The sequence below is a fragment of the Metopolophium dirhodum genome, chromosome 5, assembly GCF_019925205.1.
Source record: "Metopolophium dirhodum isolate CAU chromosome 5, ASM1992520v1, whole genome shotgun sequence".
Lineage (NCBI taxonomy): Eukaryota > Metazoa > Arthropoda > Insecta > Hemiptera > Aphididae > Metopolophium > Metopolophium dirhodum.
Window position 1 is genome coordinate 23305066 of NC_083564.1, and position 62824 is coordinate 23367889.

Sequence of the window (62824 nt, forward strand, 5' to 3'; positions counted from 1 at the left end):
TGGGTGGTGGGTCAATTTTATATTACTTATGGGTTATTTTAGGTTCACCACTGAATAACACTATGTACACGGAAATATCGTATGTACGACACGACGACGTCAATACGACAATATTAAATATTAGTAATATGATATTTATTTATATTTAATATTATATAGTATAGTATAGTATAGGTGATCTCGACGATGCGCAATCGGATTGATCCCTGCTACGCACGCCACGCGAGTTGGACAATATATATACACCTATCCTCCTTTGCATGTCCTATGTAGGTACAGTGGGTATCCCAATGTCGGGAAAATTGTGCAATAATTCGACAAACGGTTGCCGCCGCACTATATATCATGCCCGTGCGCGTATACCATATACCGGTGATGGGGTGCGGAGGTCGCGTGCTTTTAGGTTGGTAATGCGTGCGAGAGCACAATAAAAAACACGAATCCAGCGACTGCCGTCGGTCGGGGTGTAGGTGTAGCGCGGCGTTTTATATCGAACGGCGTCGCCGCCAGCCGCGGCGGTCTGTGCAAAATCAATACGCGCCGCCGCCGCCGCCGTCACTGCAGCCGCGCGCGAGGGGTGTGCAGATTAGATCCGGTGCGGCGGCGGCGGCGGCGGCGGCGGCGGCAGCGGAACCCCAGGCCGGGGGAACGAACGAAAACTTACCCTACTCTCTTTATTAGCACAAATCTGGCAACGTCGGAGTGCGAATTTTCTGACGTATATATCGTATATAATATATTATAATTTCACACCCCCCCGCCTGCATGGACTATATGTACAATATATATATACGCGGCTATGAATTTATGCGATGGCTATAAGTCACAACTCGTAATAAATAAACGGCGAGTTTCCAAACTCGATTAATTTGTGAAAAAGTTGAAATTTAATTTTTCCGCCATCAATTAAAAAATATTAAAACTGTGAGTACCTACCTATAAACACCTGCAACCTTCGTTTCGAACAAAATAAAATGTTTAAAAAATTGTAATTCGTATTATTGTGTAATATTATGTAATAATATTATTTATTCATTTCTATTTTCTGTGAGTTTTCTCGGTGCTGAGTCGAAAACTTATCGATGTTTCCAGTAATAGGTTAGGTTAAAAAGTTAGGTAAAAATGTTTAAACACCATTCATCAATACATATTAATTATTATGGCGGGCGGTACCGTGGCGGTCATCATACCAGTCCTACAATCCTCTATGTTTTTAATATAACAAGGTATATTAAAGATATTGCGAATTGCCAAAAACACACCCTCGAGAAACTTGATTTTATAATAATGCAATATTTCTTAATGTCAGAACAATATTTTCAATCAACGACTAGGGTAAATCATCAATACCTATTATTTTAATCTCTGTAGCATGAATTATTATAATATAATAATATCAGCATAACGTCTCTGAAAAATTGAAATTTTATTGAGAGTTAAACCCACAAAGTTTAAACTTTAAATATCGTGTCAATAATAAAATATAATTAGTATCCGCATAATTCAACAATACGCGTCTATAATAATGTTGTATATTAGAATGTACATAAGGTAATAATTATCGTTTATACTTTATATGTGCCTATTTTATTAAATTTACGGAATAAAAACATTTATGTTTTCGTGACATTTGTACTTAAATAGTTATTATTAGCACTTAACATCAAATATCGATATTTTGAGTTAAATTGTAACAAATACAGTATAATATCAGTAGGAGACACAACACTTAAAAAAATTATATTGCATTATATTACGAATGCCACCTGATGATTCTTCATTGTATCAACTATCAAAGTATATAATATGTCCTACACAGAATAGTCGTAAACAGTAGGTAGGCACTCATAATATATATATATATATATATATATATATATATATATATATAGATTGATGATTGTCGTAATAATATTGTCGTGACCATTTTAAAAAATCGCATTCGAGTGGGCATACGACCTTATTAAATATAATAAATTAACATCGTAGTCTTGTTTCCCATGTCCCATTATCTTCATGGATCATTTTACTTACGATGCAATCTCAAGTTTGTAATTCAATATTATACTATAGATACGTAATATTTTAGTAATATAAAATTTGTATATAAGCGTGACGAATTTGAGACAATCGAAGATAAAAATAGAAAGAAAACATTTTATACAGGAAACCCTGCAGGTATATATTAAATACCAAATTTCTACCCTCAATATTAGAATATAAAATATGATATGTATATTCATTTTACCCATGTATAATGTGTATTGTATAGTCGTTTTATTGGCTATTGCAGTACTCATAATTTTCTGTTAATCGGATAAACTATTATAATAAATAGTGATTAGTTATTTTGCCTTAAATATAATTTTTTTGTTTTCGCTTGGTTTTAGTTAAATATAACTTTTAAGTTGTTATATTTAAAATTTTACATTTTCAATGTAAACTAATTTAAATTTTGTTTATTGCGTTTTTAAAAATTCTACATATTGTCATTTAGTGCAAGTACTTGGAACTTAATTAAAAACAAATACGCTTATTGAAATGCTAATAATAGATGGACAAAAAGTGTTAGCCAAATAACTAAACTATAGGTTACAAGTTTTCACGGTCAAGTGTAAACCTGAAGTACATTTATTTTTCACTCAGTCACAGTTTTTGAATAACAATGAAAATAATTTAAAATAATATATTGTGTTTATAACAAATAAAGTTTGGAGCGTAAGCAATGTCTTAACCTACTTTAGAGATGAATTATAAGAGTAGTTATATAAATTAGAACTAGGTATTATATGTCATTATATTATAACTCATAATATAACTAAAGGTCGAAACAATAATATTCTATTAAAATATCAGTTACCTATATGTATGTTTCCGGTGATCGAGCACTAATTTAAATCGGTTTTTAACTCGTGATGCTCGTTATCAATGAATTATGACGTAAGTATTGACTAATAAATATACCTAGTAGCAAATTTAGGAACAACGTACCTGAGAAATTGTACTAAATTCAAAAATTGTAAATGATAGAAATGTATGTAAAAACGGACAAAACACAATTCAATAAATAATACATTTATGTAATCTGCAGTTTGCTAATAGGTACACTATACAGATTTGTAATTTTCCCAAAATATTAATTTTTTGAACACTCTAATATACGAGTACCTGACACCCGAGTGCCATTTGTGTTTGATTCCCAAACTGTAATCGAGGCTAAATAAAAAATATTTTCTATATCCCAGAAAGTATTATCATTGCGTAATAATAATGTTATTTAAAAGCACACGCCACGCATATAATTTTACAATCAATGTATCTCCGTCGTTCGGTTTAGAATCAGCTACAACGCGACAGTAGGTGTACCTGCATCATTCTGCGATTCCGAATTCATACGTCATATGAATGAAAAAATAATTTATAAATTCATATCGGAAATACCTTTATTGTATACCGGCAGACTACAACGAAAATGTATAATATGATATCATAATATAATATATTTCTGCGACAGTTGTTTGCTCAACACGCACGTAGATATGATTTTTTAATACACTCGGAAATGGAAATAAAAACTATAGATATTTTATAACCAGGTAGTCTAACCTTTTGAAGCAATAAACTTCGATAATTTTTTTGCGATAAACATGCACAATCGAATATATATACGACGTTGATACTAAAAACTGAACGCACGTCTCTCAATTTAATATAAGTAATAAACCGAATAAATTTTTGGTAGATATGATAATTTTGATTTTACGGGTAAAATAAACATAATATTTAATATCATTAATCATAACATTTTAGCGACGTATGTAATTTTGATTTTCAGCCATCAAGTTTAATCTATATACATATTGTAATATATAAAATATAAATATAGAATGGTTATAAGTTTTGGTTAATAGATTCGTTTCAAAAGTGTATTAGGTCGTGCTACAACTTTACCAATGGGCAATGCGTCCTACACAACCATATGTAGCACAAACTGAACATTTAATATTCTCTTATTAAAAAATTATTTATTCACCTCTAAAGTGTTTTCTTCTACAACATTTCTGCGCTATAGCAAACTAGCGTCTACTTTTAGACTTTAGTGGAAACTATTGATTTCCTTAACATACTATAGGTATAAAGGTCAAATAGGACATACGAGCGGTAATTCACAGCTGCGTCTCGATTCACCTAACATCCATTTGTATTTTGTGTACAATAATATAGGTAATGTATGATACTGTCTGTTTTACATTCAGAACCATATTGTAAGTAGATACAATTGGATTTCGTCCAGGGTCACTGTATAGAAATATAAAAATACTTTTGCAGAATCAATATTCCGTTTAGTCAAAAAAGATAAAATTGAAATGAAAACGAATAAAAACAATAAATAAACAATATTATTTAATATTTTATGAGAAAATATAATAATAACGGGTAATCTCATTTTGTTCGTAGGTGACATGGTTCAACGAGCTTTATTAAAATAATATATTCACTTAAATGTCACCACTGCAGCATCATTCGTCGCCTATTAACAGTAACGTGTTTCCGAGCCAAAATGGCAATTGTTTTCCAACATTCCAAAATTAGATACACAGCAGATGATTTAAAAACGTGCAGTTTATAATACAATCAATATTTAGATGTTTTAGTCGCATCAAATACAAATTAACCTAATTTTGAACAAAATCATCAATAATAAATAAATTAAAACATTAACGCAATTGAATTTATGATATTTGTACCAACTTTTGAGTTGAATTACTTTATAGACACTATTTTGAGTTCATTTCTTATTGATTTTAATATTTTTCTATAGCAATGCAATCATATATTTGATAATATTTATAGAATTATAATGCCTACTTATAATATTATATTGTAAATAGGTACCTAGTACCTACACAAAAATCTAAAAAAAATGTACAAGCTAAATCTACAAGCTTTAATTTACTATATCAAACAGAATAAACTATAAAACTATAATATTAGGTGTAAGTATGAAACAACATGGTACTTTTTATAAAAAAAATCGCTTTCGTGTTTTTAGGTTGTAAAATACATTCAATTCTAATATAATTTAAAACTAACTACGTTTTTTTCTTGTTAATGTTTTCTGCGCTTAATTTCTCCAGAGAATTTGTATTGTCCAATGTTTCGTACGTGCTCGAAACCATTAGGAAATGACGTATTAAAATATTGTTTATATTCTATACTAATAATATATGTAATTTTATATAAATAATATATAAACTCGCGACTAGATCTTTGAACGATATTAATGTAAGCAATGATGTTCTTTAATATTTCTTATAATATTTTCGTAAAAAGTATATTATAGAACCACTTTCGTTAAGTTGTACCTAACTTATAAGTTTGTTCAAAAATACATATAGATAGTCGATTATAAATTATTATCAACAAGTTAATCAAATAGTTTATTGTCAATAATTATATATCACTAATAACAACTAAATATCTTACGAGTGATATGGCAATAAAACAACTAAACATAATATCTGATATTTTCTGGTATTGTTTGATCAAATACCCATAAGTACTTAGTCAAACTTAAATATTTAAAAAAAAAAATCCTTACTGATGGATTGTAGTTAACCTAGAGTAAGTTGATATGTCGTAATCACTAGCAATCAATTTGGTTTTTTGAACTAAACAAATAAAATTGGCATATTATTTTGAACTAAGTATGCAGGGCAGCTGTAGCTTGTGGTAGTATTTAAAATTGTATTTCCATCAAATGACAATTTATTTCTACGTTCGAAATATAACAATATACTGTGGTGTACACGTATACGGTAATAAGTATAATATCATTATGATCGATAAATTATGAGAGAATACACTTATTTTGTATTTGTGTCGATAAATTAATTTTTATGTGAACTTGCTAGGTATATAGTATATTGAAGTATATATTTATGAAGTTATAAATTTAATAAATATTAAATAGTATTATTAATTGACATATTATAAACAGTATACTGCACGTGTACATGTTATTATGTACATTGTACATTTGTACATAATACAGTATAGAACCATATAGCCATATAGGTACCTATTTATATGGAGCTTAAGTTGTTTGTTATAATTTGTTTGAATAGATATTGTTATAATAGTATTAACTTAATTTAATAAAATGCTTACTAAAACATTAACACTATAACACGTATTGCGATAATTTACAAGCGTTTATTGACGTGTAACAAGAGGCAAAATACACCGAGTGTTGGTTCAATAGAATTTAGTATGTATATATTATATAGTCTATATACCTACGTCACGGTATCACATATTTCACAGGGTTAACTGTCACTATACTTGAGGGTAAATATAATCTTGCGTGGGAATCGTAAGATCGTTAGAACGAAACATAACAAACGCTAACGCATCAAGGCTACCGCGTCTCGGTAATAAATCAATACGTTTTGTATAAACACGACCGCGGTAAGTAGAAAAGCCAAAAGGTATCAACATTTTGTGTCGCGTAGGTACAGTACCTAGGTATTTATTATTAATTTATTACGTTGATTATAAAACAAATTTAATATAATATAATTGTTATATTATGCAACTTTTGAGTTAGATGCGTTTATCTACTTCAAGGACCGGTCAGTGTCTCTTCTGCTATATTTTTTGATATACACAATTATGGAAGATTATCACCGTATTAGAGAGCCACAACTACCTATAGTAGTAAAATCTTTAGTAGTTTTTAGTTTACATTGACTAAATATTTAACAGTGTTGTATTCTTAAAAATATGGAATGGAAAGCTTATATATATATATAGAACTATATAATATAATGATTATTTCAACAATTTAATGAACTCTAATAAATATTCAAAAAATGTGCTAGTTTAAAAATTAGATGGATAAGAAGAGTTTATTAACGGTAGGTTCGTTGTACTTGGCTGTGTATAAACTACAAGAACTAAGGCTTAAGAAGTTAGGAGATATATATCTTCTACATTGGTATAATAGTTCCTATATGGCTATATATTCGGCTATACGTTTTTTATAATTAAAAAGTACAGAACGCGTGTAAATTATGCAGTGGTGGTACTGGTCAAACGGGTAGTCGGTAGGTAGGGAGAATAGATCCCTCATAGCCTTTGTTCAATATTTATAATAACTTCAACACAGGTTTAAAATGAAATAAATAAATAAATAAATTATATTTTTAGCGACCAAATATTGTACGTTAAAAATCACCCCCCCCCCCCCCCCCCCACACACACACACACACACACACACACGGCAAAAATCATTTGACCGTCACTGACAAAATATATGATTAAAAAATTTCACTGTATACATAATATTATTTAAGTAGAACTGAATTTTCGGTTTGTATATAATGTATAATATACAAATTTTGAAAATGAAAAACATTTGATAAGCTGTAAAGAGAACTTGAAAAAATAACTTTAAAATTAACGACTAATATATAACTTCCTACGCGAGTCATACCAAGCTATATATATACACAAGTGAGTGTACCTCATAGTATTTCAAAAAACAACGAAATATTGATTTTATTAATCTTAAGTCTTAACACTGTGCAGCTAGTTAAATATAGTTAATTTATATAGAAGGTAGATAATATAGTTTAATCATTAATTGATTCACACATTTAAGAATTTTCATATGTTGGTAAATATTATATAGTTTTAAAATACATTTTACTGATTTTAATAATAATCATTTATAACTACATAAAAATGCATCAGATTATTCAGACTCTGTATAGTGACAATAATTGACTACTCTACAGTCGTTTTATATTTACTTTAAAATGCTTAATGCGCGTTAATCTAACGAGTAAGAAAATTAGACGAAAATATGTTAACAGAATTTAGAGAACGTATAATGACTCATGAGCTATTTGCAATTTGCTATCAGTATAATATGATTTTGTTAGACATTTCAGTGTCATATCGTTTTCAACTATACTTTTTTTGTAATGCTAATATTTCTAATCGAACTAAATTTTCTTAACGAATTTCCGCTGGTGACAACCTATATAACAGTTCCTATACTCACACAACAAAAGATTATTACCTACCTATATAGGCTGTAAGTAAGATAATGTTGTTTTTCCTCAAAAAGTGTATTCCATGCAAATCAGTATATAATATTATTATGTGTTAAAAAACAGACTGCTTATCTACTGTTGTTTTTTTTGTAACATTAAAGAAATATTTTAACATCCATAATTTTTTTTCAATTAATTCTGTTAAAAAATGCGTTCATATGTAAAAAGGAAAAATGTGAAAAAAATCATGTTTAAACACTTTGATGAAAATCATTTGAATATACAATACTACAATATATTATTACTATGGATAATTAATATGCATAAAACAATATACTAAATACAGCGATGTAAACGGGTAGGTATATAATATACTATAATGACTAATGAATAGTATTATAATATTATAAATTACTATTGATCAACGGTCAAAAGAGTGTTTCGATTTAAGTATTGCAGAATTTCAAAATCATCCCATAATATGCGCCATAATATCTTACTGCCTACCGCATGGTATAATGTATCAAATATACATATATTTTAATATCGGTAGACATTAGCCATTAGGTGAAACGTGATATAATATGTAAAAATCGAATATTCAACAACGACGTACAAGTGCACGCGTAAAAAATACCATCGGACGACGAGCACCGTCGGCGGAATTCGAAACGCAATAAAATTACACGACTCAACAGGAAAACACGAGGGGCTTTGGCATTATATTATAGGCGTAGGTACTTGGTGGACACAAAATTATTATTGTTACATTTATATGTATATATATATATATTCGTAATAACTGTTGCGCGTTTTCGGACACGACAAAATACAATATAATAATTAATAGCCGTGCGGATTAGTGCTGCGCACAATTTATACGCGTAATATAATATTGGGCACCTGTACCTTGGTAGGTTAGTACAGGTATTCAAGTATACCTAGGTATGTTAAATGTTGAAAAAAAAATGTACCGAGCCGATCTGTACGCGTATTATTATAACATGCAATATAATTATATAAATATTATGACGTTATTGTGAAGGTACTCACAGAAATACTCGAGTACAAGTGTACTCGTAATACTACTTCGTGGTAGGTACTTACGTTGACGTTGAGAACGGATGGGATTTTCTTATTGTTGTTCATAATAATAATTATTATTATTATTTAATCGTCCGGTCAATGTCAACGCCCGCGTGTGCGGTGTATATCCGCGCGCGAGTGTATACAATATAATAATAATATGATTATTATTATTACTATTATATTATTGTCGTGCGCACGTTAGAGAGCGACGGTGAAAAATATTAAGAAGACGGACGGCCCGAGATGGAAAAAGAGGCGAAACGGAACGAAAAACCGAACGATTTGCGTTTTCGACGGAAATCGATCAATTATATTATGTATTATATTGTTATGTCGTCGTTTGTCTTTTCGTCGGTCCGCTATAAGATTATCGAAAAAAACTGTCGGCGCTGCTAAAATAATAATGGTGATAATATTTTAATGATATAATATTATTATGTGGTGGATGGCGACGATCGTTCAACGCACCCGCGGCATGCGCATTAATTGGTCGTGTTTGGTCGGTCCGGCGGCGGCGGCGGCGGCGGCGGCGCAAATCTCGGGAGTCCGGCGGGCGATTCGTGTAAACTTTTGTGACGATAAAAAATGAAAACGCGTACACAGACGAATATAATATATTCCTCTCCTCGATTATATATTCGTACGCGCGGATATAACCGTGTCCGTGTGTGCGTGAACGCGCGCGCGCGACGCTGGTGCACGCAGGCCCGTAAAAATAGACCGATAAATATAAACTTTACGCCTTAGGTATTCGGGGACCACGTCGGTGAGGAAGACTACGACGTGTCCGGCCGCCGCCGAGACGAACACAATATTATAATATATTATATTATGCCCGCAGACGTCAATGCAGAATACGTGCGCGCGTATTAAATGGGTATAGGTCCAAGCAGTGCCGGAGAAGGAGGGCACGTTCCTCCCCCGATATCTTTTTAAAACATTTTTTTTGGCTTTTTCATAATATAATATAATATTATTACGTTTGATAAAAATTAAAAGTTCGTAATATGGTCTTGTATTCTTGCTTTATTTTCTGGCTACAGCATTGGGCCGTATACCTATAGTATACTATAGTCTACCAGTGGCGATAATTATACATAAACATTTTGTACGGGAGGGGGATGAAAAAAAAATTTAAACCTAGGTGCCTGCACATTAAAATAATAAATAACAAAATATAGGTAGTATAACATTTTATTTAAAAACCACAAACATGCAACTAATCCAATGGCGTAATTTGTGGTGATTATGCATACCTAAAATTTATCAAGATTCAAGATTATATTTTGGCCTGATTGTAATTTATTTTGCGCTAAGAAAAAATAATCTTTTTAGATTCTGAGCGAAGCGATGAATGTATTGATTTTACAATGATGTGTTTTTTTTTTTTTTTTTTGTGTCTGTCATCACCTTTTAGGACAGTAAAAGTGCTTGGATTTTCTTCAACAGTAACTTTTCTGATAGGAAAGTGAATCTAGTTGGTACTTTGGGGGGTCAAAAGTAAAAATTTCCCAGTAGTTTTCGAAAGCGACGTGAAAAACAAAAGAAAAATTAAGGAAAAACGGGAATTTTTACGCAAAATCTGTTTTCGAGAAAATCGATTTTGGTTTTTGGTGTAACTCTAAAACAAATGACCGTAGGGACATGAAATGTTGACTGAATGTTTATATTAGCATTTTCTATACACCATAAAATTTTGAAAATATTTTGACTCTTTTTGAGCTGTATACGGACATTGTCAGTTTTCAATTTTTTTTAGTTTTTTTTCTATAAATATCAATAAAATTTTATTTGTTGTGTAAAAAAGCGTGAAAATTTAATGCAAGGCTCGTGATATAATGTTTCAATTGCACTTAAAAAATATTAAATATACATAGGCATAATTTTTTTTTATAAGCATTTAAAGTTTAAATTTTGACAACATTTATCAAATTTATAATTTATTAATTATTTTGTAGTTAAAAATGTATAAAATGTTTAACTTTTATGGCTAAGGATTGAAAACTTAAAACAAGGCTCCACGTAAATAGGTTATATATAAATTACTTTCTTCACAATAATATCATCGAATATACTTGGTAATATCATAGGCTGACTGACCGTTTTCGCTCAGAATCGTTTTTCTTATACAATGATATTATATCATTGAATTCAAATTTAACACCATCCATTACAGTGACCCACTTGTAACCTACTGTACAGCAGAGCGACATCCACTTATCCACCTTTTTTTAATTGGTCTTCCGTATCGGAAACTATGGCTTAATTTAAATTATTTAAATGAAATATAAAAATGTTTGGTTAGTACACGAAGAGTGTTTGAAGAAATGTTATTGTTTATTTTATTAACAATTATAAACATATATTAGCTAGGTATTAAAAATTAAAAAATTATTTAAATAACTTTAGTCCTGGTTTTTAATTTTTAAATATGGTCGCGACCAGTCTAAACTTAACGCCTTATGTACCTATTCGGGCCTTATAGGTACCTGACCACATCGGAGAGGAAGACGTGTCCGCGGCCTCCACCACTTCCGAGACGAACACAATAAGTTATAATATTTTACACGTACTTGCTGCTAAGACGCTGCAGATGTGCGTGTTATAATATTATAATTTATAATATAGGTACCTATAGGACAAAATGTAAATTTATTGTTCTTTTCGAAACATCTATTATCTACACGCGAGCGGACTGACGTACTGAACAACGTAACAAACGGAACTCGGATTAACCGTGTGCTACAAAATACAATTATTTTTTTTTTTAATAACTACAATACACGACTACCAATTATAGCTACAATCACTGCAACGATTATGTTATATCTATCGCCTTTGCTGTATAGTATATTGCTGTTTTATTGCGCAATCGACTGCAGACGATTCAACTATTTTCCACAGGGCATAAAATGTAAGTTACGGATAAATTAATTTCGATTTTTCTTTACGCGGTTGAGAGCTCTGCAGCAAAAACGAATTGTTATAGTCAGCTGTATACTAATACTCGGAAAGTCGGAAAGACAATATTTTCCGACATATCTAAAGTTAATTTATCATAAACTTGAAACTTGATTTGTGTGTCATATGGATAAAAAAAATCCCACCGGCCACCGGTGAATTAAAATGTACAAAATTAATATTGTGTACGATTAATAAAAACGTGTTAGAAATAGGCCATTCGGCCATTAAGAGTTCATCATAGCATTTTATTTAAAACACGATAGTAATAAAATGTAATTGGAAAACAAATCGTTTTAGTGCAGCAATTTGCAGTTCAAGAATATAATATAGTCTCACGACCGGCTGTCGCCTGACACATTCAAAAGCTTGGACCTCGACTTATAATTTGTTTTTATCATTAAGTAGGTACGTTTGTATTTCTCTCGGTCGTGCACCGTTTGGTGATTACATAATAATATGGTCCGTGTTCCGGTGTTCGTCGTCGTCCATCTATGCCGCTGCCACATCGATCTCCTCGCATAAATATAAATTAATTTGCGTTTGTATGCGTTCGTACACGTGCGTCGTCGTCGTGTATACGGTGCATCTCTCGTCGTCTGCGCCGTCACTGGTTCGTTATTATTATATTTTTTACCGTAGAAAAAACATATTCTTTCCGACCCTCACCGCATTGTCTATACTTTTATTGTTCAGTTTGCATTGTCGCCACCTGCAACGATTCTTTTTTTTTTCGTCTTCTGGCGTGTATTTTGTTTGACGTGTCGTCATCGCAACCGAACCATTTGTTCACCCACCTCCCCCCCTCAAATATTGGTCGACATTCATACACTCCAATTTGTATTTGCGTCCATATGTTTGGAAAAACTTAGTTAAATTATAGACGGATAAAAAAATTAATGACATTTTCGAGACCTTTATATTTTATATCACTGTAGTATGAAAAGATTAAATAAAATATATAATATATATTAGGTTGGGTAATATATACATAGATATATAAGCCACAAGGCACTTGTATAACATTTATAGACATTTATTCGACTTTTTTTTATTAAAAGTCAATACTTTTCCTAATACTAACATTATGATTTTCTATAATATTATTATAAAAACTAAATCCTCCCCCCTTGGTACCGCTTATGGTGCCCATGCATTTCCTCCCCCCAAGAATTTACCACAGATTACGCCTATGGTTGACAGCATTGTTTTAGGGTTGGTTCGATGACCTTGCAGGTTTTATGTTGCGGTCTATTAATTTTGTGACAGTTTGTATACAGGAAATTTTATAGGAAATTTTAAATACTGTTGTATATACTGTACTGTACAATGGTTTACCGTTATATATATTATATTTCGTTAAAAACGTCTGCGATATAAAATAGGGCCTTGATGTAGGTATTTGAGGCCAATCAAGTGCACTTGCATCTAAGGTACCTAATAGCTAAGAACTGCAGTACATTGAACTGTCTCGTCACTATCTATACACTGACTTATTATAGGGTAGGGGGTATATGGAGCTTTTAGCCACATCAATATGAAAATTAGCCCCCCCTACTAATTAGCTTTTTAATTTTAGTAAAATTCTAATATTCATTAAAATGTTTTACCATTGTAATTTGTAGGTATGTGAATAGAATATTATTGAGGAGGAGTGGAGAGATATAAATGGTTTTTTATCTTCGTAACAACGTTAACTATTGTGAATATAATAAAAGTATTTTTACTTAATTATAATAAAATTATTACTATCATAAAACTATAAAATTATTAAAAGATCATTTCAGATGTAAACAAAAAATCGATTTTTGGGCTAAATTAGTGTCTAAGGATTGTTCTGGACTAAAGCCCATATTTGGACCCCTTATACATTAGTAGAAAGTTAATAATCAAATTCTAAGTCCTAAATACAACAATCAGCAATCAATATTCATCGTCAAGACTATAAAAGTATATAATTTAATGCAAATTGATTTTTTTTTTTAAACAACCTGTTGATAAACAAATAAAGAAAAACTATTTCTTGCCCAAATCTATTAGCGAAGTTTATAATAGAAATTAAAGAAAATATCCGAGAGAAAAATGTATTTCTTAAAATTGAAATGTCAAAAAGTTAATTAACATATTTTTTTACCAATTACATATTTGACATTTACACCTATTAAAAATAATATATTCTAATTTAAATTGTTGAACAGTAAATTAAGGTTTAACCTATGATGGTACTCGTATCTAATTATATTACCAATGTTTATACATGTAACACAAAATTAAAAATATTTTATGAATAAGATTTTTTTTAATTTTTATCGTACCTCTTATTTTAATTTAACGGATCTATATGTGGCCAAATTGCTATTATAAATCATAGTTACACACCATATTATACGATTAAAATCTAAAATCTAATAATAAAAATAAACAACAATTTTTTTATTTAAGTGTTTAATGTTATATAAGTTATTAATTAATAAATTTATTAAAATAAATATATACCTACGTCCTACATACACCGTTTAATATAAATTATATAATATTACTGGATAAGATAAGTAATTGAATTCTAAGTACACAGTATATTACATATCTAAATTACTATACGTATTAAATAAATAATAATTCCATGTTATAAAGTACCTAATAAAATAATGTATTCCATATATATACAAGTTGACATTTCTACATTTATATACAAAAATAAGAGTACAGCAGTTGATGAAATTATATAACATATATAAATACATTATTATAACAATCAATAAAAAAATATAAAAGCTTATACAACCTACATAAAACATGTGTACGTATGTTTGTATGTATACATTATGCATTCAATTTGAACTGAGGCAGCCATGATGTATAAAACAATATAATATATTATATATATATATATATGTATACATTCTGCTGGCGCAGTGGTCTTATAGCGGATCATTGAATTCTAAATTGCTTTTTAAGACTAAAGCGTCTTACTAGGATTTATCTTTAAATCTAGAAAGGGGAAGGGGATATAAACAGCGATTTTAAACTCCTACAAAATGTAATTTTCACACTCTGTATAACTATCGTTTACGCACGATTTTTGCAGCAGCCAGCAATAAACAGACCTGAGACGTCGTGACGTGAAGAAACGATTGGTACAAACAGAATAATTTGAAAAATTCAGAAAATCGTATGTAGAGCTGACGTTTTTACGCTATACCTCTACCTAGTTTGATTGATACCTAAGTCCCGCAATCTTTGTTCACAGACGATTGGCATTTTGACACTGGAACGGGCTTTTCCCATAGGAGATGCCGCAATGGAAATGAACCCACTCTTTTGTATTATATAATATAGCTCTGCAGTCGTATTGACGTTTTTTAATCTTTCGGAAAACCAAACGTATAATAATAGCGCAGTCGAAGCCCGTCTTGTATAAGTATAGGTCACGTAGCATATAATAATATACTAGAATATGGCAATGGCATTTATATAAATATATACATCTCAATATCTCATACACTACAACAATATATTGCAAGAAGGGTGGATTCCCGAATACCATGTATTATAATATATTATATAATATATATTTATTTATACATATTATTATATTCATATAATATTATGCTTTATGCATGTATTCTATAATAGCAGATGGATGACAGATGATTAGAATTATATCCATACAGAAATGATTTAGATGTTTTAATAATATTATATTTATTAATTATTTCGACTATAACACTCTTTATAAACCTACCTATAGTATTTTAATAGAATCGCTTGAATTTTAATCGCTCAAATAATATTGTATACAAAAAAACAAGGGTGGGCATTAACGAGTTAAAAAGTTAATTTTATTTTAATTTAACTAGTTACTTTTGGGTTTTCATTAACTTAACTGTTCACTTACTAAATTTCTTTCTTAATTAACGTGAAATTAACGAGTTAATTTTTAATTTTAAGAAGTAAGTTAAGTTAATTTATTTTGTTTTTAATTTTATAATATTTCACTATTTCAGTCTATTTTGTTTTCATGTCAAAAAATATGTATCGTAAATTGTTTAAAGTTAAAAATGTATATCATTCGAATCTATAATCTTATATGGAAGTACTGTATGAAGTATTAACACTATATCCTAAAATTTAGTTTTGGGTTGGAAAAAAATTAAGTACGCTAGCGTTGTATAAAAAATGAACTTTTTTTAACTTAATAAAAAGTTAACCTATAGTTAAATTAACTTTTAACTTTCAACTTTTTGTTATTGGTGCATATTAAATTAACATAACTGAATTTAAAAAAATCATTACTTGCCCAGCCTTGCAAAAGCTACCCATAAGTAAAAATAAAATATTGTTCCAATCGGACACGATGATTTATTCTATATATAATAAGCTCCAGGGTTAAACTATAATATATAAGTATATTATATGCATTCAAATTATTTTGATGAAGTATTTGCAAAGGCACCTATATGTATGGTTTATAGTATGACCGCGTATCTAGGCGCACAATTTTATAGGTACCTACTCGCGTAATTATGCAGTAGGTAGGTACATTTGTATATTATTAATTAATAGATATATAATTATTACATTTTAACGAATGATAATTGAATAAAAGTATGTTCGTATACAGAACTGAAAAAGTATGAAATATTTTAATTCAATTACTCCACATATACACATAGGTAAACAGTACCTAAGTCGCTTATTACATAATATATATTATACACCTATTATAATATACAGGTATGTACCTATATATACGGCCATTGTCGCGAATACGCCCTATAAAAACGCGCCCGCGCCGACGCCGCCTGTCGTATATAAATAATAAATATACATTATACTGTTCATCATTTATTATAATTTATTACACGATGCCAAATACACAACATCATATTATTATCTAGTGTGTAGATCTTCATCGCTATGCGAATATTATAATACTTATATTGTAATATCAAAATAAATAATAATAGGTATATACCTACACACTAGAGCTGATACATAACCGTGCAAGCACTAAATCTTTACACATATACATTATACCTAATATAGTATTGTGTATATGGTATATACCCACCAATAGTGCCGACTCGAAGGATGTATATATTTTGAATCACGCGTTATTTACAAAAGTATTAATGGGCGAGTCGGAAAAGGTAGTTTGAACAATACATTTTCAAAGGTTATTTAACCACTATATAGGTACCAACCGCAATAAATTCACTATTTGGAGAGCGGTGAAAAAATGTTTATAGGGTAGGTAATAGGTATGGCATAAAAAATATCAAATGGGAGTCGAGGAAAAAAAGTTCAAACCGCTACTACACATAAGTTATATGTATAACATTTAACACACACACACACACACACGATTATAGTATATATTATGTTGTCAAATAGTTCACTCACTTTTTTCGGCTTTTCCGGTTCTTCTTGTTCCATAGTGGAACGGAATTCCGAGCGGCCGCTTGCCTAATCTATAACAATATTACAATACAATATTATTATACGCTCAGGGCATGATGACTGCGCCGCCGGGGTCGATCCGACCGATGTCGCTACAGATTCCCGAGTGGCGTGCGACCAGTGTATTAAATTATTATACGATTCAATATCACGCGTACCTACGACGACTGCGACGGCGGCGACGACGACGACGATAGTAATAATATGATATGTATGTGTAATAATCGTACTAGCAAAAAACAAACTCGCACGGCGGGCGTGCGGTCTATAGGTGCCGAGCGATATAAAGATACGCGACGAGCGAATTAAACACGCACCACCACCGGGGCGGTGTATCCGGCGAAGAAGCGCCACCGCCGCCGCCGGTGATCGATCCCGAGAATCGGTGTAAATATTGTGTGTGTAATACAGGGTGTCTCGAGGGGTTTCGTTCTCACTACCTCACTACCTCTCTCTCTCTCTCTCTCTCTCTCTCTCTCTCTCTCTCTCTCTCTCACTCCCCCCCGTACAAACCCGTTGGCCGCCATATACCGTGATAATAGGTAACCTCTCTAGGTATATACCTAATATTATATTACACGATAAATACCCTAGAAATTCTCTCGGTCAAACGGACGCAGTGAACAAAATGCACGGTGTGGTTATATTGGTCATCATTGACCATCGTTTATCCCGGTGCGGGATCATACGCGATGATTTCACACCGGTCTGGACCGACTACGGATTTTTAGACCAATACTCGTCGCAATTATTTAACAACCGCTCATTTTGCCTGTAGACTTAGTCAAGACGCTTCGGCTGCTGGTGCCTATTACAATATACAACCGTTTGGATATTATTTACGAAAATCGGCGATTTATCTCTTGAAATATTTACACGAATTTGTTTTCTAGAAACTGCAGATCCCGAGAACTCGAAAACGAGTATAACTTTTTAAATCTCGAAAAAGCCCAAAAACTTCTAAATCGTATATTATAGTCGTATGACCTACCCTTATATAACATTGTTGCTCTACGTATTTATAGTTTACACACATACAGGATTCCGACAAGGTATTTCAAAAATGTTAATTCGAAAAATACGGATCCGAACGCGACGACCCTCGAGACACCCGGTATATATATATTATATAGGTGTACACCTCCGCTGTAGACGGCATGCGGGCTTAGGGGTGGAGCATGTGTACGTGCGGTGTGATACGCGATCTCTGCGGTTGTCGTATCCAATTTTGTTTTCATTTTTCGCTCTCATTTTCTCTCATCCACCTCTTCTCTCTCTCTCTCTCTCTCTCTCTCTCTCTCTCTCTCGACCGGTACTTGAGCGCCAATGCGTCTGACCGATGGCGACGATGGCGTGTAATAATAGTAATAATAACGATTTCGTCTCGGGGGCGCAATCGTTATTATACTTCGACGCGTGTGTAGGCGAGGATGAGCGTCAACTCACATTATATTTATGTGCAGTTGTCAGTTAGAGATGAGTTCAAGTCAAGTGTTATTATTGACTGTAACTCGACATATATGTTATTAAATATTAATAATTCGGTGTAGGACGACCGCGACGGCGTATTATACTGTAATAACATTATTGTTAACATTTCTATACAGATTTCTATGAACTGTATGTATATATTATATAGTTAGAATTAGAGAATAGATTTTTAGGTTGTCAGATAATATTTATATTTTGGTCATTGGTTTTGTTGCAGCTCAATAACAGTGGTAAAAAAATGTGGATGCTTTCTTGATTAAATAGAATTCGTGGAAAAAATATATTCTGTATAATATATATGTGCATATTTTCGGGGTTTAGATATTATATTTAGATTATTTTTCATATTTTTCATATTTGAGATATTCTCCAAAAAAAAATTATGAAGGTTCATTTCCCGAAGGGGTTTTATTTTATAATAAAACAAAACATGTAGGTATTATAAAAAAATGATTGAAATCATTCAATAACTTGTTTAAGACATCGGTATGTATTGTACATCTATCTCTGTGAATTGAACTTGGTAATTAAATTGGTTATCTTAGTCACTCTGGTCCTATCGGACTGTGGTCCGTGATATTATATTATTATTCACCAAATTGCTTATCAATGACGAATCACGAATGAAGTATAATGTTTAAACCAGTATCAACCCAAATCATACCAGTGTCAGCTCCAAGAGGCGCACCCCCCCCCCCCCCCCAGCTGTATTTCTAAACAATTTTATACTGTTAAAACAAAATTACAAAAAAAAAATCATCGAAACTGTCCGGAAATTATAACTAGCCCCCCCCACCCCTAACCATGTCCCTGGAGCCGCCTCCGAATCAAACACAGAGTACAGCACCTAAGTATTATCTAACAATAGAATTAATATACTTAAAAGTTAAGTTAAATAGGTATACCTAATGTCCTAAATTATTAAATATTATAGTAACTCAGTTCAAAAAAAAAATGATAAGCACGATATGAATGCATATTTCATCAGTTTTTAATGGTATATACTATATACCATCATAATATATATTATGAAAATATTCTGAAGTTTTTTTAAAGCAACGCGTACTCGTCACTATATACCTACTTAAAACCTACCATTATATTTTATATTTTAAACTTTAAATATTAACTTTAATAATCCGTTCTTCATAAACTTAAAATATATTATTATTATCTAGTGGATTTTATATTTCAAACCAGTTTACATATTGTTATAACTATACAAATATATTATACAAGTTGGGTTTTGAAAAAAAAAAATGAAGACCTCACTTAACCTAAAATAGTTGCAGAACCTGTGGTGTATAATATAATACGAAACAAATCACTCACTGCGGTGGATACGTGTAGGTATACATATAATATATCAACTCCGGTTTGCGGTATAAACTATTTTTGAAACGGTGGTACAGACATGTAAAAAATAATTTAATAATAGGAGTAGTTACCTAACTGTGTCGACGGATTTCGGCCCGACATTCGATACGATCATCGTAAGAACAATAATAATATGCTTTGTGAATTGTGATAAACGTTGACATATATTTCATTGTATATATACCGTGATACGAAGACGACAAGACACAAAACTATTTTTTTAAGAAAAAAAAGATGTCGGCCTATTTTGATTTAGTGTGGCGCGTATATCCATAATATGTACAGACGTATAGGGTAACAGGGCCAGGGAATGAACACTTCGCAGTTTTCTTTAAATAATAAGGCATACATGGAAGTACAGTGATGTATTTAACTAACACAATGTTGAACTTATATTAAAGTAACACTGTAAATTACATTATCACTGGAGCATTATGCAATTGTTCAATAACAAGTTTTTCGCTCCATTAATTATCACCAATATTATCAAATTATTTAGTTTGTTACTTTCTTTTTATTTTGTTATTAACATTACTAACGTTTTGAATTTGATCGATAAATATATATCGATCAGACAAGGTAATTTTCGATGGAGTTAATCTTTTAATAAATATATTAAATTGATTTTAAGCATTTTCCTTATTTTTATAATTATTTAAATGCTGTTTTCAATATCTACACAATATTTATTATTTAATTATTTATAAATTGACGTTAGGTAGGATCTTGGATTTGACTTAAAGTAACTCGTTACCTACCTATATATCTATTAAGTTTTTATCAATAAAAATCAGTTAAGTCAATGCGAATTCAATTTAAAAAAGTTAAAATTTACTTACTTAACCAGAAACTTTAACTTTTCAACTCGTTTCTACCCAGGCTTGCAAAAAATGATTGTAAAGTATTTTGAGTACTTTTAAAATGTATTTGTATTTATATTCAAATACTTTTGAAGGACGGCCGTCGGCAGTATTGGAATGCGTACTTCAATTGATACAAACGAAACATAGTTACTTGATACGTATTCTGAATATATTTGAAAAGTATTCTTGACAAGACTGCGGCGACGGATATGTATACATATTATATTCAAGCACAAAATGTATAGCCTCGGATTTCCGCGGGATTATAATCGACAGGGTCTGTTTTTGTTTTACGACAGTATAAAGTGATAAAATAATACAAACACACGCATAAACCTAAGACTTAATATAATATATATTATAATACTAGTATCATAATATTACGGTACCCATACCAGCGTAAAATAACATGACGAGGATTTCGTTTTCATTATTATAAACACACCGACTATAATACCTACGCCACACTTTATTATCTCCACAACTGCAGCATATATTATAATAATAGAATATGTAATAATAATAATAACAATAATATATTACCATGAATGTCATATGTGATGAAGTATAATAGGTAAGTTGGTATATTACGTATATTATAATATTATTATATAATGGCGACGGTGAAAAATTAAAATAAAACGACGGCGACTGCACAACATAATTAATCAACGTTGAATAATATAATATAATACCTATATAATTAATCAGTCTTGTAAAGTATTTGAGTAAATGTATTTAGAATACTTTTTAAATACTTTTTGGTTTAAGTATTTGGAAAGTATTTTAAATACTGTCTTGGACGTATTTGTTTTGGAAAATCAAATACTTTTGAAAATTTGAACAAATTATTCGTCAGTTGTCACTTTTTTTTTTTGAAAATTATTATACTATTTTATTTATAAATTATAAAAATATTTTTCTTTCATAATTGTTGAGAACTCCTGTTTTCTAGCTCTGTATATCCACATCATTTATATTTCATTAAGAAATGTTTAACCTACCTATTATTAAAGAATTTCTATAATATAACAAGTTTTATTTATTTTCATTTTTCAGTACACAATTGAAAATGGTACAAAAAGTTCTAGTAATACCTAGGTGAATGTATCATGACAATTTTTAATTTTTAATTAAAAAATTAATTTAGCAAACTAACTAGTGGAAAAGTAAAATAAAAAAAAGTATTTAAATACATGGCAAGTAATTATATTTTGTTCTTAAATACTTTTTCTTAAAAGTATTTGAAATGTATTTTAAATACTTTCTGAATGGATGTATTTGTATCTGTATTTAAATACAATTTTAAAAGTATCTTTTACAAGACTGTAATTAATAATTATTATTACTAGTCTGAAGCCTAAGACGTACTGTTGATAATATTAATTGTTCGTATATGTATGCATCTACTTATCAAGTACCTATGTATCTTATTTAATAAGTATACAGTAAACTGCAGACTGCAGTGGCGTATATAGGGGGGGAGGGCTAGGCCAGAGCACATCATAGTGAAATTGCAGGCTTAATTAAATCATTTCATGTATATCTACATGGTCTACAGTTTTTCACCACGATTAACTGAGCCGGTGGATTAAAATTGTTTTGAGGAATCAACAAGGAAATGTTAGATTGTCAGGACTTGCTTTGATGACTTTGATGTGTTAAACTCACAGTAAGATAACATAAATATATACATATATATGAAATGATCAATATTTTTTAAAAAAGAATTAAAAAATTAATTTTACATAGGTAATAATTATAAAATTAAATTGCTCAATTTTTATTTGTACGTACTGTATATGTCATAATTATAACAATCCAGCTCCCTAAAAAATGTATAGGTAGTTATGACTATGTTAGTCGCGCTATGCTGACTAGTGATAAATTGGTCCATAGTGAAAATAATTTGTATATATTATGCGATACGCCACTGCTACATAGGCGTAATTTCAGTTTTTTATTGTTGGTGCCAAAACTTTCACAGGCCATTTACAGTCATTACCAGGTCACAATCATGGGCCCCCTTTTTTGGGGGGCATGGGAGGAAAATACCTCCTCTGTCTTCTTCTTCGCCTTCTCTGCCAACTGGGGTCGACCACCATTGTCCTACACCTCCACAGTGCTCTGTCCTCCACCTCTCCATTTTTCGCTCCAACTATTTTCATGTCATATTCTATTCTACCTAACCACCTTTTCTTCGGTCTTCCTCTCCTTCCTTCAATAGTTAAATATTAATTTCCACAGCCACCCTCACTACCTCTGAATCGGCGCTCCTTATAATTAGTTAGAAATATTATTCATTTTGTAGAATATTTATGTAATTTATTTAAGAAAATGTAAATTAATATATTAGTTTATGAAACTATCACCATTATTTATACTTTTTTTGTCTAATTACGTGTATACTTTACGTGTACTTATTTATTTTGTGGTTACCATGTAGTTGTAATTTACACGTCTTGGTAAATAAATGTATGGATAACCTAACCTAACCTAACCTTAATAATAAAATACCTAACTTACCTAACCTATAAAGTTTTTCTCCCTGTACGTTTACACTTGTCCACCTTTTCTCAAAATTATTATTGTTCAATTCGCTTCAACAACAAATGCGTTATTAGCGTATAGAAGTTTTTTGTTTTAATTACAATTTTTATTTCTTTAAAATATGTTAAATGTTATCGTCATCATTGACAGCGTGTGCGGATTCCACAGTCAGACTCGTGTGGATCAATACGGGTAGACGCAGTACCTACTTACTTTTACGTAAACACAATGTGGGGTTCATACCTCATAGAACAATACCTAGTAATAATTATTATTATTTTAGATTCTGAGCCGAGCCCAAGCGATGGATGTATTGATTTCAAAATGAAGTGTGCTTGTTTTTTTAATTCCTCTTTCTGTTATAACGCAGAGGTATACTATTATGTATTACAATATTTTAACGATGATTTATTTATCGATCTGCATTATATTATAATGTAAGTGGTAATCATTTTTATTTATTTTTTATTTATGAAAGCACAAAATATATCTGTAGTAATTTTATTTTAAATTTATAAATACGTAAGTACGTAAATGTTCTAAAAATGTCAAATATCCATTTGATAAACAAAAACTAAATAAAAAAGCTAAAACCTGACACATAATTGATAATACTATCAAAAATGTAATTATTCACAAATATCGTAAGAAAATACAAAAAAAAATTGTATATTTGAACACGGATTTTGTATTTGATGAGCTATGTCCTGGAGTGCTATGGAAAAAATGCAAATTCCTAGCCTTAATTATCATTCTTATAATAAAAACATTTTAATAACTCGAAAACTATATACTTATTGTACTAAACTTATGATTTAGATGTATCAACATTTTCAAAAAAAAATCACCCACTAAATAATTTACAATAAAAAATGATGAATCTCATTTGAAAAAGCAGGAGCCTGTGTCACCACAGGACACTCCTTAAGTAAATAGTACAAAAAACATCAGGGATTTGAAAAATATATGTCATTTATAGCTATACCTACTTAAAACTTCTAAAAATCAGAATTTGGATAAATGAATTATTATTAAAAGAAAAAACGGAGGTGAGCACGTTGAAAAAATCACCCTGTACTCCAAAAGTTGGGCACTGCACTCTATAACTTAGGTATAGAAGTTCATAATTCATATATTACTCAGTATATATAGATACCCCCCTATGCATATATTATACTTTTAAATTCTGTTTGCGGGACGTAAGACTGTGGACTGTTGGATCATAAGTTCCTATAATGTCTTACAATTTTTTAACTCTTGTATTTTGCGCATGCGCGACAACTTAAACTTTTTTGTGTGCCCTGTTTAGGTGGGCTGCACGGCACGGCGTATACTGAGGAGCGGTGCAGAGCACTTTTCTTTCTTGCCGAGTGAACTAAATTTCATTTAGGTCTTATAGATAACGTATAATATATATTTTGTACTCGACGCATTCAGCATTATGTATTGTATAGTAGTCGCTGTGGGCGCTGGCTGGGTCGGTGTAAGGTCAATTGTTATAATATGTAACTATTATAAATATCTATATGGTAATACACTAATACCAGCAATGGTATACGCGCCATACCACGGTTGGTAATGTGTGTACCGGCGTGCGCTTGTCCTCGCGATACAAACAGCCCCACCCCTCCCGCCGAACTCAATGTCTGAACTTTTTTAAACCCATATTATTATTATTGCGCCATATTATATTGCGATCACGGTCCAATAATACGTGACTTATATAAATTAATCTTTGCCCAAACACCGCACGCTCTATAATGTATTATATTTATAATTATATAAATTATACTCTGCAATTATATGGTAATAAGCGTACGGGAACTAAACTCACAAAACGCTACTACATAACTTGTATCAGTATAAAATCATAAAAATGCACGCAATACCAGTTTTTGACAAAATCGATTTCGTATTGTAGGCGGGTATTATAGTACCTACCTATACTTAAAAATTTAATAACCGCGTAGATGCTTGAAGTTATTAGCTACCAATAACATCTAAACTTAAGGATTCTACGGGGATGCCATTTTCTAGATTTGATATGATTTTCAAATTATTTTTGGTTTTTTTTGAGTAACAATATAATATAAGACATTTGAAACTTTCTACAGAATGTATTGATTTTACAATGATATTGTGTTTTTTTTTTGTTGTTGTCTTCGACTTCTTTTATTAAAATCGTTATTTTTATTAGTCAATACACTTGAACATTATGCACGGGTAAGCCGTTCTCATACAAATTATTAAAATGCATCGAAAATGACATACTATTTGTTTAAAGGCGTCCGTGGTGCCGGTTTTTCTAATTTTCCGCAATTCTTTATGATTTTAAAATTATAGTTTACCTATATTTTAGTTGCCACCTTAATTGTAATACTTTACCACTAATCTACTGACCGATACGGCGATACGTATTTAGTGGGGGATTTTGATACAGTGATATTATATGATCAAAATTGACTTCACAGGAATAACTGTTACCTACGCTTCATTGACATGTTGAATTATGATAGTTTATTTTTATTAATTTTAATTTTTCTTTAAATTGGGTCAAAAAGATATGTTTGAAAAATAACAAATGTTGTGCATTATTTAAATGCATATTTTAGCTTCTATATAGTTATAATTTTGAAAATAGGTCTTCGGTCCGACCTGCAAAAAAATGTTTTCTTATCTTAAATAAAAAAAAATTAACGAAATCCAACTAATGTACAGGGCGTGACAGTTTTTCCTCTAACACATGTTTTTGTAGTAAAAACGCACAGACTCCGACGCCCTTAGATGACAACGCCAGTACGCCACACCCGCGTGTTATCTTACAACACAAGGCCAAAACAAATTTTTTCCGTTAACATATAAACCATTTTAATCTAATATTTTTATCATACAATATCATAAAATATAATGGTAAAATTGCTGTCTAGTCCCTAGGGCAGACACGGAGGCTTTTGTTTAAATTTGAATTGCAAAGCAAGCGATGAGCATTTTAAAAGTGTATTTTTTTGTATTTTTTTGTATTATTTTATGATGATCATGGCTTGTTTCAAAATTGAAATATCAATAAAAGCCACCGGTTCCCACAGATAATAATTTTACTTATAAACTTTCTAATAAGTCAAGTACCTGACTCTCTAATTTTTAAAAATAACATAGTAAAATGGATGATTTCGAACGTAAAATATTATGCTTTCTTGACCGTCTGTAAGGACGGAGACAACACACTCGCGTGATAAGTCCTCCAAAGCTCCAAGTAATAATATTCCCTAAATCACGAAAATATGTAAGTTATTGTTTAGTTAAAAGTTCATATCATTTTAATTTTAACACCTATAAGGCTTGAAAATGTATATACTATTATTCTTGTAAAGTATTTTTAATGGAACTATTTTAAAAAAAAGTTCAATTTTCCTTGATTCGATATTCGTTCGGTCGAAAAACTTAAAAAGTGGACAGAGTGACCGAGCGGACTACGGCATCGGTTCCGACGCCGGTTCGAATCTCGACCACGGGCGGCTTTTCTCTGCCCGTGGGCAGGCAACTGTCCCATACAGCATAAAATATTTCCCAGCTATGTTAAAAATATTTTCAGGAAAATAATAAAACATAAAATGTTTATAGTCAAATATTCATTGTTCGACCACTTTAAGACATTCACAAAATATTATCATTTCCCAAATGCTGTGTGAGGTCTATAGAGAGAGAGAGAGACCGCCATCCTCCAACCGGGCATGGCAGAAACCTACGGGTGCCTAATTTTAAATTCTGCCAAAACCAAACACACGTGTTTATCAACCTACAGTAACCCTACCCTACAAACAAACTAACTAACAAACAGCTAATGGCCATAGTTGTCGGGCTTAATAATCAATAAAATAAAAAGCTTAAAAATGTAATACAAGATTTCTCATAGGTTTTCATTATAGCTATATTACAATTCTCGCGGAAGTAATGCGAAAGCAGTTCCCGCGACGCCGTCGGTTCAAACAGAAAAAAAAAAAAAAAAAAAAGCTATATTACAATAAAACAAATATTAACGATTCATAGGCACGATTATTGTTATGAGAATTAAAGTTTAAATTTAGACGATCACACAATTAATTTGTAGTTAAAATTTATAGTTTTACATTTTTATGCCTGAACTAAGGCCCTTCTTGTAACTAAGTAGTTAATAGTTTGATACCCTGAAGTCTGTAACCAAACATGTACTGAATATTTTAAGAAAATAGAAATGCAAAATGAAAATACAATGTTTTTTACAAAAATGAAAACCTATAAGTCAGCCCGTTAGCAAGTTTCGTAAAAGTAGTTTTTAAAGTAATTAACAAATAACGAAAATACATTAGTAAAAAAAGTGGATAAGTAGATGTCACTCTGCTGTGCAGTAGGTTACAAGTGGGTCACTGTAATGAATGGTGTTAAATTAGAATTCAATGATATAATATCATTGTAAAAGAAAAATGATTCTGGGCGAAAACAGTCAGTCAGCCTATGATATTACTAAGTATATTTGATTATATTAGTAATTAATATATAACCTATTTACGTGGAACCTTGTTTTAAATTTTCAATCCTTAGGTATAAAAATTGGACGTTTTATAAATTTTTAACTACAAAATAATTATTGAATTTGAATTTGATAAATTTTGTCAAAATTCGAACTTTAAATGCTTATAAAAAAATTGTGCCTATGTATTTTTAATATTTTTTAACTGCTATTATTGTAATAATATATCAGGAGCCTTACATTAAATTTTCACGCTTTTTTCCCCAACAAATAAAATTTTATTGATATTTATAGAAAAAAAAACTAAAAAAATTGAAAACTGACTATGTCCGTAAACAGCTCAAAAAGAGTCAAAATATTTTCGAAATTTTATGGTTATGAAAATATAAACATTCCGTAAAATTTTCATGTATCTACAGTTATTCGTTTTTGAATAACAATAAAATAACAAAACCGCTACATGAGAAATCAAGTGAATATCCAATCTTGTAAAAATATGAATTTCAAACGTTCATAAGAATTTAATTTGATTTGCTTGTAGACATTTTTTTTTTATAAAGGTAGATAAACTTATGAATAATATTGTATTACATTTTCAAATCTTAGTTTTAAAAAGAAAAATTTTTTATGAATTCTTAATCCAAAATAATTTGCTAATTTTCGTGATTTTGTCAAGATTTGAACTTTAAATACTTATAAAAAAAACTGTGACAAAGGATTTTTAATATTTTTTAAATGTCATTGTAACAATATAGTAGGATCCTTGTATTAAATTTTCAAGCTTTTTTACCCAACAAACAAAGTTTTATTGATATTCATTGATCAAAGACTAATAAAATTGGAAACTGAAAATGTTCCTAAAGAGTTTAAAACAAATCAAAATATTTTGAAAATGTTATCATGTATAGAAAATGCAAATATAAACAACCAGTGAAAATTTCATGTAGGTATATAAGTTCATTTGTTTTAGATTCACAACAAAAACCAAAATCGATTTTGTCGATATCTGACTTTGCGTAAAATTCCCGTTTTTCCTTAATTGTTATGTTCTTTTTCCCGTCGCTTATGAAAACTATTGATTTGAAGAAAATCAAAGCAGTTTTACTGCTCCAAACCGTGATAACAAACACAAAAATTAAAAAATAACACACATCATTGTAAAATCAATACATTCATCGTTTCACTCAGAATCTAAAAATGTTTGATTGATGACAAAAAAAAACGATATTTCTTCCAACTGTCTTAGTAATTTTATTGTAATTCAAAAATATTAATTGTTGGGTCATTTCACTGATTTCATTGTTAAATGTTTCTAAAAAGCATTGCAATATTTAATACAATGTTCCTAATAAATCATAAGTTTTTCTTAGAGAATTTGTATGCTATAAAAAATAAATAGACAATGGTGTTTATTATGGTATGGATACCAATATGAATAATTATCATTATATTATATTCAAGGAACTTTTTCTTACAAATGTTAATTGGTAATAATAATATTATATACTATTATAAAAATTGTTTTTAGTACATATAATAAAATAACCACAATAAATTAAGGCTTGTAATTAGGAATTTACTAGTAATACATAATAATTTTATATATTTTATTTTATAACAAAGAAATATTTGTGACTATTGTTGTAAATCTCTCCACTTTAATTTAGATTTTGAAATCAATTTCATTAATTAATTTTCCAGTACATAAACATTACACTAATAAATTCCATAATATTGTTACAAGCCCTGCTATATAGCAACAATAATAAAAAGTAAAAACACATTGTTCAATAGTTGTGAAAATTGTTTTACTTTTTGTCACAACAAAGTTTGCAATAAAACAAAACAAGCATGACTAGAAAATAATGGTATACATCAGAATACTCTATAAAGGTTTGTTTAAAATATAATATTCAAATAATTTTAAAAATATTATTAGAAATATGTGTGTAAAATATTATCAGTTCATCAAATAAACAATTTTTTTCCCATAAACTTGAAAAATAATAATTTTAGTTTTTTCTTAGAATAAAGCTCTTATTTTAGTGTACGAGAAGCTATTGATGTTCTGAAGTTCTGTTATAAATAGTAAAAATTATAATTGCAATTTTCAACAGTTTAGTTTAAGTATTAACTCCTCTCTTATTCTTCTTGTACCGAGACGCATTTAAAAACTTGTTTGACATACTGTTTTGGTTCGACTTGGCCTTTCTCACATCTAATAATACGTCTGAATCCGAATCTGTGTCAGATAATTCTAAGTGTGACATTGAGCCTAAAAATACAAACAAATTTTTTTTTAGTAATTAATAATAATAATAAATCATAAAACTAACTTTTCATTGAGTGATTATCGTCATCAACTCCAACCAGCTTGTATTTTTTTATTTTTTGTTTAGTATTACAGATGCGATTGCAGAAACAAGCAATGCTCCAAAAACAAAATACTGTAGTTACAAACATAGCAACTAATATGATGACCACGTATACAATACTCCATTCTATAAATAAAAAAATATCAATGTTTACGTTATACATTTATAATTCATACATATGTCACATAATAAATATCCTTTAGGACGCATGTAAAATCCCGCAAAATAATTGAACGGACCGCAATATCACGGACCGTAAAAATCCGGATAGTTGTAAACCGTATATTCCCGGACTGTAAAAATCCGGACAATTAAAAAAACCGATACTAGTGCTCTCAAGTAGGGTGCTTTAAGGGGTCTCCTCGTGTGTCTTAATAATGCGCAATATTTAGGTAATATCCAATTTCGATGCCGCCACCTATGGCATTTGTGTTAGTTGTCAATAATGATTGGTGTGAGTGATCAAGTGAATATCAAATGTTGTAAAAATATGAATTTCAAACGCTCATAAAAATTTAATTTGACTTTCTTGTAGACATTTTTTTTTTTGATAAAGGCATACTTATGGATATTCTTGTATTACATTTTCAAATCTTAGATTTAAAAAGAAAAATTTTTATGAATTCTCAACTCAAAATAATTTGCTAATTTTTGTGATTTTTCCGTATTTTGTCAAGATTTGAACTTTAAATGCTTATAAATAAAAAGTGTGACTAAGGATTTTTAATATTTTTGAAATGTCATTGTAACAATATAGTAGGAGCCTTGTATTAAATTATCAAGCTTCTTTACCTAATAAATAAAGTTTTATTGACATTCATAGAAAAAAGACTAATAAAATTGGAAACCAGAAAATGTTTTTAAACAGTTCAAAACAAATAAAAAATAATTTAAAAATTTTATCGTATATAGAAAATCCAAATATAAACAACCAGTGAAAAATTCATGTATATAGGTATGTTCATTTGTCTTAAAGTTACACCAAAAACTAAAATTCGATTTTGTCAAAAACTGATTTTGTGTAAAAAATTCCCGTTTTTCCTTAATTTTTCTTTTGTTTTTCACGGCGCTTTTGAACACTACTATGAAATTTTTACATTTGAACCCCCCAAAGTACCAACTAGAATCACTTTCCCATCGAACAAGATACTGAAGTTGAATATCGAAGCATTTTTTCGATACTAATCGTGTACACAGACACAAAATTTAAAAAAATTTAAAAGACACACATCACTGTAAAATCAATACATCCATCTCTCCGCTCAGAATCTAAAACAAGTCAAACATTACATTATACATTTTAGCCAACGTTACAATAACTTTTACGACGAATGATCTTTTTAAGGATTGCATTTAAGAATCCTTATAAAACAAAATAATATACCGACATATTTTATAGAAATTATAACATAAGAACACTAAGTCTAAAACCACTTTATGCTAAAGACAGTTTGTTAAATTTATATCACCTCTATTGTAGTGAATTTTTTTTAATCATAATTATCATTTATCATAGGTACCCGTCAAAATACAATTATTAGTGTTTTTAGATTAAGTAAAATAAGAATTTGGGAAAAATGATCCTCTTAATATTAGTATTGGTATATGTGTAGATACTAGATAGGTAAGGTAGGTAATACATTTGACATTAACATCAATATTTTTAATCATTTTAACAGTTACAATAAATATATTAGTATAAAAATGAAATAATGCCTATATTGTGATATTATCTTACAACCAGCAGTTATTATTAGACATTTTAGATTCTGAGTGAAGCGATGAATGTATTGATTTTACAATGATGTGTGTTTTTTTTATTTTTTTTTATTTTATTTTTTATTTTTTTTTTTTTTTGTGTCTGTTATCACCTTTTAGGACAGTAAAAGTGCTTGGATTTTCTTCAACAGTAACTTTTCTGATAGGAAAGTGAATCTAGTTTGTACTTTGGGGGGGAAGGGGGGGGGGGGGGTCAAAAGTAAAAATTTCCCAGTAGTTTTCAAAAGTGACGTGAAAAACAAAAGAAAAATTAAGGAAAAACGGGAATTTTTACGCAAAATCTTGGTTTTTGGTGTAACTCTAAAATAAATGACCGTAGGGACATGACATTTTTACTGAATGTTTATAATTGCATTTCCTATACACCATAACATTTTCCAAATATGTTGACTTGTTTTGAGCTGTTTACGGACATAGTCAATTTCCATTTTTTAAAAAAAATTTTAAATCCTTAGCCACAGTTTTTCTTTATAAGCATTTAAAGTTCAAATTCTGACAAAATACGGAAAAATCACGAAAATTAGCAAATTATTTTGAGTTGAGAATTCATAAAAATTTTTCTTTTTAAATCTAAGATTTGAAAATGTAATATAAGATTACTCATAAGTTTTTCTACCTTAATCAAAAAAAAAAATGTCTACAAGAAACTTAAATTAAATTTTTATGAGCGTCTGAAATTTATATTTTTACAACATTTGACTCGATATCTCATGTAACGATTTTCTTATTTTGTTGTAATTAAAAACGAATGACTGTAGATACTTGAAAATTTCACTGAATGTTTATATTAGCATTTTCTATACACCAAAAAATTTTGAAAATAATTTGACTCTTTTTGAACTCTTTACGGACATGAAAAAAAATGAATTCAACCTATAGTATATACTGTTTTACTAATAGTAAAATAAATTAATATAGTAAAATATATACTTTAATAGGTGCCTACTTAGTAATATAGGCTGACAAGCTTTCGCTCAAAATTTGTTTTTCGTATATATGAAAATATGAAATGATTTATCATCAAATTCAAAATTAACATGTGTAATTTTTTTCTGGTTAGGGTACAGGTTACATAGATATATCATTTTTTCACTGTGTAGGAGTAGGAACTAACATACGCAATTTTTTTACCGTCTAAGAACTTGCATGTTGGGTATAGCATTGTTTCCACAATCTAGGAACTAACTTTTTTTTTTTTACCTGCTGGTATAGGAAAATATTATATTATAATATTATATAGAACTTAATAATTAATTACATCGCTTGTAAATTACTTTATTTATGAATTTTTAGTAGGTAGGCTACACAATGAAAAAAATAAAATTAATAATTTATATAAATAAATAACTTACACCTACTTAATAATTACTACTAAACTTAAATAAAGAATATTTAATTTAGATATTATATTAGTTGTATTATTGTACCTTTATGGATTTCAATAATACTTGGTGATATTGTTTTTTTTAATAATATGTAGGTACGTAATTTACGATTTACCATTGTAAATATGCTTATGCGTGCATTCAAATTTAGCTAGTTTATAAATTTAAATTAGTCACCTTTGAATATTATAATTTACCTATTATAATAAAACAGTACAAAATTCCCTCACGGAATACCTGGAACACTAATTTCAGTTATTACAACTACTATAAAGTTTAAAATGATTGATTTTAAAATGGTGTATTCCCAAAATTGCTAAATGGACTTGGACTTTGGACTTTAGATTACTTTCTCATCAATCAAGATACTGTTGAAGAAAATTGAAGCAGTTTTACTGCCTAAGCCCCAGCGCCAAACACGAGTATCAACTCTTCTATTTATGGGTTGGCTAGGTGGGTGGGTGGTGATAATAAGTCATCAGTTATTAGTTTTATTTAATATTTAAAGGAAGTATATTGTGATTTTAATGCACTATTTGAAAGTAGCTAAACATTTTTTTAAGTAAGTGGGTCTAACATCATCATTTTTTCCCCGTAACATGAAATATAGATCAGCGCCACTGCTCAGCCCCCAAACGGTGATGACAGACACAAAAATTAAAAACTAAAAAATACACACATCATTGTAAAATCAAATGATAAATAGTATTTCTATGACAAAAAATTATGTATGCTACTAGATAGCGCTCATGTCGCTTTAGCAAATTCCAGATTTTTACGGTTGGTGATAATACGGGGCATGTATTTTTGCTTTCCGGGCTTTTACGGTCTGGTAATTTAAAGTCCGGGACATTACAATCCGTGATATTATGGTTTAAGATTTTTGAAATCCGTAAATGTACTATCCGCGGAAATTTTTTTTCCAGATATTTACGATCCGTGACATTACGGAAAAATTTCGGATTTTTACGGTCTGCCTTATTATTTTCCGAACATTTACGGTGCCCCATCCTTTAAATAATAATAAAAAATTTAATCACCTTGATTAAATAATATCCTTTTTATTTAATATTTAATTAAGTATTATTTTTTTTCTTTTGATACTTAGTATCTACAGTATATATTGAGCACATACAAATTGAAGTTTACAATTCAATTGATTATTTAAAATGTTTAAATAGGTAAGTATAAATTATAATATTGAATAACTTAAGATATTGGGACCCTACCGCACTAAAGTATATTTTGTAATAATGGTGAAGACACGTTTATAAGATAAAATAGTAGCAATAACAATAATGTTAAACTATAACAAGCATATTGTGGAAGTATGTCACATTTCAATTTCTTTTTAAGATACAATTGTTGACAATTACATAATTTTGTCTCAATGATTACAATGCTGCAATATGGAATGTTTATACAGAGAGGTTTTTTTTTTATCAATAACAATAATTGTTGAATAATTTAAAAACATTTCTTTTACATAATGTTAAATCATTAAAAAAATCATTTTTCTAAAAATATATAGGTTACTAATTTTTTTTAAGTATTTTATTTTTAATGAAAAATATGTATTTTTAGTGGCATATTCCAAATCAGAATATTTTACAAAGTACTTAAATATAAAAAAAATTGAATTTTAGACGAGTAGTTAATGAGTTATAAGTATTTAAAGTTTAGATAAATAGAGTAGTGGATAAAGATTTTACAGGAAACCCCTGTGCCACTCCACACCACATCAAAAAGAATCACATTGTATACTGTATGCATATAATAGTTTGGTAGTTTACTTTATTATTATAGTTTAATTTTTAGTAAATAATTAATAAATATTATAATTTACCATTCAAATCTGACTTGAGTACATTTTAATACTACCTAAACATTATTTAAAATTAAAATAATTAAATAGGTATCATGAGGCTTAGAATTATTGAGCCACTTGTAATATAAAATAATTAGTTAAGATGTTATTAAGTAAAAATATTTTTTAGAACATAAATAAATATTAAAATTGTATGTTAAAATTTACCACAATTGGATTCACCATCTCCAAATAAAGCTCTGTACAAATTGTGCATCCAAAATGCTTCACAAACACATATACGCGTTTCTTCCTCGCAGATTCCATGGCCTATATAAAATATTAGTATCAATAAAATTTACAATTCAAAATATACTTAAAAATATTCTAGTAATTTTACGTACACACGTAAACACAGAAAAATGGGAACCTCCTAGCATGTCATGTTATTATTTAAATGCAATCTAATTTGATTTTTGCATTAATATTAAGAGAACGCCATACCCGTATGTGCTGTCTTTGTCTGACCAACGCGTACATAGCAAATTGTACGTTCTGAATAATCTATTTATCTAAGGTATGTATAATATAAGAGCGAATTGACCTATCATCAAAATATTTTAAAGTAAGAAGTAAGAATATTATCTAGTGAACCTTGTTGGTTTTTTTTTTTTAGATTTTAATTTCAAAGCAAGTTATGAGTATTTTAAAATGCACAAAAAATTTATAATTTTAAAATACTCATAACTTACTTTAAAATATAAAAAATAACCCAACGAGGATTACTAGAGAATATATCACTTCTAAATTTGATAATAGGTAAATTCGCTTCAATATTAATCATAACAGAGTGTAATTAAGTATTCATAACAATTTACCATGTTACACGTTTGTAAGACGGAGACAGGGTATGCGGGTGTGGCGTCCTCTTAATCAATAGTGTAGTTATGTGGGATCAAGGGAGATATATCCGCCCAGTTTTTTTTTTTTTTTTAATTAAGCTTAATTTTAATTACGCTACTGGTATTAGGAATTAATTATAAAGGAATTACCAAAAAATAGGTACTGTATGCACAAACCTGAACAATTATTTTGACAAACTGTAGTTTGAATATTGTCAACTGATAGTTGTAAAAGTGAAGAATCTTGTTTGAGTTTGGATTTTAACATAGAGACTACATTTGGTCCTGAGAGTGTTTTATTTTTATTGTCATCAACAAAGAAATGTAGCTGGGCCCTTTTAGAATTTTGTTCTTCTGTCCATTTTCTAACCTTTAACTGACTGCCAGTAGGCAATAACATTCCTAATTTTAATTTCACCTCATCTGCTTGATTTTGTGTTAAACGGCTCGCTTCAATATATAGTGTTAAACACACAATAGACTTCGCAATAGGATCTGAAAATGAATGCAGGCTTGTACCATATATATATAAATTTGTGTGAGACTAATTAAAGATTTGTAAACTATTATACCAGGCTTGACATTAACTGAAACAATATCTTCACTAGAAGCTCCTTGGTCGTCAGTAACTTTTAAACGGAATACGTATCTTCCTTCAACAATGTTTGTTACCTGTTCAAAACAATTTTAGAATAACTAATAAGTTAAAATGCATGTAAGAAAATAAAGCAAACATGAAATATATAGATAATATACACACAATTAAAACTGACGAATGGTCCGAATTTAAAATTATATTTCCAGCAGCCAATGAATTTGGTTCTCGAATCCATTCCCATTTTACAATGGCCAAATCATCCCATGACAACGAGCCATTAAGAACAATCGCACTGACTGGCAACACAATTGTCTTATCTCCACCAGCATTAGCTTTAGGTGGAGTATTTTTGTCTAAAAAATTGATATTTAGATGAGATTATTGAAAAAATGGCTAATATGAATCAAAAAAATAATTTAATAAAATTATTACATCAAACATATAATATGAAGATTTAATTTTTAGTAGAAGGATGATGTTAAAAAAATAATTATATTTTACATTTAAATACTTTAAATTATTCTCCTTGATAGTATTTTACATTAAACATTATCTTACTTTGGTACACTGTTATTTTAACAATATCTGAAGCGTTATTTCCATTTCCATCAGTGACAGTTAAACCAATTACATAAACACCTTTAGTCAACTCAGTAACATTTGTTTTAGAATCATTGTCTTTATTGAAACGCACATTTGATGGACCACTGTAATAAGTTTAAATATTATAATATGATGTGAATACATTAAAAAAAAATATGTAAAAGATTTTCTACGTACCTAATTTGATACCACTTCCATTTTTTTATTCCAATATCGTCGCTACTTTTAGAACCATCAAGTGATGCCCAAGTTTGAGGCAGTGATAATGTTAAATTTTTACCGGCAACGGCTAAATAATAAATGTTATTATATAAATAATTATTGTGTTGTTATAGTACATATAAAAATATGAATGTACATACCAACTGGAGGCTTATTGGTCGGTGGTTTGACAAAAACATGCACTTCTGATGGACTTGATGTTTGATTTGCATTATCAGTCACCCTTAATACAAATGTGTACAAACCTTCTTCTAAATTAGACAATCTGGGATATGGTGTACGTGTATCCTATAGAATTTTTAAAAGTAAATTAGACATTGTTTGTTTTTATTATAATGCTTTATATAATCACTTGAATATCAACAGCCTTATTTTGATCTGATGAACTTTTAGTCCATTCCCATGCAACAATACCATGATCATCTGTGCTTAGACTTCCGTTTAGAGTAACATTTTTAACTGGTAAATAAACTACCATATCTTGACCAGCGTTTGCCTCTGGTGGATAGTCAGGTACTCGCATAACAGTAATATTAGCTGTAGTTGAGTCGGTGGCATTCCATGCATCCATAACAGTTAATCTTTGATTAATTAAAAATATTTATATTAATTTATGGTTTTTTACAAATAAAAATACTATACAATGTGTTCCGAGGGGAACTAACACATTATGACACACTCTTTAAAGGGTATTTTTTTTTATCATTTTTGGTACACTTTCATATGATGCTAGCCACTCACTTCCCCCGGAACAAATTGTAGATGTCTCAACTCTTGATGCAATGTTATATCTAGTATACTGATAAATAACAATGTCAGCTATTAGGGTCACTAAGCAAAATAAAACAGTATACACCAACTTTAAAATACTCTTATTTAAGTGAAACTTGTATAATATAATCCTCAAGTAAAATTAAACATCTCACAGTAAATCTATATATAAATGGTTGTGTCCTTTGGTTATGTCATTATAGGTAAATTTAAAAGCATTAGTAAAATAAATTAACTCTGAGCAAAGCACACTTAATATTAAATTTGCTGAATTTATTTGTTCAACATTATACATGTTACCTTTCAGTAGTTTTTTCTTACACATAGGAAAACTACTGAAAAAATAAAATAAATCACCTATTCTAATTACTATCTAAATATGATTTTAAATCTTTAAAGGTATTTTTACAAGTAATTACTTGACTATCGAAAAAAAATATTGTAAAACCAACGCATTATTCATTCCTAGATTAGTAACTAAAATAAATGAAAAATTTTTTTACTTGAATGTGTAGTTTCCAGGAATTTGTAGATCATTCAACTGTAAAGTTGGAGTGTCAGGGGGTAAATGAGGTCTATATCCTAATTGACCTTTCTGTAATTCCCAGCGCCAATGCACAATACCAGTATCATCACGACTACTGGAACCATCAAGCACTGCTACTGTATTAGGTAACTTTACCACCAAGGACGATGGTAATATCACAGCTTTTGGTGGTGTATTAATTCTTTGCGCTTTAAAAATTTAATTTTAATACAATATGCTTATTAAATATATTTGTAATTAAGACTTACGTAGTAATACTGTGACATTGGCTTGTGTTTCTCCAAAAGCACCTGTACCGGTAACAGTAACCTTGAACATATATAAACCTTCAACTAAATGAGAAAGTTTCAATGTGCTTCCATTCTGATCATTCATTGATACAGTTTGCCCAGATCCCTGAGTTTTTGAAATCAGTGACCATTCATATTGATAACTATGACCTAAATCATTATTGAATTATCATTTAAATTTCATAACAATTAACTAACCAGTAGTCAATAAGTTATACATACCTGTGTCATCTGCTGGTACAGTATAAGCAGATAGTGTAGCTTCGTTTTCCGGTAGTCGGACAGTTTTTGACAAAACTGAAACAACTAAATGTTTGATTTCTGGTGGTTTTTGTGATTCACTTTCAACCGATACCTGAAATTTTTTAATATTTACAAAATAAATATTGCAATAAAAATCAAATAATTGTTTTTATTTACTTTTTTCAAACTGTCAAATTGTTGTTGTTGTTCTGGTATAACATTATTTACATCATCTACATCGTAACCAGATGTGTTTGATCCTAATCCCAAATTACCAGAATTTGAATAGCAAAATTTCTTAGTATCATCTAATTGGTAACCCTCAGAACAAACACAAATACCAATTTGAGGGTCACATAGTTCATTATCAGTACAATCATTGTTCACTTCACATATTTTTTCTAAGGGGTACACCACTTTGGCATCTCTAATATTTTAATAAAATAGACATATATTATTATATATGTAATTGGTATGTACACTAGATAATTCTTTTAACATCAAACACTATCATAATAGCTATTTTAAAATAATATATTCTAGCTATGAGTAGGTATTTAAAGTTTAGCTGTGCAGTGGTATGACACTTTAATATCCCACAAAATATTGCTCCACAACTATTGGCGCAATTTGGAAGGGGAGAGTTTGGGGGTGCTTAGCACCCCAATTTTTATCATTTTAATTTACATTTTAATAATCATTTTGTGGGTATCCATAACTAAAAAATGATATGAAAAAAAAAAATTAAGGGGCTTCAGCTACCCCAGTTTTTTGAAATTGCGCCCGTGTCCACAACTTAATATTTTTCAAAATACTAAGTGTTCTTTGATAAAAGAATCAACATGTAAAAAGTTATATTGATAATTACTCAGGTTCTGAGAAACTGCTTCCTTCCAATATGTCAGTCCAATCCTTAACAGGTAATTTTGGAGCTACCAAAATCATTTTGAAGTTCAATATATTTTCTTTAGCATAAACCGGTAGACAGTCATCATTTGTTTTACACGATAGCTAATAAAAAAAAAATAAATATTAACATAAATGCCTTCTGATACACTTCAGCATTTCAAAAAAAAATTGATTTAGGTATCAAGTAAAATATTATTGCTAAAATGTATAAAAAATAATAGCAATAATCAGTAATATTGAATAATAGAATAACTGTTATGGATGCACAGCAATATAGAATGCCTCCAACATAACTACAGCTAATATAACTGTTATGCGAGTGTCTGACTATATTGTTAAGTATTTGAAAAGTAAAATATAATACGTTCATTTCGGGTAACAAATGTTAATGAGTTGACTAAAGGTATTTATGTAATTGGTTTAACTGGCACTGATGGTAATAGGAAAAAAACTTTGGACATTTAGATGATTATGTTAAGACAGTTTGAAATCCACGGGTACACTTTCTTACTGATAGTATGAGTTATTTTATTTACCAGTAAAAATACAAGTACCTATGGTTTTAATTTTAACTCCCGTCATATAAAAATGTACATGCTAATAATTATTAAAATAACAGTGTATCAATGTATGATAATGTTTAATGCTGTGTAAAATAATGTCAAAGAGAATATTGTTTTTTTTTTTATGTCTCTATGTACTTAATAATCTTTCTATTTAGTTATATTATATTATACATTTAAATTTTAACTAAATCATACTATTATCAAGACAAAATTAAATACCTAACAATACATTTGAACACTAATTGTTAATTGTGAGCTGGTTTATTCACCAGCGTGTAAAATCATAATAGGTAAATGCAATAGGTACCGTATAACAATCGTTTTTGTTCATGAAAACCACGTTACAACTATCAGATTCACAGCACTTCATGATACATCCATTTAATGTGACGTTTGAAATTTTTTCATAGCTACCAGCTTCTTCTTTACCTGAAACATTCATCATTTTGGACTTTAACACTAACCTACTTCATCCGACAGTTCAGTCGTTCAATAAAATCATAATACCTACCCATCGGCCTGTAGCCAAGGAACACCCAAGGATTGATTTTCGGACACAAATCATGGCGATCACTGACGCTTGCATAATGACCACGGCAGTAGACAAACACGAGAAGTATACCGAATAAAATACTCTGCGAAGACTTCATTTTGAATGGCGATTGTTAGACCTTGAAACAATATGGAACTAGTTCCTAGCTGAATTACGGGACTACATAGGGTTTTTCGCAACACTAAAACATGATGACAAGAAAACGAGAGACAAAAAAAAAACTATAACCACCGCCTTAAACACGTCATGTTTTCACAATTTCACCTGTCGGAAAACTCTTTATACACAATATTAGAAGGTTAGTACCGAACGCGTCCAACGAGCGACCGACGACGACTAATGAGTGATGACTACAGAACGTCGAATGTCGATCGAGGTCTGAGGACCGAGAGTCCGAGGCTGACGGTAAATTAGCATTTAAAAAATAATAATAAATATAATTATGAGATACTATAATAATTATTGTTTATTATAATAATAATTCTGGTTACCACAGATAATAAAGAATTCCTAGTAGTTGTGTAGTGGTTACTCCGGATTTCAGTTTGTCGAACACTGATAACGTCATGATAAAACGCCGTCGGTGGGTGAATATCGGCGTTCACTAAAATTCTATATTATACAGAGTGATACACCATACACGGCATACACCACCACACTAGCAAGCACAAAGCACACCCACATGCTTTCCTTTAATATAACAATGAACTTTTGGAAACACTGATTTTGGAATTAAGTATACGCCATACGGTATACCACTATAGTTTATGAGGTCATAAGGATCATATTTTTATATAATCATTATCAAATTTTAGAAATTTGGATGTTTTTGTCCAGTAATGTGTAAGTAATTAATATTAATTTATTAAAAAAAATATAATTTGTAAAATTGTGGTACCTAGCCAGTTGCCAGTAAGTACCATCTAGACCTATTAAAAAAAAAAAAATAAATATTGTATCATCAGAGAATACTCCTTAAATTATTTAAATATAACTTAGTGTGTGACGTGTGAGCCATAATCATAAACATGGTCAGTGAATCACTCTGCGTATTCCATGCAGATTAGAATAAAGCAAAAAAAAACAGTCTTAATGTTGTTATGTCATAGGTACGTCGCACGTACAACGTAAGTACTAAAGTACCTACGTAAATACGTAATACTATACTTATAGGCTATATTGACATTCATAGACTAAAGACTAAATAATAAATTTAAATTGCTGTTGAGTGTTGATACTTGACAACGGTTACTGATTATTTTCACAGAATATAGCAAAATGTTATAGAATATTATTATTATTATTAATTTAATAATTTGTTCAAATGTCTAATATGGTTTAAGTACATCGTACACGGTGCTGTCGCCTGTCGCTGTGAATGGAGTCGTGATTTAACAGTGCACGAAATGCACACTCTACAAAATATTAAAATACCTATGTAAAATAATAATTAATAAATAATAATAATATAAATATAATAAATCCGTCATCGTGAAATACTGCGTAGGTACGGGATGCACGATAACACGCATTAATACTATCAATGATATAATATTAATTATTATTATCGTGCATTTTTTTTTTTTTGATTATTTTATTAAGATAAACACTAAGAATAGCTTAAGTACAGAATTATTACATAAAAATATAATCATTATGTCCTAGTTTTACAATAAATATTAGTTATTATCACGAAGTACTACCTACACAAGGCATGTCAAACTCATTACTCAAAGTATGAACTGTGCCAAATATATTGAATAGTTTGTGAGGCCGCACATAAAAATTTATCGAAAAATAAAACATTTTATTTCAAATTTTTAATTTTATTCAATTACTTACAATAGGTACTATAGACTATTATAGTAATTATTAGTAATACTACTAATACTATTATACTACTATAGTATAGTAGGTACTATTATAGTGCTATGCAATACTTATTATTCAATTACAGAAGATAAGACGGGACAGTAACATGATGCCATAATCTATACCTCTCACTAATATAGTTGTGGTAGAAAAGGAAAATTGTTTAATGGTTTTTAGTTAATTTTTTTTTCAAATAATTGATTATTTTGCTATCCACGGGCCATAAAAAATTTATGGTTAAAACTATTAAGTTAGAACTTGTATGAGCTCGGGTAGGTAATTAATGATAGAACGGAGACGTTGTGCAATTTAAAAACGAAATTTTCAAGTAAAACAGTATAGCCCATCGGTGTTCAGTGTCCACAGCAGAATATATATCCTACATCCAAAACCTAATATCATCCACACCAGTGATGATAATAATATTAAAATTTAAAATATTACCTAAACGTTTCAATTGTTCGACTGGCTTGCTATAATAGACAAAACATTTTAATTTAATCATTAATTTTGTGGTTCCTAGCCAACATATAATCTGTGATATTGTGTATGTTTCACAGACAGGGGTGTGCTTGGGGGGGTCATGGGGTTTAACTCCCCCCCCAATAGTATTATGCTCGGTATATACTATATATTACTCATTCCCAAAGGTGATACGTTTATGATTATTCATTATTATAATGACAAATCATAAAAACGTGTTTAGAAGTACTTTTCTTTTATAAAGTAATAAGTATTATATATTTATCTAAGAAACTTAACTTCTGATTCATTTGTATATAAAAAATAATTATTTTATATTTAGTATTTGGATTTTAGATCATCCCCCATCACAAATAAAAAAAGTTTACAATGCAATAAAAACCAATAGTTTTAGAAAATTCTTAATGATTTTCATCATTGATATTTGATAGGCCTTTATAGTTTATAACTTAAAGTATATATTATGATAAGTTATGAACAAAAAATAATAATAATAATAATAATAATAATATCATCAATATTAAATTATACATTTTTTTTATTGATCTAAAACATAAAATATAACATAATAACTAAAATATATATCTAACATTTTTTCTTAGAAACGCTGGTTTTGTATATCAGGGAATGTCCGGCTTATAGACATAAGCTGCACTATAAGGACGACGAGAGGACATTTTTTTGACGGACTGTCGGACCAGGACGCAAGGCGGCCACCGAGCCACCCCCTTGGGGGTTCTCGTCGGGCCTCGACGACGGCGTGGGGTGCACTACAACAAGCGGCCGACCCAAACCGGCAGTTCTCTGGACGGAGCGAGAGGAGGATGCTCTGGTGCTCGACGGCGATTACTACGGCATGCAGCGGCGGCAGCAGCCTGCACGGGACCAGGATCCGTCAGGCAAAGGACGAGTCTGGAAATCAGCCTTTGCCGGTGGACCACCGCCGTGGAAATGCTGCCCGCGTCTGTGAGACCGGCCCGAGTGTTCGTTCTGGGGGTCAGGCAGGCGGCCGGCCGGGCGGTTCGGACTAGAAAGCTCCCGGCTGCAGATCGAGGTGCGGGCCGTGCGTGCCGGACCCGGAGATGGTGAACGTGAGGAGGAGGAGGAACTTTTGAAGGTGACGGTGAAACTGATGGGGTAAGAAATTTGACAGCGATATGGCAGTTCCGAGAGCGCGAAACGGCTTCAAGAATTCCGGCGAGCGTATCGTTTGGAAGCTCGCCAGTCAATCGTAGGTATGCTGAAATTATAATTTTACGGATAATTATTAACAATTTTTATTTTTTCACGACATATTATTGTTATATGGTTTATATAATAATAGTCGTAACACTTTTAGTTCATAAATACTGTATGCAAATAACTTACGTTATATAATAATATATAATATGTTGTCATGTTGTCTGTTTGGTAATTGGTGGTTTGATAATATTTGATTTGGAGTTTGGACATGGGTTAGGCTGATATTTCGCTGTGATGTATATAATATGTTATGTGGTCGTTTTTTTTCGCGCTTCTTTCGGAACTGCCACGTCTCTTCTTACACCATTCAGTTTCACCGTCACTCCGTTTGTTCCTCCTCAACTTCGACTCTGTTGTCACCATCTCCCGGTCCCGACACCTGCAACTCTGGCACGCGCACCTCATCATCTGCAGCAGGCTTTCTAGTCCCGTTCGCCCGGCCGCTTGCCCGCCCCGACCACAGCAGAACGAACACCGTCCTCGCTCACGGACGGGCCGGTTTCCCGGACGCGGGCAGCATTTCCATGACACTTTGCCTTCGGTGGTCCTCCGGCGGCTGATCTCCAAACTCGTCCTCGCTGATCCCGATCTTCTTCTGCGGCTGCTCCAAGTGCCGCCGCTGCACGCCATATTTTTTTTATCCATCTCCGCCGTCGAGCTCGCATCATCATCCTTCTCCTCCGCCGCTGCCGGCCGTTCGGCCGCATATTACGTTGTAGTGCACCAACCCTAAGCCGTCGTCGCCGCCCAACGAGAACGTGGCCCGGTCACCGCAGAGGAGGCCGACCGTGTTCCCTCGGGATCGGCCTCGTGGTGTCCATGTCCGACAGCCCGCCGCTAGTCCTCTCTTTGTCCTCGGTGCAGTATGTCTCGTTATATATGGGCGCCATTCCAGTTAGGCGCCACTCCAGTTCCTGGACATTCCCCGATGATTCTATCCAACTCAACCAGCGTTTCTCTCCAAATTCGTCCGATATTGGTTTGATCGGACGCTTATGGTTATTATGAATAATTAATTTTAAAAACTTAAATATAAATAAACAAATCTCGTTACTATGGTCCAAGATATTATTATTATTTATAAAATTATAACATTATTTAATATATTATTATTTCGTTTTTAGCATTTAAAATGGAAAAGTTGCTTATTAAATTATAGCCAGATGTCTATATATGGCAGTTGTGAATATGTATTATGTATACGATATTAATGTTATACCTACCTAATAAGATATAAGTTTTAGAATTAATATGATAATGAACAACAGATATAGATTATAGACATAAGCTCAACTAAGGAGGCTGGATTAGTGGAGTGGCCATGCACTCTCAAAAGTTACGCATAGTCTCCCTCCCTCCTAAATAAATTATTCTCTGAACTCACATGATATAAATAAATAAAAAATTGGATTTACTTGAATATTTTTTGTCATAAGTTATAAGTTATAACTTGGTTCCAGTATTGTAAAAAACACATTTAAAAAGTATTTGAGTAAATATCTATATCTATATTATTTTTCAAGTATTTAAGATACTACTTAAATAGGTACCAGAGGTATGCTTGTACTGTAGGTACCTAAAGTCAAGTCCAGATTAAGGGGGGTCTAGTCGAGGTGGAAGCCCCGGTGCCCTCTCAAGTACCTAAATGAAAGGGGCCCAAACAATTTTAAGCTGATACACATTTTTCAGTAATTTTAAATAATAGTTTTTCTATATTTTAAAAACTATTTTTTTACCGACAAAAACAGCTAAATAGTAAATACCTGCCAAAGCACTATGGTAGAAAAGACACATTTTACTGTTATTTAATATTTTCATTGATATCAATAAGAGTTAGCTTCAAGTAAAGGAAAAAAAATGTATTTGATAAAATGGTTTTTTTTATATATTAATTTTTGTTTGATATTTGTTGTAAATAACTAATAAGTATACTGACGTACTGACTACTGTTAATATATTTAAAAGTTATTATGAAAATTTGAATTTAAATTAATGAAATATAAAGTGTTAACTTTTATTATATTACAATTAGTAGTCTTATAGACATAAATTACAAACATCTATTAATTGTATAATGCATTTGTCAATTTGTGAAATGGTTAGAAATATGTATTTTTCCGCGAGCGGCTTGGTAAAGCATGTTTTGTCAAAAGGGCCCATATGAAATTTCAGCCCCGGGGCCCAATAGGTTCTTAATCCGGCCTTGCCTTAAGTATTTCAAATATTACTCAAATAATTTTCAAATACTTTTGGTTTATTCTCATTTTATTAAGTTAATTTATTAAAGAAATGCTTATTGCATTTTAGAAACATTATGTTCTTTGCATTAAGTATTTTTAAAAAATACACTATACAACAATTTGTACACTGTATGTTTTTTTTCATGGCATTCAATAATAACTATATAGATAATACCACGCAGTACTGAATAATATTATTCACTGTTTCACATCATATTGTATTCTATATATTCAAAACTTATACAGAACTAAGTACCTATGCAATTCGTTACTCAGATCAATGGTTTGATTTTCAAAAAATGTCCGGGAATTTAATTTCATTAAAAATATTAAAGGCGTTCCAAAACAGCCATCTTATGTTGATGGATATCCACCTGGGGTGAATAGGTAATATTTATGTAACAGGGAAATATTTGAAGGGGCCCTCAAACTGAAAAAAAATTTGGTCGCATCGCTCGCACTAGATATTCAATCTAACACCTTTACCTATAGATAAAATATTTCGTGCGAAAACATATTTTTAGTTTGGTGGGGGGCTGGGGAAACAGCATAATATGAGGAAAATGCTTTTTTTGGTTGTAATGGATTTTTGAAAATTCCTCGTAAGGTCGTACAAATGTGTACAAGTTCCGTACTAAATATCTGCATAGAAGTTTCACATAAGTAAATAAGTAGTTTTTGAAATAGGGGGGAGGGTGGAGAAACGTTTCTATAGCCCCCCCCCACACAAATTCTCGTATAACTTCGAAAAAAAATTTGTACAAATTAAAGGTCTTATCGTACAAATTCGTACAAATACTATGTTAAAGATCCGTAAGAAAATTTTTGACTTGTCAAGGTATTATTATACTGTTAAAAATAACAGTAAGTAATAATAATTTATATAAAAAAATGAATAGTTTTAAATTTTAACTATTCCTACTAGGTGAATATTTTATTCTGCAAAAAAACAATGTATCTATATAGACCCGAGTGGGCCCCCCAGGGAAAATCCCTTTTTCCCCATGGTCATATCCACATTCCGTATTATATCTCTCGATGCCAAGACATTATCCCCTTAATATTTTATTTCAACCTTATAATTATCGTACAGCTCAAACTCGAAATGATACTCTTCAAAACTAGGTAGGTACGATGAATCTTCTCATAAACCAAATTTCCAAACTTTGTGGTTTTTTATTTAGAACTATTCAATAAAACAATAGCAGTACGTATAAATTTCATATTATAAGGTTACATTCATATTTTATTTTATATTATGTTATATTCAAAATATACCTAGGTAGGTACATATTAAATATAGTTTTTGCATAAAAATAAGAAATATGGGAAAAGTTATAGCCTTATAGGTACCTATTTAATTATTATTATATTATACAGTACCTACATTGTATATCATTAGAAAATTTAAAAAACAGTTCTACGTAAAAAGGTTATGTATAAATTACTTTATTCACAATAATATCATCAAATATGCTTAGGAATATCATAGGCTGTCTGACCATTTTCGCTCAGAATCGTTTTTCTTATACAATGATATTATATCATTGAATTAAAATTAAACACCATCCATTACAGTGACCCACTTGTAACCTACTGTACAGCAGAGTAACATCCACTAACCCACCTTTTTTTTATTTTACGCGTATTTTATTACTGTCATAAATATTTTTGACAGTTAATAATACCGTCATTAGTATTTTGATATCCATTCAAAATATGAACTTGTCATGTGGCTTACAGAAATCAGCTTACAATTTTATTAATACAAAAATATTATAAATATTGGGAAATCACAAATTCAGTAGAATAAATATAATAATATTATACTATTTAAACGTTTAAGGGGCCTCGCTATGGCGCACCGATTTAAGGAGAATCATTTAGGCAATTTCTAATCTCGTCGTCGTCACCCGAGATCTATGTGTTAGTCGTAAATGATTATTAGTGTGTGTGGCGTCCATGTAGGTCAATTTTAGCGGTAAAGAGGGCTCTTGTACGCACTCGCACGCACATGTCAGTCAGTTATATTGTAATCATGAAAACATTTTTATTTTTCATTCAAACATACGATTCTAATTCCAACAATACGTCGCAACGATTACCTCGATTGCATTCTGACAAAATATTCTTTTTTTCCACAACATGTACGAGGGATCGATCGAGGCACATTTTTTAAATTGTATTTAGTTAACTAAATATTTAAGCTGGAAATTCTGAATTTTTTTGAATTTTTTACAATTTTTATTGCAATTGAAATTACAAAAATTAAAGATGTGGCTCGATCGTTCCCTTGTATATATTACGGACAATCCGAATATTTTTTCAGAATGAAAATCGTGATAAATGTCGACACGTATCGTTGGAATTAGAAATAGAAGTATTTGACAAAAAAAAGACTTGGTAGTGAGGCCCCTTAACTATAATTAATAATCTGTTATGTAATAACTAATAAGTAACATTACGAGTAGTAAAAAACGTAATGAATCCTGATATAAATACTATCCAAAACGACAACGAGTCTCCTAATCACATTGTTTTCAAAATGTTAACTTTGTATAATGTAAAGCACCAGACACCATAAGGTACCTATATACAAAACAATAAAATGTTACTAACTGATTACCACGATTAATAGGCAAAAGTAATAAGATTATAATATTATATTACATATATAACATGGGAATAAATTCGGTACCTACGGACGACGAATTAAAAATGTGTCACAAATTTTAAAAACAAGACTGATAGTCGATAGCTTGGTAATATTTTTTTTTCACAGGCATTTGTAAAATTATATAAAAATAAAGAAAGTTTTTAATAAAATAAATATAGGGCCCCGCAAAATTCTGCATCGGGCCCCGAAATCCATTGGGCTGGCACTGGATTAGTCATTTACTTAATAGTTGATTAGTGATTACACTTTTACGTCTTAAACCAGATTTCAGAATTGCTGGTATAAGTGTTTTGCCTCTCAGGTAACCTCTTTAGGTACTACACTATATAGAACTGTATAGAACCACAGAACTCTATAAATAGTACATTAGCACTGTATGTCAAGGGCGTACCCAGGAATTTTTAAATGAGGGGGGGAGGGTCCACATTTTTTTGTCATGTAAAAAGTATACAATAAGTGATTTGGACCTTAAGAATTTTAAATTTTGTTGATCAATGGGGGGTCCAGACCCAATCCCGCCCCCACCCCCACCCCCTTGGGTACGCCACTGCTGTATGTGGTATGTCTGTATAGAAATCTGTGGTACCTATGTCTGCATAAAATAAATACAACAGCCTGTTGACGGACGGCTAAAAAAACAAGTTTCGCGGTGAAAAAAAATATAATCGTTTTACTGTTTCTATACTCTTTGGTCTGCTTATCATTCTCGTGTTCGACCGATAAAATGATGTCTAACCACGCCGGAATAACCAAACACGACCAAAGTGGACACTGGACCGATGTTTTATGATAACGCGTTCTTTTCACTTTTCAGTCTTTCGGGACGATTTCTATTATTTCAGAAACGCATTGTTAATTTTTTCTTAATTACATAGACTATAGAGTAATTAATCGTTAACCCTAAACTAGTGACTTTGTAGCCACAAGTATTCACATCAATACAAGATGCCCAAAAATAAAGGTAAGTAAATCGTTCGAAAAACCAATGTTTTTAACAACAATCATATTTTGCTTTGTTTCATCAACGGTCCACTATCCACATATTATATAATTTATTAATCATTATATTAATATAATAAATAGGTACCTTTGATTTTATTCTATTTACTTATTGTTTTTGTTTAAATCATTAGGAAAAGGAGGTAAAAATCGTAGGCGAGGTAAGAACGAGAATGAAACGGAAAAGCGTGAATTGGTATTCAAAGAAGACGGACAAGGTAATAATTTCGTTAATAAATATTGCGTACATAGGTACTGTATTGATGATATGGATTATTTGTAAAATTATTCATGAACAAATGGGGATAAAATATGAGTGTATTATTGTGATATTTACCAAGAATGCAAATGTGCACTTATGTCACACTTCTATGTATGAGGACGCAATGTTGATTTTCAGGAAACACAAATACACTTAATCGGCCTCATGATTTTCAATTTTTTTTTTTTTCAAACAACTTATTTTTTTTACTTTAAATGATATGATAAAAATTGTTTTTCAAAACCTATTATTTTAAAATAGCAGTTTCAAATTTGTAGTTGTATGGTAAATAGTATGTATTACCATAACGTATGCTCATACCAAAATACTGCTGTGAAATGTGTTAGTGTTAGGCATTCAAAATACCAACTTTGTTATCTAACCTATAGGAGGAAAGTTAAAGTATAACTAGTAGTCACTTCCTATGCCTACTGGCTCTAGTCGCACTTACAATTAATTTTATTTATTCTCAATAAAGTTTGGTAGAAAAAATAACGAAAACCAAAGTAAAATAAATAAGGGTACATACATTATTTTGAATTAATTTAGTTCTCAATGACTCAATTATTTATTATACAATAATACTTTAAACTTTTTTTATATATAGAATATGCTCAAGTTACCAAAATGTTGGGAAATGGACGTCTAGAGGCAATGTGTTTTGATGGTGTTAAACGACTTTGCCACATTCGAGGAAAACTTAGGAAAAAGGTGCCCAATTTTAATAAATATGGTAAATATATATCAAATATAAGTCCCTCACAAGCGCCAAGGGTCCTTTTAACACGTTGACTGCGTTATGACAGCATTTGGTGCCCTTGGAGTAGTTTGGTAACATATTCAACACAATTTAATCATTAGTTAGCTTGGTTAAATAAATATAATAAATATGTATTGATAGTTCATATACTGTTAGAAAGTTTGACCATATGAGAGCAGTTTCTACTTATTGAAAGTTTTTATTATATGGAGTGAGAACTTTAAAAAATGCATGCAGTCAACGTGTTAATTTGCAAATGTTCTAGTACCATTTACTATTCATGAACATAATTCACTTTGGACCTGGTGTTTAAATTAAAAGTTACAATTACCATTTTAAGATGCTGTAGTTTAAAGGACATTATACCGACATGTATTGTCTTACAAGCGTACAACAAGGCTAATTTGCATTCAGTAGAACTAATTTTGCGTTGTTAGCTTTAATATTTGAGACAGTTGGTCTAAGATTAAACTAAAAGTTTAAATATCATTGGTTTTGTACAATATTTCAATTTTATGTGAGTTTTGAGCATTTTATTTATTTTTATTTTATTGACATCAAATGGCAATTTACAAATTACAATTATAACACAATAGCATTATTTATAATATAACATTGCTTCACACAAAGTATGATTTTTGTTTTGTTTCTGTTTTTAAAATAATTTGGACTGTCCGCGTGGGCCCGGAATTATGGTTTTTGTTTTGTTTTAGTGGTTGTGAATTGTGATTACTTGTTAACATATAGGCAAATAATGATGGTCAATGGAAAAATAAGCCCCATTGAGTCACAAAAATATAGAGCTAAGCATGCCCTTGTTCAAATGTCTAGCTGCGCCTATGTGAAAGATAACAGTACAATATTGAATTAAACAATTTTAACAGTTATAAAACTAGTAGAATGGTTACAAACAAAGTGCAACAGTAAAATATAGTTGTGTATAAACAGATAATAGAAAAGAAAAGAGATTCAGAATGAACTAGATGGCATTATTGACACAACAAAGCATGCATTCTACTCATAATAAGTCAATTCACTCTAATATTTAAGCTATATACACAAAATTGTTTCTGATAAATTCAAAGTTGATGTTATACGTTTGTAAAGTCAAAATATGTGGGTGTCCATTTAATTAAAAACAATACTAATGTTCTGTAAGGCTTAATTGAAATGTTAATAAACATTTCAATTAGGTTCTTGTCTCAATTAAGTTCTATACCTACTATCTGTTTTAATACTATAGTTAAAATTAATTATAAATTTTGTTTCAGTTGAATACTTAAAAGTTGCATTTAATAGTGGTTTTCCGAATAAAAAATGTTTAAAAGAATTAAAGGGACATGAATAATTAGATATTTGAATAGTTATAGTGATATTAGTTACTTTTGTCAATATATCTTATAATATATAGTCCCGGGGTCACAAATTAACATTTATGAAGAGCCACATTATGAATCTGGATATTGTTTGCGGGCCAACAAAATTCCAGACGTTGGTAAAATCCAATGAACAACAATTATAAACTACAACCCTAGAGGCATTAATTTTTTTTTTCTTGTCTGCGGGCCGGTTAAAATTTGTCCGTGTGCTGCCATTTGGTGACCCCCTGATATATACTATAACTTATATTTATATCACTTGTTTTTTAAAAAATGCATACTCTAAATTTGTATGGTTAAGATTTATTTTGAAATAATTTTTGTAAAATAATGTATTATATTATTTTTAAATTATTATTACTTCAGTTATTAATTGATTAATTAATTTGAGTATAGTTATTTTATATAATATATTTTTAATTTTAGGTATGGATCAACCAAGCTGATATAGTATTAATAGGTTTACGTGAATATCAAGATACAAAAGCTGATGTAATTTTGAAGTATACGCCTGACGAAGCTCGTAACTTAAAAACTTACGGAGAATTTCCAGAAACTGGTAAAAATTACTCCATTGATTTAATCAAAAATATATTTGATATCAAATAAAATATATATTTTTTTTAGTTCGCATCAATGATACAGTCACATTTGTTGACGATGGATTGGATGAGGATATTGAATTCGGAGATGATATTAGCGAAGACGAAGAAGCAGACAATGCTGTTGATAATGTAAAATCATAATATCTATAGTAGTTTTGTTAAATATTAATATTTAATTTTTAATTTTTCAGATCTAAGTTTATTTCAACAAGTATCCAAGCTGTATGGTGATATAATATTTGCCTAAGAACCATATTATAATCCACTAAAATACTGAAATAAATATATACTTAAATAATAAAAAAATTAGTGTTTGTTTTGTTCAACTGGTATAATTTGTCCACAATCTAATACAAATTTAAAATTGTATTGATTTAATTGAACTACACTATTCAGTTTAAGAATGGCTAGTTTTGTGCTTACCAAATGAGCTTGTACGTTGGTTTGATCCTCTTAATGCTGAAGTTACCAATAATCATAAAATGGTCGTTTCCAGTAAATGACAGTCGAGTGAGTAAATGCAGCAATGCCAATTCCAGTAATGATCAGTTTCAATATGTCTGTTGAATGGCGTTGCAATTTATTAAACAAGATAATACATTTTTGCATTTTATCAAATGTTGAATAACTTAATGGTCAAATATTTTGGATTACTTCTACACTGTTCATTTGTCTTTATTTCTTTAATTATATTATATAGTAAGCAAAATATGCAATTTGTATTCTAGGTTATTTACCATCAATATTATTTTTTATGCAAAATTTGCTCATATAAATAAAAAATATTACAATATTCAATGGTATTTGTTTGTTATCGCCCCTGATTGAATACATTTATCACTCTGCTACCAGGTGACATTATGTCTGCACTCTTTACTTAATTCTAAAATCTAAATTGTCTATGGTCATGATGACATGATTGATATTTTTATAATATCTTATTTTTAGGTTAGTACTCTAGTATATGAAATATTTATGGAAAAAGGGTAAATAGTTAATACTAAATAAATTTGACTCATCGTTATATTGTAAGTACCTATTACCTATGTATAATTTAAAATGGGTCTTAATAAGTACAATTAATGTTATTAGCTTATTATAAATTATTGTTAAAAAATAATTTTAATGAGAGTTATTTGATATTTAATACTGGCATTCAATTTTTACCAAAAAAATATATTGTTAAATCAAATAAAATGTATGAAATTTAAGGATCTTTATAAAACTTTTTACATGCAATTATGAGTATATTACTTAAATTATTATATTATTTTTTACCTACTAATTTTGGAGTTTTGGGAAAAAATTCAATGATTAAAGATTATAGGTGACTGGTGAGGATTATAATATTGTTTATTATTTAAAATTCTTAAAATTCAATAAATAGGTTACATTCTACATTAATTATTGAATTTATCAATATACTAGCTGATCCCGCTGGCACTTCGTTGCCCGTTAAATGTACCAATTCTATATTACTCAAACTTTGTTCAATTCGTTATTTAATATTCGGCGTATGGTGTATGGTGTTCAAAATTTATCTTAACTTTTCTGTTGCCCGGGATAAAAGTTCTGATTCGCGGCAGTACATTATCAGGTAGGCAATCTACCTGCGGTAGATCGCGGACCCCGGCGTGCTGTTTGTACGTAAGTGTACGATTTAACTCTAAAGTATCAAAATTGTAGTACTAAGTTTGTCGTTTTTACTTAATTCCACATACGGAGGATTTATATAATCAATTAATGCAAAAGCCTAACGCAACCGTACTGAAATCCGATGAATAAAAAAAAAACAAATTTAACACTTTATAATTAGCCTATCTTTTCCCCAGAAGTCTGTCTACACACAAACATTCATTTTTATCTATACTAATATATAAAATGATAACCATAACTCCGGAACCACTTATCCCACAGCGTAAAAACTTCACAGAAACCATCTACATATCAATCTTAATATATCCTGAAATTTTCATCGAAATCGGTTCGGAAATTGAAGCGAACAAAAATAGCGATACAAATTATATTATTATCTCGATTATCACATATTATTAGTATTGTACGCATTCCGCGTACGACGTCGATAAATAACAGATTATTAATAGATAATAATAATAACCTATTCGCGTTATCGCATGGAAACACACGCACGCACGTCGTACGCTGAAACCGCGCGCGCGAAACATCGTACTAACTTAAGAGGCCATAACTCCGGAACCACATATCGCACAGCGTACAAACTTCACAGAAACCATCTACATATCAATCTTAATATGCCCTGAAATTTTTATCGAAATCGGTTCGGTGGATCTTGAGCTATAAGATTTATTCAAAATGTACACTTATTTTTATATATATAGATAAACAAGCTAGAATAAGCTACCTATGTGTCAATATAATATTATATTATAGCCTATAGGTAATAAATAATAATAAATAATAGTTAATAAAAAAGGTGGGCAAGTGGGTGTCGCTCTGCTGTACAGTAGGTTCCAAGTGAGTCACTAATTGATGGTGTTACATTTTAATTCATTGGTATAATACCATTGTATGAAGAAAACGATTCCGAGGGAAGACTGTCAGACAGCCTATGATATTCCTAAGTATATTTGATGATATTATTGTGAATAAAGTAATTTATAAATAACCTTTTTAAGTAGAACCTTTTTTTAAATTTTCAATCCTTAGCTATAAAAGTTGAACATTTTAAACACACAACAAAACACACTACAAAATAGTTATTATAATTTAAATTTGATAAATGTTGTCAAAATTCGAACTTTAAATGCTTATAAAAAAAAACTGTGACTAAGGATTTTTAATATTTTTTAAATGTCATTGTAACAATATTGTATGAGCCTTGTATTTAAATGGCAAGCTTTTTTTATCCAACAAATAAAGTTTTATTGACATTCACAGAAAAAAGACTAATAAAATTGAAAACTGAAAATGTCTCTAAACAGTTCAAAACAAATCAAAATATTTTGAAAATGTTATCATGTATAGAAAATCCGAATTTAAGCAACCAGTGAAAATTTCATGTAGGTATATTAGTTCATTTGTTCTATCATATGTTCTAAAATCGATTTTGTCGATAACTGACTTTGCGTGAAAATTCACGTTTTTCTTAATTTTTACGTTGTTTTCCCGGCGCTTTTGAACACTAATGGGAATATAACCTACCCAATGCACCAACTAGATTCACTTTCCCATCGAACAAGATACCGAAGTTGAAAATCGAACCATTATTTCGACTACTATTATTGTGTATAGATAAAAAAATAAAAAAAAAACACATTGTAAAATCAATACATTCGTCATTCATCGCTTCACTCAGAATCTAAAATTATTAAAATTAATCGTGGAGTAAGATAATTATTTTCACCGACTAGTTTTTTTAATATAAAATAGTTGACTTTTTTTGTAGCTTATTACAATTTACAAGAATAACATCGTGATTCGTCAGTACTCGGTTGTCATTATTGAAGAATTCAATGAATTTTTATTTTTTATTGAAATTTCATATACAGGTAATGAAATATAATATCATTAGAATTGCGGCCGTTTGGCTGTCTTAATGCTAAATATGTGGCTAAACTAAAATATAATATATTTATATAGGTCGTACCTATATATTTTGCAATAACAACAATTATGGGAACGACGACAAAAATCCAGTCATCGTGAATTATATCCAACACAACAATCTATGACAATAACTACAGCCGTCCTTGAAGTTCGATAATCAACTAGAGTCCTAGGGTAATATAAAAATATTATATAGCTGATACTAATACCTCGCCTAGACCCACCTATACGAGTTACCTATGTACAGGGTGTCCTGTGAGGATTTACCCTTTGCGATATCTCCTGTGATAATAAATATTATATCATAAATCTGATTTTTTATTTATTAGACTCTGTGGAGACGGCCATGGACCAGTTGCGCCTAAAACAAAATTTGTATTTTAGGGTCAGTATACCAATTTCGCTGCTTACATTTTTGGTCAGTATACCAAATATTAACAGACAAATTGTTGCTATAATTTTTTAAAAAGAAAACCAATAGATCAAAATATAACAACATGACCAATGAAATTAATTCGAAACGAGTGCAATCAAGTGCAGTTGATTTAACGTTGAACGATATGAATTCCATAAGACGAAGTGTTTATGTAATAAGGAAATATGGAGTTAGTCTATAAAGTATACTAGGTGGAATGTAGAATAATATTGCAATAGTCATTTATTAAATTTTAATTTTATATGTATGGGTATTATTAAGTATAGATTTATAATGTACTAATCGTTTTATTAATATTGACGTTCATTGTATAATTATTTTTTTATGTAATTTTGTAGTTTTTTTTATTGATGAAAAAATCAATTTATTTATACACATTTTTATTAAGGTATAGGTAGTAGATGCTGTAATATCAATTATAATATTATAAGCCCTGAAAATGGCTGAAAATAACAGAGCGCAATTTGTCAATCGACCCAGAAAATACCGAGCGCAATTGGTATGTTATAAAAGCCCGTTTTAAGCGCAATTGATGAACTCCCGGGAGACCAGGACTACACATTTTTTATTTTTAAATTTAATTAAATTTTTTGGTAAAAAAGTTAAAAAAGTTATTTTTCTATTTTCGAAACAATAATTATTGAAGATAGCCATTTTATATAGAGTTTATTGTTGTAAAAATGTTGAATTTTCAACATTTTATTTGTATATTAATCTCATGATTTTTAATATTTTTTTTTACTTTATAGGTAAAACGGCAAAAAAAACAGTATTTGTCTGGGCGGCGTTTATATAGGTATATATGTATATATATTATGTGTATATTGTATTTTGTATTAATGTCGCGATGTGGCTATTGCCTATATCCATTAGCACGTCATTAGATCGTCGTCTCGCGATATGTACAGTCGGACGGATATCACAACGATAATAATACTATAAAAGTAGCCAGTAGGTATAGGTAATATTATACAGGGTGTATATTGTGTCATTGTACGCGGGGTTTTTTAACGATTATGGATCGATGACTTGAAATTTCGTTAAAACGAAAAAAGACGCGTTTCTTTATTTATAACAGGCATTTTTTTTATAATAATTTCAAAATTGTTTAACACGCAGGTGTACCAATAGCAAAATCAACTTTATTTTTTCAAATGGCAACTACTATATTTTTTAATGGATTCTGGTAAAGCTTTTTTTTCTGAAAATTTCGATAGTCAAATCATCAGTTTTGGTTCGCTAGTTTATTAACTATGACCCTCTAAAGTTTAGTAAAATCTGCATTACCTACTACTTTTAATTGAAATAATTGGTATAGGTTTAATTTACAAGATCTAAATAATTTTTTCTTATAACTTTCCTTTTTTATACACTCAAGTAGTTTAATCATTAATCTAATGACACTCCAAAAAAAAAACATAAATAAAATTGTTGGCAAACATAGTTTATTATTTTTATTTTAACATACAATCATCAAAATCAATATTATTATTTTAATTTGTTATTATAGGTAATCGTAATTAATTACTTCACAGTTATTTTTCTTATAATATCATAAATTTGGATTTTTCATTAGGTCGCTAAAGTAATAATGGTAAATTGGTAAATGGTATTCGATTGTTGACATTAATGTCTTAGGTATGTATGGGGATTGGGGGAAAAATTGTGAAATGAAAAAAGTGCAATGTTTTGTGGTACTCTTCTCGTAGTGGGATAAACTTGAAATTTGAACCATATAGGTTATACTTATTGGTAGGCCTATATTGGTAGGTATCGCATGCAAAGGATGAATTTAGGAGTTGAAATTCATAACCCCTCTTATTTTTTATTTTTGGACATTTTAAATTTAAATTTTATTTTGTCCTTTTTCTATCATAAATTCCTATCATACCTACTTTTCTTACAATAGCATTAATTTGGATTCTTTATTAGGCGGCTAAGGACTAGGTAATATAGGTACCTATTGGTATTTGATTGTTGTTATAAGATTCGTAATATTAAAAATCTGTAATTAACTTAGATTAAAAGTATGCCTAAGTTAGGTTACAAACCTATATTGAGATTGACTATTTATCTAAATATCTTGAAAATAGTTTATTTTAAATCACGATTATTAAATAATTCTTAAAGAATTTCAACTGCTAAATTCATACTTTGCATGCGATACCTACCAATATATGGAACTTATATGGTTCAAACTTCAAGTTATAAAAGTTATAGTTATAAGAAAAATGTATTTAGATCTTGTAAATTAAACTTATACCAATTATTTCAATTGAAAGTATTAATGCAGATTTTACTAAACTCTAGAGGGTCATAGTTAATAAACTAGCGAACCAAAACTGATGATTTGACTATCGACATTTTCAGAAAAAAAAGCTTCACCAGAATCCATTAAAAAATATAGTAGTTGCCATTTGAAAAAAATAAAGTTGATTTTGCTATTGGTACACCTGCATGTTGAAAAATTTTGAAATTCTTATAAGAAAATTGCCTGTTAAAAATAAAGAAACGGGTCTTTTTTCGTTTTAACGAAATTCCACGTCATCGATCCATAATCGTTAAAAAAAAAAAAAACCCCGCGTACAATGACATAAGATACACCCTGTATAGTATATACCTACTCACGCTTCTGCAGGCATATATACGTTTTCACCACCCACTCGCGTGCGATTTGAGTGTTGATTTTTTTTTTTTCATTGATTTCAGACGTTCGGCGCTGTTACGATATAGGTAGGTACCGGTAATAATACATCTGTCTACAATCTATACAGCGTGCGTACAACATAATCTTGAACATAATTCATAAATATATTTATATATATATATGTATATATGTATAGAAGTACATTAATATATTATATATAATATATATACACATACACATTATTGAAACCACGCAAAGGACAGGTGTAAAATATATATATATGCATTACGGTTTTACGATCTTTTTTGCCGAAGTTAAGATAATAATATTATGTTTCCGCGTGGGCGACTTTGTCAGACCATATTATATCATATCCGTGTAGTCACTGCAGACCGCAGTTAACGTGCGACATTGTTGAACTTGCGACTATATTATTATAATATGTATAGTCGTATATAGTATTATATAGCCAATTATGCCTTGTACGAAAAACATCTAATACCATAATATTTTATCACATATTATGATGACGTGGCGTATAGCCATAAACTTTTGAGGTCCGAGGGCAAACACTATAAAGCTATGCCCACAAGTGTAATTTATTACTAATTATTAATAAGAGCCTGCAGCACAATTATACCATTGTCCCCGCAGGACGGCTAGACGTACATTTATTTTTTCATCGTCTCATTGAATCAAATATACATAAATATACTGAATTGTATCAGGTACTATAAAGCACCAATCAACACCTCGATATTAATGGTATATAACACATCGTCAATAACTATACCTATATTGGCTTATAGTTAGCGAACTTGAAATTTTTCAGAAGCTATATTATATTATATAGTATATGATATTATGATATTTCACCCAACCTCCTGCCATCCGATAAAGGTATATTCACTGTAATATCAGTAACTAAATGTCTCAGTTATTACTAAAATAGGTACTATAGTCAATACTAAATTATCACCGATTTGCACTTACCTACCCACCCACACACCGCCCTTTAAAAAACCGCCTCTCGGTTGCCCCCTTTGCCACTAAACTATGTCCGCACACACATAGACGGTTACATAATATATAGATAATAACTAATTATGTTGTAATAATATTACGGCTGCATATTATGATTATTGCGTCCCGAAAAAGGGTATATTTTACGGGCGTACAATAAACTCGAACGGGGTACCTAATAATTTGCGTTCCGTTTTGTAGACGCAATTCTCTTATAATGTGCATAGATATTGAGATATAAATAAAATAATTTAATATATATTATAAAATATGTTGCTATAGTATAACTCCAATATAATATTATTATCTGATATCATTATTATCGATATTATATGTTATACCGCTGTCACTAAAATCGGTATTCGATATAAATTGATAGTCAAATAGACTGTGCAGTGTAATTATATATTTACATTTTAATATATTAATATTATCCAGTGATATTTTGAAAAAAAAAAGACGAAAATACCATGTACTTAAAACTTAACAAAAATATTATATCAAATCACATTAGTACACAGTGCAGAGTACACACCTGCGTGTTCAAAGCGATGGAGGCTTTATATTTTCACCAAACACTTTTTGCTGACTTTGAAATTTCAATACAAACAGCTATTCCAAACATTTCGGACAGAGACTAGAGTTATTGTATTCCATATACATAATTAAATCAGAGCTGGGCAAGTTGTCATTTTTT

At 30.1% G+C, this 62824-nt stretch overlaps 3 protein-coding genes across 14 annotated transcripts in view; 1 reads left to right on the plus strand and 2 right to left on the minus strand.

Annotated features, from left to right (window-relative positions):
* The window catches only part of LOC132944446 (ankyrin-3-like), a 117764-nt gene extending 99871 nt beyond the window's left edge, over window positions 1–17893 (minus strand). For 2 of the 11 annotated variants that reach the window (XM_061013788.1, XM_061013787.1), the window contains exon 1: window positions 9171–11951. In XM_061013788.1, coding sequence (XP_060869771.1) covers window positions 9171–9212 — 42 coding nt within the window. In that variant the 5' untranslated portion in view covers window positions 9213–11951. Of the gene's footprint in view, window positions 1–9170; window positions 11952–17519; window positions 17588–17734 lie in introns of those variants that run through there. The other 9 variants (XM_061013775.1, XM_061013785.1, XM_061013784.1 and 6 more) reach the window with 9 other exon arrangements.
* An 11879-nt stretch (window positions 17894–29772) lies between these two features.
* On the minus strand, window positions 29773–42443 carry LOC132944599 (dyslexia-associated protein KIAA0319-like protein). Of its 2 annotated transcripts, XM_061014037.1 has the most exons (18): window positions 42406–42420; window positions 41873–42313; window positions 41669–41790; window positions 40755–40897; window positions 40064–40313; window positions 39866–39998; window positions 39602–39793; window positions 39310–39541; window positions 38388–38616; window positions 38176–38323; window positions 37991–38102; window positions 37769–37917; window positions 37373–37563; window positions 37185–37284; window positions 36790–37107; window positions 35939–36040; window positions 30701–30865; window positions 29773–30639 (listed from the first exon to the last, which is right to left on the minus strand). In XM_061014037.1, exons 2-18 carry the CDS (start codon window positions 42009–42011, stop codon window positions 30488–30490), a joined length of 2877 nt encoding a protein of 958 aa, XP_060870020.1. In that variant the 5' UTR covers window positions 42012–42313; window positions 42406–42420; the 3' UTR covers window positions 29773–30487. The 2 variants fall into 2 exon arrangements, with proteins under 2 accessions (XP_060870020.1, XP_060870019.1); XM_061014036.1 differs by having other exon boundaries at window positions 41873–42443.
* An 8778-nt stretch (window positions 42444–51221) lies between these two features.
* On the plus strand, window positions 51222–55231 carry LOC132944667 (eukaryotic translation initiation factor 1A, X-chromosomal-like). Its single transcript, XM_061014137.1, has 6 exons — window positions 51222–51389; window positions 51562–51645; window positions 52297–52400; window positions 54255–54387; window positions 54456–54562; window positions 54625–55231. Exons 1-6 carry the CDS (start codon window positions 51374–51376, stop codon window positions 54628–54630), a joined length of 450 nt encoding a protein of 149 aa, XP_060870120.1. The 5' UTR covers window positions 51222–51373; the 3' UTR covers window positions 54631–55231.
* The last annotated feature ends 7593 nt before the right edge of the window (window positions 55232–62824 follow it).

What these genes read in the sequence shown, in the direction of transcription:
- LOC132944667 (XM_061014137.1), top strand. An exon ending in ATTCAAAGAAGACGGACAAG is followed by an intron (nt 51,646 to 52,296) that starts GTAATAATTTCG and finishes TTTTATATATAG; the next exon opens with AATATGCTCAAGTTACCAAA. An exon ending in CGGAGAATTTCCAGAAACTG is followed by an intron (nt 54,388 to 54,455) that starts GTAAAAATTACT and finishes TATTTTTTTTAG; the next exon opens with TTCGCATCAATGATACAGTC.
- LOC132944599 (XM_061014036.1), bottom strand. Translation starts at nt 42,011, where the DNA reads ATGAAGTCTTCGCAGAGTATTTTATTCGGTATACTTCTCGTGTTTGTC. An exon ending in ACCATTCGTCAGTTTTAATT is followed by an intron (nt 37,285 to 37,372) that starts GTGTGTATATTA and finishes TGTTTTGAACAG; the next exon opens with GTAACAAACATTGTTGAAGG. An exon ending in TTGTCAAAATAATTGTTCAG is followed by an intron (nt 36,041 to 36,789) that starts GTTTGTGCATAC and finishes TATTTTATATAG; the next exon opens with GCCATGGAATCTGCGAGGAA.